Raw genomic sequence first — 72,089 nt, 5'->3', positions numbered from 1 at the left:
TTATGCCGGGTACGTTCTGGTTTGATGCACGTAAAATTGGCTTTGGAGCCTGTGTGGCCCAGATGTTTCTAATACACACGTTCACAGGAATGGAGTCCGCCATTGTGCTGGCAATGGCCTTTGACCGTTGTTACGTGGCTATCTGTGCACCACTCCACTACACCACCCTTCTGACACTCCGTGTGCTGGCAGGCATTGGTGTGGGTATTGCAATGCGCCCAATGCTACTCATGCTGCTCATTCTCTACCTAACCCAGCGTTTGCCTTTCTGTGAGGCTCGGATTATTACCCACTCCTACTGTGAGCATATGAGTATTGTCAAGTTGACCTGTGCTAACATTCGCATCAATGCCATTTATGAACTTTTTGTAGCTTCTTTTCTTATTTTGGATGTGATACTTGTTGGAATCTCCTACAGTTACATTCTCTGAGCTGTTTTCCGCCTCCCGTCTCGAGATGCTCGTCACAAAGCACTGAGTACATGTGGGTCACATGTCGGAGTCATGTGTGTTTTCTATACACCCTCCCTTTTCTCCTTCCTCACCCACCGATTTGGCAAAACAATCCCCCGTTACATGCACATTCTTGTTGCCAGTCTCTATGTGGTCATCTCACTTGCCCTCAACCCTATTATCTATGGTGTCAGAACCAAGCAGATCCGTGAGTGTGTGGTCCGTGCTTTTATTTCAAAGTAGTGTCTCTTGTTTCATTAGTGGTTGGGGATGGGGATATAACTGGCAGAATTTCAATTTTGAAGTTTTACTGGGTGATTATTTTCAAAATGAATCTCATTTCAAATGATCCTGAAGATCCTAGGGGAAAAAATTTTATAGAATGCTTTCTGTTCTTATATTTCCATGTATTCTCTCCATAGTGGTGTTGAATGTTGGTTCCAATTGTAGAGTTAAATAACAGGAGGGGAAAACATTCCACTGAAAGTCCTTTCAGTTTTTAACTATGGAAATTATGTGAAATTTCATTTCTCTGTATTGGAAAATAGGGTAGAATTCCAGAAAATAGGGCAAATTCCAAGAGGAATTTGCAGGGTGTTCTTCTACATATTTTGTGTAGTCTTATAAAGACATAACTGCACCATATCTCATGGGGGAGTCAGAGGCATTTTTGTAATTATTTTTAAAAATTTACTGTTGACAGAAACTAATATCCACAGAAAAATGCTGAAATAGAACACAAAGGTGGAATTACTCAAGCGGCTACATACTAATTTGCTGATGGCATGTTTGCCACCTGATAATACCAAAATAGCTTTACAGTTTTGTGACATGACTAATTGGACAAGAATAGAAATCTTTAGGGTCTAGAAATACATAAGATAGAATAATTGCATTTCAGCAAGGATTATGGGCTAGGATTTCAGTAAAAACTTCCTGGAAAGAAATAACAGTTGATAACACAACAAATATCTAAATATGACTGTCTGAAGAATTTAATACCTGTGCTCTTAAGGAAGTATTCTTTTCTTTTAGACATAGAAACATGAATATAACAGATTTCCCAAGTGTTTTCTTTGTCAAAAGTGCATTCAAAAGCATTCTCAACAGTGTATCTCCAAATTTGGATGTTTTATGTCATTTTTAAGTACACTTCAAGTTTAATAATACTTACGAATAAAGCACAAAAATGAAGACCAAATTTTCACATTAACAAGTTTATTTAATTTTTATGAAATTGATTTAAAACCTCCGCCCAGTGTGTGGTCCCCTTACCAACAGCACACAGATTTATCAACATTTTCCCCATGAAACTAACTTCACAGTGTCTTATCCTTAGAGGGAAAGTTTACACATATTTACAATTGGTCCAATAGGACTTAAACGTAAGTAACCTGCAAGGAATGACCTTCTTTATTAAAACTTTGACACCCAGTTTTCATGTTCTAACAATGTCTTTTATAGTCAAACTTTTCATTGTCTTTAACCATCAATTTCCTTTTTTGCTTTCATACCCTACAACAAAATACAAATATGTCTCAAAGACAAAAGCATTGAAGCATTCAATTCATTTTCCCTCAGCTATTTAACCTATATAAAGCTCACAGTATAATATTTACTCTAATAAAAATGGAGACAGGGTTCTGAAGAGCAGATTTCTAAGTAAATAACATTTTTCATGAGTAGAAAAGAACAGAAAAAAATTACACAGTCAAAATGGTTTGATTTAATAAATTTCACTTCAATGTAATAAAACTGATCCTTGTATAGGGTATGCAATAGGTGCACAATATAATATATCAGAGAATGCACAAATTAAGTGAAGAAATTTGGATAGGAAACATAGTAACTAAAGATGGCATTGCAAATGGCCTTAGAAAAAAAATTGCAACCAATATTCAAATGTAAAATTTTACATTGCCAATTTGTGATGCTATAGCATGGTTTTATTGATCATATATCCCTAAATTATGTTGCAATATCTTCCTCTAGTTTAAATTTTGTTCCCAACATTTTTCAAATTTTGAAAAGCTACAACTTGATGACAGCTCATGTTGATAACCTTTCCTAACAAAGTAAGACATAAACAGCTTGAGTATGAGGACAGAAAAATAGGTATAAATTTCTTTCTACAAATAATGAATGGTGTGACCTGACAAGGCAGGTTTTATCTTAAATATTCATTTTGTTACATTTTCGGAAGGGATATTATTGTACTTACATGTTACAGTATTAAGTGAGAGAATGTATTGGTAAGTGTAGAGTTATTTCTAACATTGTGTAAGTTTTATTATTAATACTGTCTCTGTGTATTTTATATATTTAAATTTTTATCCTGAAAATGTATTCCAAATATTAGAAACATAAACAGTTACTCTTATAGCATCGGCTTTTTAGAAACAGCATTGCATTTTGTGGTCTCTAAGCAGAAATGTATAGCATCATGTTTAGTATGATAATGAAAATATTTCAATATATTCTACCAATTTGTCCATGCATAGAAGCTTTGTGCCCCACAGAGACTAGTAGTTTAAACCTGATGCTAGGTTTTGGTAGATGTTTCAATCATTACCAGTACTGATGCAGAACTTAGAGACAATATGAAAAAAGAGTAGGAATTAAATATTGGTCAAATGTGCTAAATTTTCAAACTTGTATTGATTTTTTAGAATGTAAAGATAAAATTCAATTTCAATAAATATTGCCACTGTAACGTCACTTTGTTGCAAAATTTTTTAAATCTTGTAAACCTCCTAGAAGTAATTAATGGCAAGCCAATGAATCACAACCTTAGTATGATAGATTTATATAAGTGAAATAGATAATATTGCATTAGGTTAATTAGCAAACATTTCATAGAAGGCATTATAGTTAAGCTGTATAGAAGAATTGATAGAATCTCAATAAGCAGAACCTGAGTCTGTATACTAGGAAAGTCAATCCCATGATTTTGGTGAGAGTATAATAGACACTTTTAGTGGCTTACTTCTGAAGCTTTAAACTATGCACTCAACCACATGAGTATAATGATTTTTTTTTTAATCTGGAAGGAGTGCTCTGTGAGATCAAGTCAGCACTTGCTGACTTGTTCTGATCTGATCCTTGCCTCATTACTTAACATTCAATTTGTTTAGCTATTATATTGTGACCTTCCATCTACTACTGCCTAACATACAGCTGTATTTTTGTTTACTTGTTTGTTTCTCTTGGCCCCATTATCTATACACACATACACACACAAACTAAATTAAGAGAGAAAAAATGCTCTTATAGTTTCTAATAAGTATGGATATTTTGACAATAAACCTATAGAAACATTTTCTATATTCTTGGCAATGTTCTGAGTATTTTACACTCTGTATAACATTACCTTGTTAGCTTTTGTAACTGGACAGATAGTAGAAAGAAATATTCACCAGGATTTTCTGAAGTCACTTTGCTTAATTCACCACCCCACAACACAATGGATTACAACAAAAAGTTATAATTTTTCTTGTATAGTGAACTACAGGGTGCAGTTGTGCTTCAGAAAGTGGGTCAGGTTGACTTTGTGTCACGTTCAGAAAATTCAACTGTTTCATTGCAGGTTCTCACCTGAAGGAGTAGTTACTACCTCAAGAATATTCTTCACATGAAAAATCATAGAAAGGAAAAAGTTAAGTCAAATCTTGTAATCAGACTTATATAGAGTTTTTATTTTCATCATGTCTGCTAAGACTGCATTGGCCAAGGGAAATCATATAACCAGCACCAAAATGAGTCAGAGATATACACTCTACCTACAATGAGAAAAAGTGTGAAAATATAAAAAGAAAAATCCAAATTCTTTCCAAATTGTGTTTATAACCACTGGTATAGAAATTGCATTTTCTTAATTTTACTTCTAAAACTATGTATGCCTATGTAAACAAATGATCTCAAATATTCTCACTTTACATAGGCATACACTTTATGTGAATCAGCTTATACATTGTTGTTTTAGGCATTTTGTAAACTTAGAGATGTATGTTACACTGTTGAGATCATTGCTACAAGGCCACTTATTTGGTGTTAATTGCTGACACAACATTTTAGCGTTTACTTTATCCAGTTTCCAATTTTTCAATTGTTAGTTCTTTGCAACATACCTGACTGAGAGAAGAGGTAAATTGTCTCAGCAACAGCATGGATCCTGAGGAAAGTCACATAACAACACATCCTGGGAAAGCAGTCAAGAAAAAGAAAGAGAGATTAAGTTAGATTGCATTGAAAAAGTAAATTTCAATGCTAAGAGAGATACAGTCTCAGAGAGATACAGTCTCGAGTCATGCTGCTCTTTTAAGAGAGATGTCTTAAAATCATGTGAATGGTATTGCATTTCTTATTTAGGGATGTTCCTATTTGGTCCTTTGGGGCTGATGCTGGATCTTATCATATTGGTTTCTTCATTTGTCCATGTGTTTCTTTCTCCTTATATCTTGATTTTTTGCACTCTTTTCATCTATTTTTCCCCCACATTTCTATCTCTTTCTGTCTATCTCTGTCTGTACCTCTGTCTCTTTGCCAATATCTAATGACTTATGACTCAATTTAAAATTGCTATGTTGTTTTCTTCCCTCCTGTCACCAGAGTTCAATCGTATTTGCTTCTCTGATAGATCATTATCTTAGATTTTTTGTGCTCTTATAAGATATAATTATCTTGTCCCATTGAACGGGATAATTTATAATGAACATACATTTATTTCTCGCAGTTATACTTATGGGTGCTAGGAAGTCCATCAAGCAGCTGACTTCTTGCCAGGGCCTTCTTACTGCTTCATACCATGATGGTGTCACATGGCAGGAAGGCATAAATAACATGGTAGAAGGGGGAGGAAAGAGAGAGAACAAAAGAGAGCTGACCTCATCCTTTTAAATGGCCTCCATCCCAGTATAATAAACTCACTCCTGCAGTAATGAATCCACTCCCTGTATAACAGCACTAATCCGTTCATGACGTTGCAGTTCTCATGGTCCAATCACTGCTTAAAGGTACTACCTCTTAATACTATCACCATGACAATTACATTTCAACATGAGTTTTGAAGGAACAAACATTAAAACCGTCTTTAAATAAATGTCTCTGATTATTTCTTGGTACATCAATATCTTGCTAATTCTGTGTATAATACTCATAGAATAATAAGACTACTGATGCCAAAAGATAATCAAAAAAAGTCTTTCTGAATACAAATGCTAAATATCACTAGCAAGACCGGGTCAGTCGTAGTGACTATCAAATTCCATATAAGATTTAGACCAAATTATGCCCTCACTTCAGAACAAAACTGAAACCTGCTTGTGAATGAGAATCTCTTTGATTTTCGAGTATAGTGAACATATGTGTACACTGTATGTAGAGACAGTGCAGCTATTGGGAGGAAGTGATTGCATGTAACCCACCAAGAAAGATAATGCTAAGATCCTGCATGATGAACGTTATCACGGTAAGCTATTAAAGCAGCATTTTAATGAATGAACGAACAGAAATACAACTCACGCTAAAATTGCCTGAAACTTAATCATTTAAAATTAACTACATTTAATAAATATTTAGGATCTGAAAATTAACTCTTTTCTGCTGGATTTCAGATTTTCTTTCCTTAAGGAGATTTATTGATTTTCACATAAAACTTCTTTACTGTATATTTATTCTTATTCTTATTAAGCATAAAATAAGAAATTTATTCTCATATTTTTACTGCCAGAAATATTTGTACAAATATTATTTACTGTTTCTATTATTTACTCATCATTTACTTTACATGCAAGATATGCTAATAATTATTATAACCACTATATATGTGCACTGAATTATAAAGATACAAATAAATTTAAGGCTTGTAATGATATATCTCAGTTATACAGCCCTTGGTTATAAAAGATAAAGATTAATATTCCTAATAATTTCTCAAATGCTTTTTACATGTCTACAGAAAAAATCATATAGGTTTTTGCCTTTATTCAGTTAATATGGCAAATAACTTTTGCTGCTTTTGAATTGTTGAAACAACCTGACATTTCCTGGATGAATTCCAATGTTTTCAAGGTGGTTTTGAAATGTATTTATCTATTCAGTTTGCTAAGAAATTTTACACATATTTCATGAGAGATATTTGTTAGATTTTGAAATAAGGGTAATACTGGTCTCATAACATTAGTTAAAAATTATTCCCTTTAATTTTCTGAAATACTTTGTGTTGAAGAGTATATTTTTTTGAAACTTAGATAAACTGTATCAGATAAGCAATCTAGTCTGAAGTTTATTCTGTGGGAAAGTGTTTGTTAACTTTAATGATTTATTAGATAAACTAATTCAATTAATCTGTATTTGTTGTGCAAAATTTGGTAGCTTGTGTCTTTGAAGGGATTTTTTCCATTTCATCCAATTTGTGGAATTTATTTTTATAAGATTGTTTTATTTCCTTTTAATAGCAGTAGTTTCACTAGGTATGTCACTTCTCTAATTTGTGGTATTGCAATTTGTAAAGTTTTCTCATTTTTGTTTATCAATCTATCTAGAGGTATATTAATTACATTTACTTGTTCTAAAAAATAGGTTTATATTTATTGATTTCTCTCTTTGTTTCTTTAAGTTTATTCTTCATTGATTGATTCTTTTTTATTATTTACTTTCCACAGTTTATATCTAGATTTCTAGACTTCTTTCTCTCTTTCCTTAAAGTGAAGTCAAACTCCGAGTTCAGTGATATATTTCTCACTTTTTATGACAGTTAGTGCTAAATCTTGACTCTAAAAATTAATTTAGCTGCATTCCTAAATATAGCTATGATGTATTTTAATTGTTGTTCCATAAAAATATTTTCTTATATATACTAAATTTTCTTTTGACTCCTTTATTGATCCACAGGCTATTTAGCAATCTCTTCTCCAGTTCTTTTTATTTTTTTTAATTTAGGAATTTCCACTTATCTTTCTATTACCAATTTGCAATTTAGTACAGTCTTGTTTAAGGAAATTTTCTTTTTTTTTTTTTTTGAGTTGGAGTCTCACTCTGTCACCCAGACTGGAGTGCAGTGGCACGTCCCTGACCACCGCAGCCTCAACTTGCTGGACTCTGGTGATCCTTCCGCCTCAGCCTTCCAGGTAGTTGGAACTACAGGCGCATGCTACGACATCCAGCTAATTTTTGATTTATTGTAGAGATGAGGTCTCGCCAAGTTGCCCAGGCGGGTCTCGAACTCGCGGGCTCAGGAAATCCACTCACCTCAGCCTCCCAAAGTGTGGGATTACAGGCTGAGCCACCGAGCCTGGTTTACAGAAGTTTTCTATGATATGAATCATATTACTATTGGTGACACTTATTTTTTCAGTCAGAACGCTTTGTCTTACTAAATATTCTCTGCAATTTTGTAAATAATTTGTATTTGACTTCTTGTAGATCAAGTGCTATTTTAATCTCAATTATGTCAAGATATTTTATATTGTTATTGATGTCATCTATGTCCTTACTAATGTTTTGTCTGCTTGCTATAATTAGAGAAAAGTGTTGAATTCTACAAATATAATTTGGATTTGTCTATATCTCCTTGTTCTATCAGGTTTTCAGCATATATTTCAAGAATATAGAAATAAATGCATAGGTGTTTATGATTGTAAAGTCTTCTGGAAGAATTGACTCCTTTGTAATTATGTAATAACATTATTTATGTTTGATAAGATTTGTTTGTACATTCACAATGTTGAATATAAATATGGTCCATTTTCTTTTCTTTTCTTTTAGAGAATGCCGATTCTATAATTTTATTATTTAAATTAAAAAATCTTCAGGAATATTTTCCTCAAAAAACCAAGATGCATGTTTCTTCTACAGTAATAAATTTATTTTTTTTGCAGTAATGGAATAAAAATTTTATTAGAGAATTTTATTTTATTCATTTATTTTTTAATCAATATTTTTTATTATGATATTGTGGGGTACAGTTAAGGGTTAGTTATACAAATATGCTTCGTTCAGACACCCTTGTTGATAAGAGGTGTCTCCCCAATATAGTCCATTTTCATTAGTATTGATATACTATATAATTTTTTTATTTTGGCATATTTATTTCTTTTTATGTATTTTATTTTTTATTTTAAGGATGTTCTAGTAGGAAATGCTAGTAGTAGTTATAGTGTTAAAGTAGTGCAATATTGGCATAAGGACAGATATATAAATAGATGGAATAATATTGAGTCTAAAAATTAACCTATGCATCCATGAAAAACTGATTTTCAACATAGACGCCAAGTACAATTAATAGAGAGAAAGAATACCTGCATCAAATGCTGCTAGGAAAGTTGAATATCTACATGAATAAGAATTAAGCTTGTTTCCTACCTCATGTGAAATTTAAAAACTAACTTAAATGAATTACCAATCAATATGTAAGGCAAAAAGTTCCAGCTACTTGGAAGGTTGAGGCAGAAGGATCGCCAGAGCCCAGCAGTTTGAGGCTGCGGTGGCCGGAAGTGAGACTCCAACTCAAAAAAAAAAAGAAAAGAAAATATAAGGGGTACAATTTTATGACCTTGAAAGTGACAATAGATTCTGAGACATAAACCAAAAGAATAAGCAGCAAAAAGAAAATATATATAAATTAGCGTGCCTCAAAAGCACACATACATTTTTGTCCATCAAAGTAAATTATGAAGATATTAAAAAGACATCATACAGAATGAGAAAATAATACTTGCAAGCTGTATATCTGCTATATCATCTAGAATATGTAAACCCTCACAACTCAACAAAAAGATGAACATCCCATTTAAAAAAACAGAAAAGATACCTGCACACATATGTTTGTTGCAGCTCTATTCATAATAGCAAAAACATGGAACCAACCATGTTGCCCATCAAAGCTGGACTGGATAAAGAAAATGTGGTACATATACACATTGGAATATTATGCAGCCATAAAGAAGGACAAATATGTGGACTTTGCAGCAAGTTGGATGGATTTGGAGTCGAACATACTCAGTGATCTATCACAGAAACAAAGAACTGAGTACCATATGTTATCACTTATAAGCGGAACTTGAACAATTATAATACTATAAGAATACCTTTGGCAGTAATGGGATACTGTCAGGGGAGGGGAGTGGGACTGGCATTGAGGGAAACTTCTAGGAGCAGGAGGAGCATACCTCATCAACAAGGGTACCTGCAGAATCAATGTTTGTATACCTAACCCTGAATTGTACCCCATATCTTTAGAATAAAAAGAAAAATAAAAAATGAACACATTTTAAAAATTCTCAATAAAATATACAAATAACTAACAACCACATTAAAAGATGCTGACATCACTCATCATTAGGAAAATTCAAATCAAAACTATATTGCGATACAGTTTAATACATGCAAAGATGTCTGCAAAAAAGGTGTGGATGTGGAGAAATTGGAAGCTTTGTGCATTGTTGGTTGGAATGTAAAATGGTGCAGCTGCTGAAGAAAATGTGAATTTCATCAAAAACTTAAGAAGAAAAGTGCTGTTCAGGCCACCAATTCCTTTCTTAGATATACAACAAAAACAGTGGATAAAGAGGAACTTAGCTATTTATACATCAGTGTTTGCAGCATGACTCATCATAGCCAAAAGAAGGAAACAATTCCTGAGTCTATAAATAGGTAACAAATTTTTAGAATGTGTTGTGCATTATAAAAGGAATATTAGTGAAGCATAACATTTTTGAAGTATTTAACTCACAAGCAAAAATTGTAGATATCCAGATATAGAATGTAATTATTTGATATGATTATCATGACTTAGTTCATTAAGACTTCTATTACCACCCATATTTACCATTGTGTGTGTATATTTGGGCATGTATGGGGGGCATCTGTGTGTGTGTGTGCAAGTTTGATAGGATACTTAAAATCTGCTGTTTTAAAACATAAAATTTTAAGTGAAAAATGCAGTATTTTAACTATAATACATTAGATCCCCAGAACTTATTCATCCTATAACTGAGATTGTATACCATTTGACCCACATCTTCCCTTTCTCCTATCCCTCAGCCATTGGAAACCACTGTTGTACTTTTTAATTTTATGAATTCAACTTTTAAAATTCCACAAATAGGTGAGATAATGCAGTGTTTGTCTTTCTGTATCTAGTTATTTCACTTAGCATAATGTCCTCCAGTGTCATTTATAATATTGGTAATGACAGGGTTTTCTCTTTATTCCATTGTATCACTGTGTGTTTCTATGTGCATATATATCCATATATACACACAATATGTGTATACATATATACGTGTGTGTAGGTGTGCATTTCAGGTAGGACTTTAAGTGCATACATTCTAGAATAAAACATAAAGGAAAAGCTACGTCACATTCATCTTGGCAATGATTTTTTTGCCACAACAGCAAAAGTACAAGCAACTAAAGCTAAAATGAACAAGTGGGATTACATAAAAACAAAAATCTTCTGAGCAGCAAAAGTGACAGTCCACAAAATAAAAACTTACAAAATGAGAGAAAATATGTGAGATAGAAGTTAATATCCAAAATGTTAGGAAACATATAAGACAGTAGGAAAAAAAACGATTAAAATAAGATGATCCGTGCTACAATATGGATGGAACTTGAAAACATTATGCTTAGTAAAATACACACATATAAAACTAAAAATAAAAGAGAGGTACAGGGGTTGAGATAAGTGAGGAAAGGAAAGTTATTGTTTAATTGGTAGAGCTTCTAACTGTGGTAATAGATAAGTTTGAAATGATATAATAGTGGTGGCTATCCTATATTATGAATGCTACTAAATCCACTGAATTTATACTTAAAAGGCCTAAAATGACACATTTTATTTTATGTATATTTCACTACGATAAAATTATTTGAAAATTAGTAAGAACACTATGTAAAAAACATATTTCTATATACTAGCAATAAATAATCCAAATTCAAATTAAGAAAACAATTTTATTTACAATATCATCAAAAATAATAAAATATATAGGTATAAATTTAATAAAAATATTTAAATATTTTACACGAAAAGTAAATTAAATGGCTGAAATTGATATATCAGTCAGCAGAGTGATTATCCAATTAATAATATATTTAATATTTTAAGTATATTAAAGAAGACAAATGCAAAACATTCATGGTCATGAATCAGAAGTAATACTGTTAAGATGGCAACACTATTCAAATTGATCTACAGATTCAATACAATTTCTACCAAAAAAATCTCAGTGTTGCTTTTTTGCAAAAATATGCAAGCTGATCTCACAATTTATGAGGAAATACTAAGGACCCAGAATAATCAAACAATCTGGAAGAAGAAGAACAAAGCTGAAGGCTCATATCTCCAGATTTCAAAACTTACTACATTATGAAGACAAAGTGGAACTGGCATAAAGGTAGACAGATAGACCAGTGGAAAGTAATTGAAACTCTTGGGTGAGAGGAGTTCTATGGGTGTCTAGAAACATAGATGGGAAAACAATATTTGCTTAAGCAAATTATGTTAGGTCAATGGATATTCATAGGATAAGCATAAAATTGTAATATCTCATTATAAACAGCAAAATAAAGGAACAAATAAATAATTCAAAATGGATCATTGATCTAAATATGAGTCAAAATAATGAAACTCTCGATAGAAAACATAGGAGTCATTTTCATGACTTTATATAAGGCAGTTTTTTCTTAGTTATGACACAAAAAAGTAGAAGAAAAATAGGATAAATATATAAAATGAACTAAATTAAATTTAAGACTTTAAAAAATTATATCATCAGCCGGGCTCGGTGATTCAGCCTGTAATCCCACGCTTTGGGAAGCAGAAGTGAGTGAATTGCCTGAGCCCGCAGGTTCAAGACTTGCCTGGGCAACTTGATGAGACCTCATCTCTACAATAAATCAAAAATTAGCCGGGCGTGGTAGCGTGCACCTGTAGTTCCAGCAACTTGGAAGGCTGAGGCGGAAGGATCGCCGGAGCCCAGCAGGTCGAGGCTGCAGTGGCCGGGAGCAGCCACTGCACTCCAGTCTGGGCGACAGAGTGAGACTCCAACTCAAAAAAAAAAAAAAAAAAATTATATCATCAAGAAAGTAAAAGTACAGATCAGAAAATGGAAGAAAACATTTTTAAAATTGTGTTTCTAAAACAGCAATTGTATTTAGAATATATAAAACATTCTTGTAACAAAATAATGAAAACACAACAAACCCAATTAAAACTAGGCAAAAAATTTTAATAATCTTTTGTCTAAGGAAGATACATAAATTCCAGTAAGTATACTAAAACATCAGGAAAATTAAACATCAGAACGGTAATATCATATTACATACACTAGAATGGAAGTAATTTTAAAAAAGCAAATAATGTTGAGGATATGAAAAAATTAGATCTCTCAGATATTGTGTGAGTGGGAAATGGAGAAGACATGATGGGAAACAGGCTATGGGTCAAGAGCTCAATATTTAGTTGGTGAACAATGCACATTTTAAGACCCAGTGGAAAGCACATCCAGGCTTAGTGGCTCACATCTGTAATCCCACCAATTTGGGAAGCCAAGTCAGAAGAATGACATGAGGCCACGAGTTTGAGACCAGCCGGACAACACAGCAAGACCTCATCTCTACAATAAGTAACTAAGTACATAAGTAAATAAATAAATATTTTTAAAAGAGGGAAGTAGAGAACTAGATAGTTGACTGGCAATATTAAAACTAGATCCACAGAAATGGGGAAACAAAGGTGATATATTAAACACTACCTTGCCCTTACACAAAAGGAAAATAAAAAGTATGCCCCTGATACAATGGTTTGATTATCAATTTTTGTAAACAAGTTTCTGTCTAAGAAGTGTTCATAAAATTCAGAAATTGATGTATCAGTCAACAGAGGTAAAAAAGGAAATTTTTAGAAGCTTAAGAAAAGATTACAATCTTTAATTCAAATAATTGTAAGCTACACATATTCTACTAGAGTTATAGCCTTTGAGGGTATCGAGAAGTACATAAACTAAACATGAATAATTAGATATTTGAGCAATAATGGTGACACACAGAGAGTTAATTCTGTCACATTTATGTATTTAGTGGGTGGTGTACCAGGGAAGATACATGGCTCTCAACGCTTGTTGATTCCTCCAAAACACAATTCTGCTTACTCTAGATGTATGCTGAAAACAGTAAATGGAAATCTTTTTATAAAATTTAATGAGTTGTCTTTCTGTAAGAAGTCACTTTTAGAAAATTAAAGAGCGATTAAAGTAGTGCTGAATGACAGTCTTTTTAAATTGACAAATAGTAATTATACATATTTATAAGGTACATAGTGATGTTTCAATACATACAGTGCATAATGATCAGATCAGGGTAATTAGCATATCCATCTTCTTAAATGTTTATCATTTGTTTGGGTTTGGAATGTTCGATATTCTCCTTCCAGCTATTTTAAGTCATGTAATGCATTATTGTAAACTATAGTTATCCTACAGTTGTATAGAACTTACTTTATGTTTTTATAGAAAAAACATTTAGTTTTTACAAAGAACAAATAGTATAGACTCCCAAACAATTTTTTTAAAAATGAGATTTGAATTTCACATACACACTGTACCACGTTATATTTACTGTGTAATATAGTTAATGGAGCTTCATATTATTGAGAATTGACTAAAGATTAAAACAAATGTTTACCATGCACTCATAGTTTAGAATATAGTGGTAGAGAGTAGGAAATAAGCTGGACTTGGTGGCTCAGCCTGTAATCCCGCACTTTGGGAGGCTGAGGTGAGTGAATTGCCTGAGCCCACGGGTTCGAGACCCGCCTGGGCAACTTGGCGAGACCACATCTCTACAATAAAAATCAAAAAAATTAGCCGGGCGTGGTAGTGCGCACCTGTAGTTTCAGCTACTTGGAAGACTGAAGCAGAAGGATTGCCGGAGCCCAGCAGGTCGAGGCTGTGGTGGCCGAGAGCAGCCACTGCACTCCACTCTGGGCAACAGAGTGAGACTCCAAAAACTCAAAAAAAAAAAAGGTAGGAAATTAATATCTTGAGAAAAGCATGCAACTTAGGGTAACATCGTGCAAAAATAGCCTTAATCCAAGATGAAACGCATCTAAAAAGATAACAAAAACTGTAAACAAATGTATCATGAAAGCATCTTTGACTATGGCATAAAGGATTAAAATAATCAAAGTGGTGTCTGAAAATGCATATATATGAATTGTTGTAATTTTATTTACAAAGTCTGCACCTATCTTGGACAAAACTAAAATAATACAAGATCATTATAGTACAACTTTATATGACAAGAATTGCTAGGTATTTTATTTTGAAGAGTGAATGAGGAGTTTGGAGTGTCTGTAATTTACTTCTTGGGAGTGAACATTTTGATAACACCCTCTCGTATCTGTTTAGTCTTCATGCCATAAACAATAGGGTTAAGCAGGGGTGGAACAAGCAGGTAAATGTTGGATAACAAAATGTGCACATAAGGAGCAACATTGAAGTCAAACCTGTGTATGAAGGATGTAAAAAATGTGAGAATATAGAACTGGAGACAGACAAATATGTGGGCTGTGCACATGTTGAATGCCTTGAATCGTGCCTCCTTCTGCGGCAATTTGATGACTGCCCGGAAGATAAAGGAATAGGACAGAAAGATGAAGATCACGTCAAATCCAAGGACTGAGAAAGCCACAAACAGTCCATATGCTTTATTGACTCTGACATTTTCTGCAGTCAGCTTTACCACCGCCATATGCTCACAGTAAGAATGAGAGATGATTATGGTCTGGAAATGTTTCAGGCACAACTTAATCAGAAGTGGACACGATGATGACGACATTTGCTCAAATGGTCACCACCATAATAATGCTGATGAACACCTTCTTAGTGAGGATAGCAGAATGCCTCAGGTGGTCACAGATGGCCACATATCAGTAGAAGGCCATGACCAGGAAAATACCAGACTCCATACACTGGAAAGTATGAGTAAAATACATCTGAATTAGACAGGAGTCAAAGTGAATCTCCCTTGATTGCAGCTGAAAGATCGCCAGCATTTCATACATGGGTTCATGGAGACTATGCTCAGTACAGATGATGGTGACAAAGAGGTCATTTCCAAAAACAGCCAGAATAAAAGAGATAAAGAATGGAATCCCGATCCAGTATTGCACTGACTCAAGTCCTGGGATTCTAATTAATTTGAAGATAGATGACTTGAAGTAGGTGCCATTAGCAAATGGCATGATGGGACAACGATGATAATTCCTTTCAATCTTCAAGTCTAATGAGAAAGAACAAAATATTTGAATAGAATTCAATGTGCTGGGTGATACTAATAAATATTTTGGAATATAATATAATTCATTGCATTCCTTTAGTGCTAAGCTGGACTTCTGCCTAATTTTGAGAGGGAAATTCTTTTTTACTTACTTTAAAATTTTTTGGAAGTAAAACTATCATGTTATTTCAAGTAACTTTTCTTATATATAAATAAAGCATGTGCACACAAGCGCAAATTAGCACAAAACTCATGAGTTATACATCTAAATAATTTATACACAGATTTTAAAGTATGTTTTTATCTTATATTTAAGCATGCCATAAATTACTTATTAACTTGAAATATAGCCTTTTTCATTTAGCTAAATATTATAAAATACTTTCAAAAACATAAAAATGAGTTTTAAGTAATATTATGATATAAAATAAATAAAATATCTGTTTTTGCCCTCATGTACAATTCTAATTTTTACAAGTACTTAACTTTTCAATTGCAAATTATAACTTGTTTTGACTGTTCTTTCTTTTTTTTCTAAGCTGTCTACATAATTCTTGTGATTATACCTCAGTTTCTGGAAATTCTGAAAAGTAAAAAATTCCATAGACATTACCTTTTTAAAAATTTCCAAGCCGGACTCGGTGGCTCAGCCTGTAATCCCGCGCCTTTGGGAGGCTGAGGTGAGTGGATTGCCTGAGTCCGCGGGTTCGAGACCCTCCTGGGCAGCAAGACCTCATCTCTACAATAAATAAAAAAACTGGGTGTGGTAGTGCATGCCTGTAATTCCAGCTACTTGGAAGGCTGAGGCGGAAGGATCGCCGGAGCCCAGCAGGTTGAGGCTGCGGTGGCCGGGAGTGGCCACTGCACTCCAGTCTGGGCGACAGAGTGAGACTCCAACTCAAAAAAAAAAAAATTTCCTTAAAGTTTGGAGATATTGTGTGAGTATGTAAATCTGCAAGTGAGACTTGTATGGAGATTGACAGAAATGAATACAATAAATAATCTATTACATATTTATTGTTAAATATTTACAGATTTTGCCAAACCTTAAATTATACTACATGGCTATAGAAACCAAAACAGTATGTTACTTTCATGAAAATAACTTGAGGAATAGGAGAAAAATATTTATAAACTATGCCACTGGGAGGGGAGTAATAACCAAAATTTATAAGGAACTCAAACAACTAAGCAACAACAGAAGACAAAATCACAACTAGCCTCATTAAAAAAGTGGATGAAGAACAGGAATAGACATATATCAAAAGAAGCCATACAAATAGTCAAATAGCTTATGGAAAAGTACTCAACATCACTAATCATCAAATAAATGCAAATTAAAGCCACAGTAAGATACTATCCTATACCATTCAGAATGACTATTATTAAAATGTCAAAAAGCAATAGATGTTGGCAAAGATGTGGAGAAAAGGAAATACTTATACACTGGTGGTGTGAATGGAAATTAGTACATTCTCCATGGGAAACAGTAGGGAGATTGCAAACAACTAAAAATAGAACTACTATTCTACCCAGCAATCTTAGTATTGGGTGTCTACCCAAAGGAAAATCATTATGTCAAATGGGTAACTGCATTTTTATAGTTTTCACAGCTCTATTCACAATAGCAACTATATGAAAACAATCTAAATGACAATAAACAAATGATTAGAAAAAGGAAATATGGTATGTATACACAATGAATACTCTTCAGCAATGAAAAACAATGAAATAATATCTTATGCAGCAATGTGGACGAAACTGGAGGATATTATCTTAAGTGAAACAACTCAGAAACAGAAAAGTTAAATACAGTACATTCTCATTTATAAGTGGGAGCTAAATGATGTGTACATAGAGTATAAAGTAAACATTAGAGAGTCAGAAGAGTGCAAATGTAGAATGGGGATGAGGAATGAGAAATTAGAGATTGGGAACAATGGACATTATTCATGTGAAGGTTACATAAAAACCCAGATTTCACCACCACACAATATATCGATGTAACAAAATTGTACCTGTTTGTTTGTCTGTTTATTTTGAGTTGGAGTCTCTCTGTCACCCAGACTGGAGTGCAGTGGTTAGCTCACGGCTACTACAGCCTCTACCTGCTGGGTCAGGTGGTCCTTCTGCCTCAAATTTCCTAGTAGCTGGAACTACAGGAAAGCACCCCTGTGCCTGGCTAATTTTTTAATTTATCGTAAAGACGAACTCCAGAAATGTCAGAGATGACCTATATTTGGGGTGCTGAATAAGATTTTTTTAAAAAGCAGATGTTTAACTTGGGCTGATTCTGATCCAAGTTAAAGGGAAAAACACTTGAAGTTTTATCTCTTTCTTCTAGGATAATAAGATAAGAGCCCAGGAGAGAAATGAATGTTAATGCATTAATATTTTGCATTAATTGGAGTATTCTTTATCCTGTATTTCTCTTTTTTTTTTTTTTTGAGTCGGAGTCTCACTCTGTTGTCCAGACTGGAGTGCAGTGGCCGCTCCCGGCCACCGCAGCCTCGACCTGCTAGGCTCCGGCAATCCTTCCGCCTCAGCCTTCCGAGTAGCCAGAATTACAGGCATGCACTACCAAGCCCGGCTGATTTTTTGACTTACTGTAGAGATGAGGTCTCCCTACCCAGGTGGGTCTCGAACCCGCGGGCTCAGGCAATCCACTCACCTCAGCCTCCCAAAGGCGCGGGATTACAGGCTGAGCCACCGAGCCCGGCTTGTATTTCTCTAAGGGTATAAAGAGAGGCAACTGGATACAGTTAAGACATGTTGGATTGGGTAAATAAATTATACTACCTTCATTTGATAAATGCAGCAACTAAAAATGTTCTAGTATTATAAGTAATTTTTACAAATACTACAACATGTTATATGTGTAAACAACACGATTTGTTTAAAAATATTTAACACAATTTAGTTGCTTACTAAATATTTGGTAATGTTCCATTTTACAGACTATGTAAATGAAGGGGATCAAGTAACTTAGACATTGTATCCAAGCTAACGAGCAGTTGTGTCTGGACCAGAATAAGTTTATCTTCAAATCTACACTGTACTGCTCTCGATTTAGGAGAGGGACCTAAAAATACCCTGGAATTTATTTATTAAAAAATGTGTTTTGCCAGGAGCAGTAGCTCACGTCTGTAATCCCAGCACTTTGGGAGGCCTAGGTGAGAGGATTGCCTGAGCCCACAGGTTTGAGAACAGCTTGGGCAACTTGGCGAGACCTCATCTCTACAATAAGTCAAAAAATTAGCTGGGCGTGGTGGTGTGTTCCTGTAGTTCCAGCTACTTTGAAGGTTGAGGAAGAAGGATCTCCTGAGCCTAGCAGGTCAAGAGTACAGTGGCCATGAATGTGCCACTGCACTGCAGCCTGGGTAACAGAGTGAGACTCCGACTCAAAAAAAAAAGTGTTTTTATTCTTACATATTTAAACTTCAGTCACCTTCAGAGTATCTCTGCTTGTTGTAATACACCTATCCAGACAATTACTCCACTATTCAAAGAAGTTTTTGAACACATCAATTTTGATGCCTTTTAGTGTTTCTGCTTCTTCCACATCAGCAAAACATTTCCCTTTGGTAACTTTTTTTCATTCAGGGAAACAAAAAAGTCACTCAGAGCAATAAGGACGGTAGAGCATGGGGGTTATGCCTTTTTTGGTCATAAACTGCTGAACATGATGTGGGCAGGTGCATTGTCATGTTGAATGAATCAGTCACCTGTTTGCCACAACTCTGGACATTTCTTCCACAATGCAGCCTCTCACAACAACCTTAGCTTGTGCACTGATGCTGATGGGTTCCTAAAACGCTTACCAAGCAGGGAAGGCCTTCCCTCCAAAAGATAATTCCGGGTTTTACTACCTATAGTGTAATAGTACAAATGTTTGTACAAAAAAGCTGATAAGATTTCATTAAATTCTTATTAAATTTCATTGAATATTAATAATGGCAATTGTTAGGTGTGAAATTTGAGTATTTTTGTTATGATATGTTAATTTTTTTTTTTTTTTTTGAGTTGGAATCTCCCTCTGTCACCCAGGCTGGAGAGCAGTGGCACACTCGTGGCCACCACAACCTCAACCTGCTGGGCTCAGGCAGTCTTTCCACCTCAACCTTCCAAGTAGCTGGAACTACAGGTATGCGCTGCTATGCCCGGCTTATTTTTTGATTTATTGTAAAGACAGTCTCACCAATTTGCCCAGGCTGTTCTCGAACAGCTGAGCTCAGGCAATTCTCTTGTCTTGGCCTCCCAAAGTGCTAGCATTACAGGCTGGAGTCACTGTGCTCAGCCTATATATTACAATTTATAAATAGATTTGTTTCATTATTCAGTGAAACTACAGAGATGTTGAAATGTTTGCATTAAAACTATTATCATAGAAAACCCATGAAATATATTTTCTCCAACATGAGATTCTGTGTTAGATGTAACTAAACAACAGAAGAACAAAGTCTCTGAATTCTTATAGTTCACATTTAAAATCAATGAATAGTGATGGTGGTTGCAATATAAAAAGAAATATAATGGCATGAGCTAAAAGAAAATAGCCTAGGCTGCACTTAATCTATAGAGCCTACTAGACTTCATCTTTATAGCTACAAATTATGAAAAGGATCTGGAAGCCACTGAAGAATGTTCCTTCAATAATTTAACTCAATGAAATATACATTTATTCAACTAAAATCCAAACATGTATTATGCATCCTAGGCACCATTTTAAGTGTCTAGGACCATAGCTGTGAAAATAACCCAGAATGTGTCCCTCACCTCATAATATTCCTTGTGTAACAGGTATCACCTGAGTGGAGTCATCAAGTGATCTTAAAAAGATTCCTGGTAACCTCAAAACTTACTAACAGTTCAAGCCAGATGGTAATTGTAATTCTACCGGGTTATAATTACAGTATTAATAATAACAACAGCAATCATTACTAGGTCAAAAACATTGTTGTATGAAGGAGTCTCCATGAAGCAGATGCATTATATCCTATAATTGCCAAAAGCAACTGCCACAAAAGAGATGTTATCACCATGAATTTTACCATTCTATGAAGTTAAATAACTTGGTCATGAATCTAGAAATTTAAAAACAAGATACATCTGACACCATTGTTTATGCAAAGAGACACTATATAGTTTCTGCCCAATACAGTCTCTCTTAAACTCAAGAGGCTTCAGTTTTTCAAAGCCCACTTTGTTAGTGTCAGTTAAGGAGGGACAAAAACTAGGATAGATATTTCTCATCGCATCAGCACAATTATTTATATGTTGTCTCCACTTCATCTTTCTTGTGTTTCATTATGTAAGTTTATCTAAGATTTAATCTCTCTCATTAAAATCTTCCTTCTCATTTTCATTATCTTTCCTGTTAAAGTAAAAAACAAACCACTGTCTGTTCATATCATGTTTTATATATAAATGCCCTTTCTAGTTAGTGCTAAATTACTCACACAAATCTGAACTGCAGAAAAGAAATGTGTAAGTACCTGTTTTGAGCCACTCCGGAAGTGTATCTTAGGTCAGCAAGTACCATGACTGCAATAGGTTTTATAACAGTTAAGACATTTTCCTTAGGAGTCTGGTAGTACTCTAGAGAAAGAGAATAAGTCTATCTTTCCAAAGTCATGCATCTCATCTAAGACCTTAATTTTCCCTTTCTCATTGAACTTCTATTAAAACAAAAACGAAGCAATAACTACATTTAGGGAATGAAAAAAATGAACAAAAAATAAATAATTGAAGAGCAAGAGTAACAAAAGATGTCTTTTTCACATTGATAAGCATTTAAAAAATAAATCTATAAAGTGGAACAAAATGAATATTTAATAAATATTTGACTATGAAATTACCTAATTTAAATATCCCAGTGACCTCAGTGCAGTAAAACTCTTCAGCCTGGTGTTAATTGAATTCAATTATTAACTAATTCATGTATTCAGTATATAGTTATTTGAAAATAGTTGCGTGCCACTCACTCTTCTAGGTATAATATAAATATCAGTAAAGCAAACCTAAGATCTCTGCCTATATGCAACTTATATTACATTGATCAAAGAGAAGCCACGCCTTGATTTTACCCATTATATTTTTAAATATGAAAACTTTTCCTTAGTCTGTTGTACTACTACACACCAATAATTAATTCCATATCTTTCATTCCAAGCCCTTTTTCCATAAAGCATATCATGTCTTTATACTTATCTAATTCTGTTTCCATATTTCTGATGTAATTTACACTCATTATTTTCTACTTGAAATATTTCACGTGGCTGTATTTCTATTTTAACATAAAATTTTAATTTTTTTTTTTTTTTTGAGTTGGAGTCTCACTCTGTCGTCCAGACTGGAGTGCAGTGGCCGCTCCCGGCCACCGCAGCCTCGGCCTGCTGGGCTCCAGCGATCCTTCCGCCTCAGCCTTCCGAGTAGCCGGAATTACAGGCATGCACCACCACACCCAGCTGATTTTTTTTTTTTGATTTATTGTAGAGATGAGGTCTCACTGCCCAGGCGGGTCTCGAACCCGCGGGCTCAGGCAATTCACTCACCTCAGCCTCCCAAAGGTGCGGGATTACAGGCTGAGCCACCGAGCCCGGCTTAAATTTTGTTTTAAATTATTTGCTGCAGAAATATATTATATATTTTATTTGCCTTATTTCATTGATAAGAAAATACAGTATAATAGTGAGTAAAATGTTTTCAATTAAAAATTGTTGCTGTGTTCCTGATCTTTGGGGATAGTACTCTCAGTATACAACAGTCTTCAAATTCTGGTAGAGTTACCTTGTATCTATTGTATAAGATGGTTTACAGAAAGAAGGCTTTTTTCTTAGGTCTTACATTTTTGCTGTAATTTAGATACAATCATATTTAATTTTCTTGCTTCTCTCTTGTTCTTATCCTAGCAGTATTCTGCTCTTACAGGGCTTTCAAATCCTCTTATCTTGATAATGGGTGTGGTAGTGGGAGAACAGTTTATCTTCTTCTGATTAAGAGTCGATCTAAGGCATGCTATGATCAGGTGGCTCAGGAGTGTGACTTCATTGATTCTTAAGGCTTTTTCCTGCTGCAGTTGTAAACTAAGCACTTAATTCTATCTCTAATCAAGGAGTAAGAATAAAAGAAGACTTTTTAAATCTGATAAAATCTACTTATAATAAACTTCATCATGCAAAGTCATAATCATGGAAGTTTACAAATATTTTCTTTAAAGTCAGAAATGAGCCACAAATGCCTGTGGTTACAAAGAATTTCTAAATAATGGAGAGATAATTTATTTTCATGTTTTAGAAGATTCAACATCAAGGGCAGGGAAGGCTGCAGAATCATAAAATATTTATTTCATATTTTGGGGGAATGTAAAGTGGCAGAGCCACTTTATTTATTTATTTTTTGTAGTTTTGTTTTATTTTTATTGGTAAATAGCAATTACATATACTTCCACACTCATTTTATGAGGACAGTAATACCCAGATACCAAAGTAAAACAAAGACACTACAAGACAATAAAGGAAAATATGAACAGAGATGCAAACATTTTAGCAAACCACATTCAAAATTACATTAAAAAAGGATCAATCACCATGATCATGTGAGATTTATCCATGGGATGTAATGATGTAATGGTGTTTCAATGTATGCAAATAAATAATGTGATTCACCATATTAACAGAACGGAGGACAAAAATCATGTGATTGTTTTTATAAATGCCAAAAAAAATTTGATAAAATTTAACATCATTTCATAATAAAAACTTTAAGCAAATTAGGTATAGAGGTAATGTTTCTCAACATAATAAAGGTCACAGATAACAAGCCCAGAGCTAACACCATACTCAATGGCGAAAAGTTGAAAACTTTTCCTTGAAAATCCATAACAAGACAATGATGTCCCCTCTCACCACTACTGTTCAACATACTGTTAGAAGTCCTTTAAAGCTATAGCTTATGCAAGAAAAATAAACAAAAAGCATCAGTGGAAAATAAGTAATATTTTCTCTTTTTGCTGTCTACATGATCTTATATATTTAAAAACTGTAAAGATTTTACCCCCCCAAAATTTACTAAAGTTGCAGGCTACAAAATTACTAAACAAATCAGTAGTGTTTCCACACACTAATGACACACTATATGAAAAAAATTAAGAAAACAATTCCATTTACAATAGTATAAAAACAAAATATTTAGGAGCAAATATAATAAAGGTAATCTGTACACTGAAATCAACAGAACATTATTGAAAGAAATGGTATAGTCACTTTGGATAAAAGTTTGGCTGTTTCTTACAAAGCTAGTATGGTTCTGCCATATAATGCAGCAGTTATGTACTGAGAAATTTACCAAACTTATTTGAAAACTAAATATATCTACAAAATATCTTGAGCCTGGTTATTTAAAACAGCTTCATTTATAATTGCAAAAAACCTGGCAGTAATCAAGATGCCTTTTAACAGGTGAGTGGATAGACAAGCTACGGTACATTTATACAGTACAACATTGTTCAGTACTGATAAAAGATGAGATACCTTCTTAAATAAAGATATAGTAATTTAAATACATATTGCTAAGTGAAATAAGCCATCTTAACATAGTTTATATTGTATAATTCCCATAAAATTATACTTTGGAAAAGACAAAACTATAGAGACAGTAAACATATCAGTCAGTGGTTGCTAGATGGTGAAGGAGTGGATAGATGTTGACCATGTAAAGCAGAAAGGAATATTTGGGGAGGTGAAACCATTGCATATGGTGCTGTAATGGTACATGACTACCAACATATATTTGACCAAAACCATGGAATTTTAAAACACAAAAGATGGCCTTAATGTGTGCAAAATAAAAATAGGAGTTCAGGAAATCCCAGAATAAAATGCAAAACGTGACAAAAGAATGTCAGCGTATTAGGAATACAGGCAGGAAATATTCTCACTAAATTAAATAGGGAAAATGTACTAGCCAAATATGAAAGTGAGTGGAGTCTTTAACTAAAGGCAAAAGAACTATACCTAAGCACTGAACTCTATAAAGATTTTTTGTAGGGTTATAGATTTACAGTTGTAACAGTTGCATATTTATACTGCTATTGAACAATTATGTAAATGAATGGCAGATGATGGGTGCCAGCTTGTTTACTGCTGGAGTGGGATTTTACAAATAAGCATGGAATGATACTAGAATAATTCACATGGTAATAAATTAAAATTAGAGGAATGACTATGTTTAGGTTTAAATTGATGATGACAGATAGATAAAAAGATTTACAAATTGATAGATCGAAATACATATATGTAGATATGTGTATATAAATATGTTAATGTATTCTATGTATACATATATTTTCTTCTTCCATTTAAAGGACTTTAAATCAATGACACATCAGTAGCAAAGAGCACAAAAACACTCAGAAATTTGTTTGTAACTCTACTATCCACAAAAAAACCCCTGTGATCTTTGGTGACATATCTCATTCTACAGTTAGGTAAGGTAATAAACATACTAAGCCTAGAATTTCTTGTCATATAAGACAGTGGCTCCCCAAAATTCCTCAAAATTTAAAACACACAATTTTGGGAGTATGTTAAAGAGATAGAAACCACTGAAGGTTTTTCCAATGCCCAAAGCTGGACATTTTGACAAAATAAACTAGTAGTGAATTATAGACTAAATTATAAAATAGTGTCCATAAGTTCACCTAATATAAACAAATGATTTATTAAACAAACAAATAGAGGAAATAGACAAATTGCTCATAAAGGAAAATTCTAAGCAATTTATGAGAATATGTCACTCTCAGGGAGGTGTGGCATAACTGCCCATTGGTTAATTGTTGACTACCTATTGTAACTTATTTTGAAAGAATAAATATGAGCTGGGCTCGGTGGCTCAGCCTGTAATCCCGTGCTTTGGGAGGCTGAGGTGAGTGGATTGCCTGAGCCCGCGGGTTCGAGACCTGCTGGGGCAACTTGGCGAGACCTCATCTCTACAATAAATCAAAAATCAGCCGGGTGTGGTAGCAGGTGCCTGTAATTCTGGCTACTCGGAAGGCTGAGGTGGAAGGATCGCAGGAGCCCAGCAACTCGAGGCAGCAGTGACCGGGAGTGGCCACTGCACTCCAGTCTGGGCAATGGAGTGAGACTCCAACTCAAAAAACAAAGCAAAACAAAACAAAACAAACAAACAAACAAAAAGAATAAGTATGAATGTGAGAGACAAAGATCATCCCAATAAACACTACCCCAGTCAGGTGATCAATTTTAACAACAGACATGGGAGCCACAGGTGTTGAGTGCCTTCAGTCGGGCATCCCTGGAAGGTAGGTGGAAGACAGCATGGAGGATCTGGGCATAGGAGAGGATAATGGCTATGATGTCAAACACCAGGATAGTTATGGCACATAAACCATAGATGATGTTGACCCTTATACTGGCACAGGACAGTCGGGCAATACCCATGTGTTCACAGTAGGTATGGGGGATGACTTGGTGTCCACAGAAGGGCAGTCTTAGGATGAGTAGAACAAAGGGGATTGCGATGGTTAAGGGCCTCAGAAGGATAATCAATGCTGTAACTGACACCACCTTGTTTGTCAACACCAATGTGTAACGAAGAGGATCACAGATGGCCACATAGCGATCATAGGCCATGGCCACGAGCACAGTTGACTCCATGCCAGTTCACAAGTGGATAGAGACCATCTGGATGAGACAACTGACAAAAGCGATCTCTCTCAGGCTGAACCAGAAGATGCCAAGCATCTTAGGGATGATGGATGTAGATAGGCCCAGGTCAATACATGACAGAATGGCCAGAAAGTAAAACATAGGCCGACAGAGACTGTGTTCAGTCCAGATCATTAAATAACTGTAATCTTTCCCAATAGGGAAGTGTAATATACTACACAAAATGGAAAACCAATCCACATATGTATGTCTTCTAGCCCTGGAATTCCAAGAAGGAGAAAAAAGTAGGGGTGGAACTGTGTGTCATTAGGAGGAACCATTCTTCTGAAGTTCTTTTACAGTTTCACTTATCATGGATCAGAAATCTCATTCATTAAGAGGCTTCAGATCTTCTTATCCAGTGTTATGGATTTCCTACAAAATTATATAAAAATATGTTTTATCTTTTCTAATAACCAAGCTCATCATGACATAACTGCATGAATTTTATGAAATCTTAAAACATGATGTTTTATTTGGTTTTATAAAACTAATCAATGTTATCAACTTTATCTCACTTATTTTCATCCATAGGTACAAAATAGTTAAGTAAACCTTTATGAAGGACCAATAACATATCAGGTAGATGGTTAGATATTTGGTGCACAGAAATGAATCATGCCTTGTTATTCTTCTTAAGGAAGTTCTTTATATCTTGGAAGTTTAAAAAATGATACAATGTATGGTTTCTTTGAGATTTTTATTTTTATTTTTTGAGTTGGAGTCTCACTCTGTCACCCAGCCTGGAATGCAGTGGCACTCTCACGGCCACCACAGCCTCCACTTCCTGGGCTCAGGCAATCCTTCGGCCTCAGCCTTCCGAGTACCTGAAACTACAGGCATGTGCCACCATGTCCAGTTAATTGTTTAAGTTATTGTAGAAACAAGGTCTTGCCAAATTGCCCAGGCTGGTCTTGAACCCCTGGGCTCAGACAATCCTCTTGTCTCAGCTCTTTGAGGTTTCTACATGTGCATTTTCCTTTTTATCCCAGGCAACAATCCTCCCAATTGCTATAGCCTGTGTAGGCAGGATTTGCACAAAAGCATTTAAAAAGTTTTAAGGTCAGTGGGGGAAAGCCATTAAGTCAACAGCTGTACCTCCATCATCAGATATGAACATCATTATCATTAGGTAGATAGTACTAAAACCAGAAAATACAGACTCATGGTGGATATAGTTGAAAAAGTGAGATGGCATCTCCATTACATTTTACAACTGATTGCTGAAAATAGCAGAAGAGATAAAGATGAAGTTATAAAGCAACAATGGCAGTAGCAAACCCCGGCTGACTCTGTTACTCTATGAAGCATTTAAATTTCATGTTTTATGTAGTATTAAGTTTTCATGATGAAGTTGTAGTGGAAGATTTTAATGCATGGGTAGAAAGACTAATACCCAAAACAATAATACCAAAATAGAAACAATAACGCCAAGATGGTTAACCAGTGTCATTTCTATTTCACATCCTATGACAGAAAGATCTGGCCTAATATTACCAATTGGCTTCAACTTCTGTTCATAGCCACTTATCATCTGCTATTTCTTCCACAGTTTGATATTCCCTCTTATTAGCATACATACCTGCCACAGCTTATTAAACTCCGAGTCTTCCTCACATTCTTTTTTTCAGACCATTCAAGACTTTTTCCTGTCACATCATTGTAAGGCCACACCAATTTCTCTTGCTCTTGGTTTATTCTTTTTCACCTGCTCTTCTAACCAAACTGGATCCCATCCCATACCTCTGCAGCTATTTCCATTGATTACTGTCCTTTAATTCATCTGTTAAATCTGTCTGCCCACAACTCAGACCTGAACCTCTGAAACTACTCATTTGCCAATAGCTCTGGTTTCTGAAGAAAAGTTACAGATTGAAGCCAGTCGATGCCCCTTTAGGTGGACTAAGGTATGTGAAAATCCCCTCCTGTGTTCTTTAGTTTCCTTTTACATTGGCATTAGTAGATCTGTTACACTTGCATTTTTCTTACATTGTATCTTATTTTTAACTCTCAGTACTTTCTCTTCATGTCTCCCAGAACACTAACCATATCACACAAACAAGCAACACTTTCGAATCTTTCCACTCCTCTTCTATCTAGTTGTGAAGGTATTCTTACTCCAACCTGAAGCTAATATTTCCTCCTCAGCTTTATCTCTCGTATTATTTCCAGTCTACAGATAATGCTCTTGATCTCCTCTCTCTCCATCCCTCTGTTCTCTCTCTTTCTCTCTCTCTCTCTCTCTCTCCCTCCTTCCTTTACTCTCTCCTCCCTCTCCCCTCTCTCTTTTCTCTCTCTCTCTCCAGGGTATATGAGTGTCTGTGTGTATGTATGTGTGTCTTTCCATTTCTTTTATACTTTTCCCTTTTCCACCCTCATAGAATTTCTTCCTATTTTCTTGACTCAAGCATTCTTAAAATTGTTTATAGCATTATTTTTATTTGTATTTCCTCCTATTTCATTTACTATTCAATGGGCTATAAAATCTATAAATAACGTTTACTTGATAGTACAGTTTTTATTGTGAACAGCATCACTCATACATCTTTCTTTCTTTTCTTTTCTTTTTTCTTTTTTTTTTTTTTGAGTTGGAGTCTCACTCTGTTGACCAGGTTGGAGTGCCACTGCAGTCTTGACCTGCTGGGCTCAGGCGACCCTTCCACCTCAGTCTTCCAAGTGCTGGAACTGTAGGTACGAGCCACCATGCCCTGCTACTTTTTTGATTTATTGTAGACACGAGGTCTCGCCAAGTTGTCCAGGTTAGTCTCAACCCCTGTACTCAGGCAATTCTCTCACCTTGGCTTTCCAATGTGCTGAGATTACAGGTTTGAGCCACCATGCCCGGCCTGTGTGTCTTTTTTCTAAAGACCTTGTATATAATTTGATCTCGTTGATCATTGTTGCCCAATATTGCACCAATACTATAGTCATTTAAAAAAAAATTGTGGTAAGACAATTAATATGAGATTTACCTTCTGAACATATTTTTATTATTATCTGGAGCCATAATATTGTATTTTAGATCTCTAGAATGGATTCATCTTTTATCTCTAAAATTTTGTAAACTTGATTGAACAACATTCCATTTCCTCTTCCTCTCTTCATCACCAACAACTATCATTTTGTTATTCTCTTCTATGAGTTTAACTATTTTATATACCTTGTATAGGGTGAATCATATTGTATTCATCTTTCCATGATGAGTTTATATCACCTAGCAAAATGTCTTCGAGTTTTAGCCATGTTGTCCATATGTTGAAGAATTTCCTTCTTTGAAGAGCAGAATAACATTCATCATATATATAAATATACATACCACAGTTTGCTTATTTGTTGATGAACATTTTAAAATGGGAAGTGCTAGTATCTATGTTACTAACTGTTCTGCTTTCAATTGTTAGACAAATACTCAGAAGTTAGATTGCTGGGTAGTATGGTAGCTCTATATTTAATTTTTGAGAAATCTCTACACTGACTGCACCATTTTGCATTCTCACTATCATTGTACAAGGGTTCCAATTTCTCCACACTTTGCCAAAATTTATTGTCTTTTTGGTGTTGTTATAATATTTATTCTAACATATATGAAGTGATATTGTGGTTTTGATTTGCATTTTCCAGTAGTTCCGGCTACTTGGAAGGCTGAGGCGGAGGGATCGCCTGAACCCATGGGTTGATGCTGGGGAGGCCATGAGTGTGCCACTGCACTCTAGCCTGGGCAATGGAGTGAGACTCTAACTCAAAAAAAAAAAGAAAAGTAGGCTTCCCCAGCACTTCCTATAAACAGACATTGAAAGAAGGGTTTCATAGCTGTGGGTTTTTAAGTCCTGGCTTTACATAATAGCCAGCGACTTCAGTATTAGATAAAAATACAAATTCAGGCCAGGCTCGGTGGCTCAGCCTGTAATCCTGCACCTTTGGGAGGCTGAGGTGAGTGGATTGCGTGAGCCCAGGGGTTCGAGACCCGCCTGGGCAGCGAGACCTCATCTCTACAATAAATCAAAAAATCAGCCGGGCGTGGTAGCGCATGCCTGTAATTCTGGCTACTTGGAAGGCTGAGGCGGAAGGATCGCCGGGGCCCAGCAGGTCAAGGCTGCGGTGGCTGGGAGCGGCCATTGCATTCCAGTCTAGGCAATAAAGTGAGACTCCAACTCAAAAAAAAAAATACAAATTCAAAGTGCTGACTTAGAGTTTGAATTATTAGATATGAAAGAGCACCTCACAATTTTCATAAAACTCCCCAAATTAATCTAATCTGGCCATTCTGTCATGTATTGACCTGGGCCTATCTACATCCATCATCCCTAAGATGCTTGGCATCTTCTGGTTCAGCCTGAGAGAGATCACTTTTGTCAGTTGTCTCATCCAGATGTTCTCTATCCACTTGTGCACTGGCATGGGGTCTATTGTGCTCGTGGCCATGGCCTATGACCACTATGTGGGCGTCTGTGATCCTCTTCGCTACACATTGGTGTTGACAAACAAGGTGGTATCAGTTACAGCATTGATTATCCTTCTGAGGCCCTTAACCATCGCAATCCCCTTTGTTCTACTCATCCTAAGACTGCCCTTCTGTGGACACCAAGTCATCCCCCATACCTACTGTGAACACATGGGTATTGCCCGACTGTCCTGTGCCAGTATAAGGGTCAACATCATCTATGGTTTATGTGCCATAACTATCCTGGTGTTTGACATCATAGCCATTATCCTCTCCTATACCCAGATCCTCCATGCTGTCTTCCACCTACCTTCCAGGGATGCCCGACTGAAGGCACTCAGCACCTGTGGCTCCCATGTCTGTGTCATCTTGGCCTTCTATACACCAGCATTTTTTCTTTCATGACCCACCAGTTTGGCCAAAATGTTCCTCAATACATCCATATTCTTCTTTTCAACTTTTATGTAGTCATACCACCTGCTCTCAATCCTGTTATTTATGGAGTGAGAACTAAGCAGATAAGAGAGACGGTAATTAGAATTTTCAAAAATAAATGATAAAATTTGGACTTCAGAGATTAAGAGGCCTGAGTAGGAAAAAAAATGGAAATTTCTAGTCTCAAAATTGAATTATTATGAGTTCTGAAGAACTTAGAGTCTAATGTACAGATTCATAATATCTCTGATATAGGCATAGTTCCTAGTACATATCACAAATGTCAACAATTATGTGATAAATATAATAGCATTTATATGAAAAAGCATGTAACATTGATAAAAAGTATCTAGCATCATTATAATGACAAACAATTATAAGATACATATTATCAAACAGGCAAAATTTTCATAACTTTGTAAGTATTAACTCACTAAATTCTTTTTTTTTCTTTTTGAGTTGGAGTCTCACTCTGTCGCCCAGACTGGAGTGCAGTGGCCGCTCCCGGCCACCATAGCCTCAACCTGCTGGGCTCCGGCGATCCTTCCACCTCAGCCTTTCAAGTAGCTGGAACTACTGGAACTACTGCGCTACCATGTTCAGCTAATTTTTTTATTTATTGTAGAAATGAGGTCTCGTCAAGTTACCCAGGCGGGTCTCGAACTCATGGGCTCAGGCAATCCACTCACCTCGGCCTCCCAAAGCATGGGATTACAGGCTGAGCCACCGAGCCCGGCCAACTCACTAAATTCTTAAATCTACAATAAAATGGAAGCATTCTAAGTGCTCCCATTTTATAGCTGAGAAAATTGAGGCAATGATATGATGTGGAAAAGAAGGCATACAGAGGAGGTAACAGGACAGAAATGGACAGGTGAATAGACATACCAAAATCTGTCTATCTGAAGAAATAGAAGCTTTATACATAGCCAAGTATCTGCACAGACAGGGTATAAAGTTATTTTTTTCACAAGAGAGCAATATTACACCAAGCTAGCAAGGTTAGAGTTTGAGCACAAAATGCAAAGGCATGAACTTTTTTTTTCCCATTTCACTTCAGGATAACACCTTGCCATCTTGGATTGGCTTGGAGTGACACAATTTGAATGTAAGAATGCACAGTGAAAGAGGAGATCAGTAATATCATAAAATTAATTTCCATGACTAGTGAAACATCACAACAAGCAAAGATGGCAGTGTTAAGTAAAATATTTACAGACTCATCAAACAGAAAGCATATATGCCCTAAGGTTTTTATTTACCACTCTTTTTGTCAAAATATTCAATGAACCTATAAATGAGAAAGTAAGCATATATATGAAATATATACAAATTGGTAGAATCAAACTCTAGACTAGTACTTTGACACATACTAAGAAAACAGCACAAAAAACATTGATATTATATATTAGGTTGGAATAAGTAGCATTTTTAAAGTCAGAAAATAATCTTCCTTTTTTCTCATCTAAGTAAACAAAAAATATACAACCTGAACATATTAAACAACTGTGAAATAAAATAAGTACATAAACTTTGCATTTAAATGATACTTAAAAAAACAATACTAGTAAGAAAAAATTATCTTTTTAAATACAGCAGGGATAGAAAGAAGCACGTATAATTCCATATAATTTAGAAAGTATATAATCACTATGAAACAATAGGTAATATGACTACCAATAATAACATCTACCATTTATTGACCACTTACTATGTTCTATGAATTACATTTAGTTCCTTAGGGTAGTTCACATTTTATAATATGTAAGTAGGGATTCAGAAGTGAAGTATATTGCATATAGTAATGTAACACAGGATTTCAAATAAATTATTTATTCCCAGGACTATCTAAAAAATTTCTCTGCTATGAGTTAATGTAGAAACAGACTATAAAATAGACAACCAAATATCATTTAGGAGTAAACATGGCAATTTAATTTTCAAAAAGAATTATGTAAAGCAGTGATCATAGCTATTAATTCAAAAATGTGAAAGAAACTGAGGGGGACATGCTTGAAAATATATATATTCCAAATTGAAGAGACCATGTTCAAAATAATTCAAGAAACTTAATGGATATAAAAATCTGGAAATGAAGTTAAATGACATAAAAATTTGGTGTGCCTTAAAGATGGCATACAAGAGAGTCCTGGCTCTTTAGGTACAGTTTTGAACCAAGAGTGTCCAAACATTTTAACTCAAACTCTCAGACACTCTTATCAGTCTCTGAAGAGAATGACCCGGGTGTCCTTCTTAGAGAAATTAGCTTCTCTTTATAAAGTATTCCTCTTGAGGGATCCTGAGTATAAAGGCCAAACTGACACTTCAAGAAGAGGCAGAATGGTGTCTGTGGCAAGGGAGCCCAGGTTATATTATATACTTGTGGAACTCTCCCACAGAAAGGTTCAGACAGGTGGGGCAACCCAACTCAGTGGATATTGTGGAGAGCTTCTGGAAGTCATATCAGGTATTACCATTTACAGATATGTCACGGATAAAAGGGCTGGGCTTTTTTATTTCAGCTTATACCACAGAGAAGGAACACCTATACACTATGTGGTGCACTTTTACTGAAGATATTGGCCTAAGTGAGTGACCAGTGATCAGAACCATGGACTATATCAGAGAGAACAATGTCGTAGGTAATAGAGTGGCCTCTTTGAAATAGTTGCTGTTTCTTATTAACTGTATGACCTTGGGGTTGGCCTTTGCACTCTGAGTTGCAAAACAAGGATTTCAATACCTGTCCTATTTGCATATAAACCTGTGTTGAAGAATGAGATTCTGTAAAAGTGGTAGTGTTTTTCACAGTTGTAGTAATAGAAATTGCAAATTTGAGTTACAGAGTCCTATATTTGTCTGAGTTAATTCTAACCTACATACTCCATGTTTCAAAGCAAAACTCAATTAATCTGTACATTTATACAAGGCAGAAAGTATTTCCTACATGATTATCAATGAAAAAGTTCTAAAAGTTTTTCTATTTGTTCCCTAACTACATATTCTGAATATGCCTTTAATATTAGGAACATGTTTTAGAACAGAGGCAACTATTCAATGAGAGTCTTTACTTTCAATTTAGACTAAATGGTGGGAGCTCTTTTCACATGATCTTTTCTAGAGTAATGTCTATGCTATTAGCAATATGTTGTATTTTATGTAAAAGTCAAACATTAGCACCATGATTCATGGAAATGGAGAATAATAACGACAAATTATGCCAGCTAATGTTATTCTGGACTCAGTGTCAAGACATTTCATTAGGTATTTCATAGGCAACAGCTAATTTTCTGAACATTAGAGTCACATAAGACTGATGCTATGATTATCTCAACTTCTACAGATAAATAAATAAAATAAGACTCAGGGGATGATTTGGCTAAAGGCTTTGCTAAGTGGGAGAGTAAAGACATAAATTTATGTTTCTCGAGTCCAGAAGGAGGAGTTGCCCTGAATACCAAACCAGCTGATTCCTAATGACCCTCAGGAAACAGACGGGCTCTGCTATGAAGGAAAAGATTCTATGGTTGAATCTGACACTGATTGAATGTCTGTTAGAAAGAATAGAATAGTAAGAGGATCTATCTGCTAGTCAAACCCAAAACCATATAAATTATAGGACCTTCAAATAAACCTGTATCCTCACAACTTTTGAGAAAAGGAAGAAAAGTCTGGTTCATCTGTAAAGTTAACATCTATCAATGGATTGTGAATGTCAGAAGTTTTGAGAGGGTCTGGCTTTGAATCTACTTAGGCTCAATAAAAAATAATATAATGATAGATAACCAGTATCTACTTTAAATATTAGATATAGGTTGTTATTATAGATATATTTGCCAAATATTTGTAATTCTAGAATTGGAGTCATTATAAAGGAAATAGTGAAACAGATAATTGTCCCTTAATGGTGGCAGAATCACAGGTATAAAGGAGAAGAATGACTTTATCTGTAGATATAAGAGATAAGCTTTGCCCAAGCAGACTCAACAGTTTAAAGTTCTCTGCATTGATGCTATCTTTGTTTAAATTTAAATCACTGAAAGTTTATTTTAGATTCATTTAGATTCATCTAATGAGATCTATTTATCAGTTGTATCATGAGCACAACAGAAAATGGGGTTGAGAGTATGCCAGGTTCTATTTTACACATATTAATTCTAAAAGATTTTTTTCGCTAAAATCGCTCCCAGAAATTCACTTTTATTTTGTGTGCTCCTATCAAAGCCAACATATTTTCACTTATTTAAGTGCCAAGATTCACTCAACTTCTTAGGGTTTTCTCTCTTTCTTCCAGTCTCATCTCTTCCTCTTCTGGGACCATTCCCAGCCTCCCATCAATTCAAGTCCAGGTGATTTATAGTCTAAACTGTCAATCCTTTTCTTTTTATTCTTGAAGGGCAAACACATACATTTTTTTCCTTTAATTTTAGATTCTGACTGCTGAACACAGAGAATCACACAGAAAGAAATAAAAATAAACAAGTATACTATTAACTATACAAAATTATATTTCTTATTTTCCTTCGTCTAGAGGCTTTAAATAGCTGTGGAGTTTTGAACAACAGACTTTCCTTTCCGAACTTATAATGGCTCCCTTCTTGTATACCTACCTTAGCAAAAGCATTATTGTCCAAAGGAAATTTTGTAATATGGAGACAGGTACATGTTTTATTTCTAACCATACAACTTTGGTTGTGAGTCACCTTGAACAGGTTACTTAGACTCTCTTAATCTTAGCCTGGTTTTCCTGTAAAACAGGTAAGATAATAGCATATACTCATATAGTTGTTATAAAATTTAAAAGAGAATATTTGCATAATTTAGCACAGTGCCAGTAAAATATATTTTCTTTGATGGGCTTTTACTGGTATACAGGTTCAGTCAAATAAAGCAAAAAATAAAAATAAAAGTACATATCCAAATTGGAGAAAAAAATATATATCCTTAAGTCCATCCCAATTGGTACAATTCGAGTTGATTAGGCTTCTGGTTTCCTGAAATTAGTTGTTAACTTTAGCAAGAAAGGAATATGAAATTTGGTTGAATGTGTTCAGAAGTATGTTTGAGATGTTTTTACAAAGCATAAAAATATTATGATACTTATAAATGATACATTTGAGAAGACTTATATGGAGTAGTAGGGTACAACCTAGGATTCAACCCTGGCATGTTTTGTGGTTGTGTAATTCCCACTGAATTCATCGTTATTTAAAGTGTTCTCAATTATCAGTAAACTCTTGCAAAGTATTGTAAAGAAAATATAATGGTTGGTATTTGACTAAAAGCTGATGGATTATAAATAAGAATAAAAATATCAGGATTATATTATATATTTTATTTTATTCTTTTTGAGTGTAATTGTAAAATATTGTAGTCAGATGTCAGGATTTTTTACTTTATTAATTGTGTCAGATGAATTAACATCCTATTCGAATATAATATTCTGTCTTAAAGAAGTCCCCAAGTCGAACATCTTATGAAAGCAAATGATATTTTTTAGATTGTGAAATATGAATGATGACACATATTTTTCCGAGTTTATATTTTATACCATTTTATTATGGAAGATTTAAAATATATACACATTAAACAGAGAAGCACAATCCCATCATCTAATTTCAACAATTGTAAGGATTCAGCTATTTTCTCCAAGTTTGAGTTGGTTGTTGAAAGTAAAATGTACATTTGTTAAAACATACTAATATCATCTGTAAACTTTGAAAAATATTTGTGCATTTAAAAATATGTACACTTTATCTTCAACAACCAGTTCAAACTTGGAGAATATAGCAAACAATTTATTTGTATAGCCAATACCACTATAAAGATACAGAATTGTTTCATCATGTTGAAACATCCTCTTATGTTTCTTCTCAGTCAATATTTGACCCTTTCAGCACCTAGCAACAACTGACTTAATATTTTCAACACATACTGTGTGTATGTATGTTCTAAAACTTCATGTACATGAAATAATGTAATGAATACTCTTTTGTTACTAGTAGTAATCACTGGTTCAGCATAATGAGTTTAGATTAATCTGTGCTGTTTCATGCATAAATAATCAATCCATCTTTATCGCCAAATAAAATTAAATCACCTATTATTCCAAGATTGATTTATCTATTCACTTGTTGATGAGTATTTGCATTGTTTTCACTTTAGGGAAATTTTAAATAAAGTTGCTATGAACATTCTTATACATGTTGTTTGTAAATATATGCAGCTAGTGAATGTGTGTAATGACTCTCATAAATTTATAAGAAACTAATATTTATCCTCCCAATTTTGCTTCTTTTTCAGTTCATGCTATCAAAGTAGCTGAATCTATTGCTCTACATTCTTGCCAAAATTTGTTGTCATGCTTTTTAATTTTAGCTGTTCTAGCAAATGTATAATAACACATCATTACACTTTTAATGTACATTTCCTGATGCCTAATGGTTTTGAGAATTGTAATGTCATTTGTACATTTTTATTAGAAAACTGTTAGTTTAGATCTGTTTTTAAAGTTTTTTCCTTGGTTTCTTTTCTTTTTTTTTTTTTTTTTTTTTTTTTTTAGTTGTAAGCATACTTATGTGTTCTTGGCACTAATTATTTTTTCGGAAATAAAGATTGTGAACATTTCCCCCCAGTCTGTGCCTTTCATACTCACTTTCCTAATTATAATTTTTTAATCTGATAATACACAGAAGAGCACTGTTATAGTTATTATTATATTATTACTGGCATTAACTATCTTTCTTGAATTATTACATTGATTTCTTAATAAAATTAAGCTGAACATACAAAATTTGTATATTCTGATCTTTCTATTCTGTTTCATTGATCTATATTTTCATAATTGTGCAAATACCAAACTGCCTATTGTGCAAATACCAAATTGATTACTCTAGTTGTATAATAAGTTTGAATATCTTTAATACAAAACCTCCTACTTGTTATTCTTTTTCTAATGAATTTAGGATATTCCTATAATTACTTTAGAATAAGACTTAAAAATTTATTAATATTGACAATCTTGATACATTTTTATTTTGTTATCTTGACATATTTTACTGTTAGAATCGCCAGTAAAATATTAAATAGTAAGCTGGGTGTGGTGGATCAAACCTGTAATCCTAGCACATTGGGAGGTGAAGGCGAGAGAATTACCTGAGTCCATGGGTTCAAGACCAGTCTGGGCAACTTGGCGAGACCTTGTCTCTACAATAAATTTTAAAAAAATTAGCCAGGTGTGGTGGTGGCTGCTCCTGTAGTTCCAGCTACTTGGAAGGCTGAGGCAGAAGGATCGCCTCAGTCCAGCTGGTTGAGGCTATGGTGGCCATGAGCAAGCCACTGCACTCCAGCCTGGGCAACTGTGAGATTCCAACTCTAAATAAATAAATAAATAAATAAATAGAATTGATGGTATTTGGTATTTATTTCTAATTTCCAATTCCATGGAAAAGATTTCCAGTGTTTCATCATTCAGTATGATATTGATTATAGGTTTTTCAGATTCCTTTAATCAAGTTGAAAATTTATTTTTTTCCTAGTTTTCTTAAAATACTTTTCTAAGTATCACTCATGGATGCTAAACTTAATTAAACACTTTTTCTACCTCTATTAAAAGAATCACATATTTTTCAGTATTTATTTATGTAGCAAATCACAAATTTTTCATCTGTCAAAGTAAAAAATAATACCTATAATCAATTCCTCAACAAAAGCTTAAAAGCAGTCTCATTAAAAGATAGGTTAAGCCGGGCTCGGTGGCTCAGCCTGTAAACCCGCGCCTTGGGAGGCTGAGGTGAGTGAATTGCCTGAGCCCACGGGTTCGAGACCCACCTGGGCAACTTGGCGAGACCTCATCTCTACAATAAATCAAAAAATCAGCTGGGTTTGGTAGCGCGCGCCTGTATTTCCAGCTACTTGGAAGGCTGAGGCGGAAGGATTGCCAGAGTCCAGCAGGTCGAGGCTGTGGTGGCCGGGAGCGGCCACTGCACTCCAGTCTGGGTGACAGAGTGAGACTCCAACTCAAAAAAAAAAAAATAAAGATAGGTTAAAAACACAGTCTTATTAAAGCAAATAAAGAGAGGTAATGCTTCAGGAGCAGAGACTATAAAACGCAGATTAACCATTTAAATGGATAATTTATTGACCAAAATAATTTCTTCTGATTTCATTTCCTCACTCATTTTTCTCATAGTTTTCTTGGGGGAGTTTTCTCTAACATATCTGATCAATTCAGAAACCAAGGTAACTTGATGTTACAAAAGTTCTAGCTACTGAAGTTGATACTCAGCTATCTCAGTTGATACTAGTATACAGAGGGTGCCAAAAATGCATACATATTTTAAGAAAGAAAAAATCTGTATTAAAATTATAATTCTCAATATCCACTGATAACAACAAATGAATATAAGTCATATTTGACTTCTGCAAATACAAGAAGTGCTTTACGTGGTTACCATCAGTGTCCAGACATTTCTGATGACTGCAAACTACTGCAGGACTTGTTGCTCTGTGAGGTCTCCCATATCTTCCCTTGTGCACATCATACATAATACCATGCATCTCAGACTTATCACAAATGCATGCAGTTGTTAGGTGTGTTGGAGCTTCTGCTGCATACTTATGTCTCCACTGTCATTGTACTTCCACAACATTCTTGAATTTCAAATATCACTTCAAAATGATCTTATGCTTCCCAAATGACAACCATGCTTTTGCAATTCTCTTTGACTGCCCTGCCTGTTGCCTGGTGACACTAGCATTCATTTGACCAATGCCATCTCTTGAGTGAACATCATACTACACATCGTTACCCTGATTCAATTCAACTTAGAAAGTAATACATAGATAACATCCCTTAAAATGTGTTTATGGATGAGCATTTTGCAAAAGAATGTGGTAAATGCAATCGTGAATCATTACATCTTGAGGCCACTAGAATAGACTGTGTTTAACTTCCAAAGTCTTCATAAAACATTAAATGGGATAGTCAATAATTTAAATATCTCTGATAGTTAATTATCCCCTAATTCTCTTCCACTGTGTTTTTGAGAATTTAATTAGCATGTTACTGCATGTAGTAATATCCAACTGCCATATATTCTTTTGTGTCTCCCCAGAAATACTGAAGAAGACAGTAGAATATCTTCCAAGAGTCTTCAGCAGGATGTCCTCTGTCAATTACACTGCTTCATATCCCTCAGTCTTTCTTTTGCTGGGTGTCCCAGGTCTGGAAGCTTTCCATATCTGGATTGCCTTTCCTTTCTTTGTTGTTTATCTAATAGCACTTGTGGGAAATTTCACAATCTTGTGCGTAATTAAGACTGAGAGGAGTCTTCATCAACCCATGTTCTACTTTCTTGCTCTTCTCTCTTTAATTGACCTGGGTCTTTCTACCTCTACCATCCCTAAAATGCTGGCCATCTTCTGGCTCAACCTTAGGGAGATAAGCTTTGAGGGCTGCCTCATTCAAATGTTCTTTATCCACACCTACACTGGTATGGAATCTGTTGTACTCCTGGCCATGGCAATTGACCGCTTTGTTGCCATCTGTTACCCACTGAGATATACCACTATTCTCACCAACAAAGTAGTAGCCATTATGGCCTCTGTTGTAGTGGGACGGCCAGTTCTTCTTGTCATCCCCTTCTGCCCTCTTCTCAAACGATTGCCCTTTTGTGGACAATACATTATTCCTCATACCTACTGTGAACATATGGGAATTGCTCGTCTTGCCTGTGCTAGCGTAAGGGTCAACATCATATATGGGTTATTTACCATCGCTGCCCTGATCTTTGACTTAATCCTTATTGCCCTCTCATATGTTCAGATCCTACAAGCTGTTTTTCGCCTTCCTTCCAGGGATGCCAAACTCAAAGCTCTTAGCACATGTGGTTCACATGTGTGTGTCATCTTAGCCTTTTATACACCAGCATTTTTCTCCTTTATGACTCACCGATTTGGTAGAAATGTTCCTCGCTACATTCATATTCTCCTGGCCAATCTGTATGTGGTAGTTCCTCCTTGTTTAAATCCAGTCATTTATGGGGTTAAGACAAAACAAATTAGAGATCAAGTTATGGAAATATTTGTAAAGAAAGAGTAACTCAGATGTATTCAAAAGTTAAAAAATTATTTCAGGTTATCCTTCCCTCAGTGGTTCCTTTATGTAATTTCCACTTTGACTTTCAATTATTTTTCTTTTTTCTTTTTTTCTCATTGAAAATGAGAGAAGAACATAGGCTCAAATAAAAGATATAATGAGAATTCTGAATGTGTATGGACAATGATGTTCTTCATGTCAATAGTAAAAATTATGGAGATATTTTATTCAAAAGGAAGATATCAATATACAATTCTTCACTCTTTGATCTATGAATTTTCTAATCCTGTCCTGCAACTATTTATTTTTCAGCCAATGTCACTTCATCTAGATAATATTCCTTAACTTTATGCAAAGAGTTATTGCCATCTGCATGTTATTTATCTCAATTCTGCCCCTGAAAGAGTCAAACTCATTATCTGTTGCTAGCTCTACAGTGATACTGAAACCAGAGAAAGGCATTCTATAAAAATAAAATATCAAATTTCTTTATAAATTAAATTGTAAAAATGATTAACAAAATGTATACAAATTGAATTAAATGATTATTTAATATATTATGACCAACTCGCATTGACTTTATAAATATAGGGTAAATTTTGTTTTTGAAAAATAATGAATGCATTTCATTATACTCTCAAACAAAATAAAAATGTATGTTTATCTTAATAAATGCAGGGGAAAGCATTTGAAACAATCCATTATCAATCCCCAATAAAGTTTCAGAAAATGAAGACAAGGGAACTTCCTCATCTAGATAAGTGACATCTATCAAAAAACAGACAGTTTTTAACACACTTAATGATAAAAGATTAAATATTTCTATCTAATGTCAGGAAAAAATGCAAGGGTCTCTGTTTTTGTCACATCTGTTCCAAATTGCACTGGCAGTTTTAACCAATGAAACAAAGCATTAAGAAAAAATGGAAATAATAGTAAAAGGGAATAAGAATGATTGATAGTGGAAACAAAGAATTAAAGTTTATATACAGATTGCATAATTTTTCTATGTAGAACATTTTGTGTAATGTAGCAAAGCTCATAGAATGCATATGGCAATTTAACAAGTTTATAACACCCAAGTCTACTATACAAAGAGTTGTATTTGTTATACCATTGGCACTCTACTTAAAATGAAGTGTAAATATCATTTAAAATAGCTTAAAATATAAAATATTTATCAACACAATTTGTAAAAAATATATAATACCTGTATATAGAATAGGAAAAATTCTCCTTGAGGACACATATTGGAGAGATATAAAATGATCATATGTGATTTTCACCCAGCTTCTGAGGTATCTATGCAGAATAGACAATTTTGGAGCAATTGACCAAACATAGTCACATAGATGTACTTCAATTTATAGTTTACATTCTATAAAAATGAAGTAAAAATCAATCAGAAGCTGAAATGTACAGCCTAAAATTATAAAACTTTTAAAAGAAACTGTAGAAGATCAGTAACTAGTTATATTGTCTAAATGAATGAACTAAGTTTTATAAAAATTAAGAAACTCTACTCTTTCAAAATACTATTAACAGAATAAAAACAAAAGTTTCCACTGCAAGAAAATATTTGGAGATTAACTATCTGAAAATGGACTTCCAATTGGAAAAATAAATTGGTTTTAAAATGAGATAAAAACCAGGTGGAGTGACCATCATCAATAACTCAAAAAACAAATGCCTGAGAGGATGCAGGGGAAAGGGAAAACTTCTACACAGTTGGTAAGAGTGTAAACTAGTACAACCTCTGTGGAAAACAGTTAGTAATTCCTAAAAGATCTAAAAATCGATCTTCCACATGACCCTGCAATCCTCCTTCTGGGAATATACCTAGAGGAACTCAAATCACTCTATGAAAAAGATAGCTGCACATGCATGCTTATTGCAGTACTATTTACAATCACAAACACATGGAACCAACCATGCTGCCCATTGAAAGAAGACTGGATTTAAAAAAATGTGCTACATATACACGATGAAATATTACACAGCCATAAAAAGGACAAAAATATGAACTTTGGAGAAACTTGATTGGACTTAAAGTATATAATACTGAGTGATCTATCATAGGAACAAAGTACTGAGTACCACATGTTCTCACTCATAAGCAGATCCTGAACAATTATCATAATACTATAAGGAAGGATTGGCAGTAGTGGGAAACTACCAGGGGAGGGAGGAGGGACACACCTCATCAATAACTGCATGTGATCTCACAGTGGGTGAAGTAGAGACCAAAGTGAGGCCCAAACTTTACCTACACGATGACCATTTGTATACCTGACCCTGAATTGTAACCCCACATCTTTAAAATAATAAATAAATAAAAACAATTAGATAAAAAGAAAAACAACCATCCAATACAAGAGGGCAACATATTTTAACAAGCTCTTCACCAAAATGTATACACACATCATAAATAAGTACATGAAAAACATGTTCAATACCATTAATAACTAGGGAATGTAAATTAAAACATCTATATAACACACGCTATTAAGATCTCCACAAATTTTTAAAGATTGACCATAGTATTTAGGATGAGGGGCAATTGCTAGTCTCAGGCACTGCTGTTGGAAATGTTAATATTATAATTATTTGGGAAAATAGAATTATTTTCTTAACTCTAAATTTATACCTGAATATGACAAAGCTGTGTCATTTCTAGGTCTATTTACCCAAACTTCACAGAAAGTCTTGTTCACAAATGCTTTATTCATAATCTCCAAAAACTGAAACAAATCCAAAAATCTACTAATAATCATTATCCAAACAAAAAGAGGCATATCAATATAATATAATATAAAATTATATAGTAGAATAATATAATATAATATAATATGGTTCAGCATTATACAGGAATAAACTGGTGATACACACAAAATGGATAAATCTCAAATTAAAGATGCTAAGTGAAATAAGCTAAAGGGAAGAAGGCATATTATAGGCTTTCATATATATTTATAGTAAGTTTTATATTATATATATTATACTATATATGTCTATATATTTTATTTTTATTATATAGAATAATATATAATATAATGTATATGATTATAGTTATACATATTTTATATAATATATATTCTAAGCATATTTGTTCTTGTTCTTTGCCCACTTTTTAATGGAGCTGTGGGTTTTTTTGTCATTATTGAGTTGTTTGAGTTTTTTGTAAATTCTGAATATTAGTTTCTTGTCAGATGGCTAGTTTGCAAACATTTTTCCCATTCCACAGGTGCTCTGTTACTCTGTTGATTATTTATTTTGCTATCCAGGAATTCTTTTCATTTACTTGTCTTTCATTTATTTTTATTTTTGTTGCCAATGCTCTTGAGGTCTTAATCATAAATTATTTGCCTAGACCAATGTTCAAAAGAGTTTTTCTTAGATTTCTTCTAGTATTTTAAAGTTTCAGTTCTTACATTTAAGTATTTAATTCATTATGAGTTAATTTTTGAATACAGTGAGAAGTAGAGGTCCAGTTTAATTTTTCTGCATATAGCTATCCAATTTTTTGTGCACCATTTTTTGAATAAGGCTTCTTTTCTCCAGTGTATGTTTCTGTTGACTTTGTCAGTTGGGTTTAGGCATGTGGCTTTATTTCTGAAATCTCTATTCTGTTCCACTGATCTATGCATCTATTTTGATATCAGTATGATGCTGTTATAGTTACTATAGCCTTGTAGTATAATTTGAACTCAAGTAATGTGATGCTTCCATCTTTTTTCTTTTTGCTTAGGAGTGCTTTGGCTACTCAGGCTCTTTTTTGGTTTTATATACATTTTATGATTGTTTCTTCTACAGATATTTTCCAAAAGAAGAAATATGAGTAAGCAACAAATATATTAAAAATGTTCAATCATCAAAGAAATGCAAATCAAAACCATAATAAGATATTATGTTACACCAGTCAAATGGCTATTACTAAAAAGAAAAAAATAGCAGACATTGGTGAGGAGGTAGAGAAAAAAAAATGCTTATACATTGTTGGTAGTAATGTAAATTAGTACAACCTCTATGGAAAACAGTATAAAAATTTCTCAAACAACTAAAAATAGAACTACCAGTAATCCTACTACTACATATATATCCAAAGAAAACAAATCATTATATAAAAAAGGTACCTGCATCCATAGCACTGTACCATTCACAATAACAAAGGCATGGAATCAACTTAAATGCCCATCAGTTGATAATTGGGTAAAGAAAATCTGGTGATGTGTGTGTGTGTGTGTGTGTGTGTGTGTGTGTGTGTATTATAGTTATGTATGCATGTTGCTAAACCATAAAAAATTAAAATCATGTTTTTTGCAACAATGTAGAGGTAATTATCTTAAGTGAAATAATTCAGAATCAGAAAGTCAAATACTGCACATTCTCACTTAAACATGGGAGCTAAATAATGTGTATACATGGACGTAGAGTGTGAAACAATAAACATTGAAAACTCAGGGTGGGAGAGTGGGAGGGAGGTGAGAGATGAGAAAGTACCAAATGAGTATAATGTGTGTTATTAAGATGACAGGTACATTAAACATTTAGACTTCACTATGATGCAATTTAGCCAAATAACAAAATTGCACTGAATCTCCTAAATTTAGACAACTAAAAAATACATCGTAAGAATGAAAACAACTTAATTTATAGTCATTAAGCAGTTGTTGCCTAGGATAAGTGTTGGTTGGTTACAGAAAAATGATGGTACACATGTATTTCAAACGTACATAGAGAAAATTGGGGAGATAAAATATACGTTTATTATTTTTATAGACATAGTTTCACAGGTGAATACATGTAGGAAAGCACATCGCATGGTACATTTTAAATGTATGCACTGTATTCTATAACAAGTATACTTCAGTGAAATTGTAAGGGCATGTTTCTAAAAATGGAAATCATACAATGTCTCCTACCACTACTAATTATATAAGTCAAATGAATTAGAGTTACCTAGGTATTCTCCATGTACTGGGTTCCTAAAAATATTCTTGAACTTTCTCTTTTCCTATTATTTTATTTGCATATTCTTATTGAACCATGTTGGCTTTCTTCAGATTTCTTGGACAGTGCCAAATGCTATGCCTTGCTATTCACTTTGTTTGAAATACCTGTTTATCAGAAAGTTGTTCTGTTAAATCCTTTATTATCTTCAAATCTTCTCTTACAAGCAAACCATCTGCTAAATGATACTCTTCTTGACAACAGTGTAAATAAATATACCATCTACCGAATGTATAACATCTTCATTTTTCTAACTTTATTTTTGTCATAGCACTTGTCTCCAACTTTTACACTGCATTTGCATTTAAAATTTTTTATTAAGGATATATTCTAGGCCAGGCATGGAGCTCAAGTCTGATCCCAGCATTTTGAGAGGCCAAGGCGAGAGGATTGCCTGATCTCAGGGGTTCAAGACCAGCCTGGGCAACTTGGTGGGACCTCATCTCCACAATAAATCAAAAAATAAGCAGGGCATGGCAGCCCGAGTCAGTAGTTACAGCTACTTAGCAGGCTGAGGTGGAAGGATTGCCTAAGCCCAACAGGTCGAGGCATACCACTCCATTCCAGTCTGGTGACAGAGTAAGAATCCAACTCAAAAAAAAAAAAAAGAATATATTCTAGTATGACCAAGATGCGATAAGCCAACTATAGTAAATCTCTCCTGCATATTAAAACTGAAACCTGGACAAAAGACAAAAACAACTACCTAAGGATTCTGTAAAGTTAGTGAATTAGGTCAAAACAGCATCAGGTAGTCTTTCCTTTTAGAAAGAGAGAGAGAGAGTCTGCATCCTCGCAGGAGAAAAATAAACACTTCTACATTGCTGATGGGAATGCAAACTAGTGCAACCTCTCTGGAAGACAGTGTGGCAATTTCTGAAAGAACTAGAAATTGACCTTCCATATGACCCAGCAATTCCCCTATTGGTAATATACCCGGAGGAACTCAAACCATTCTACAAAAAAGATACCTGCACATGTATGTTTGTTGCAGCTCTATTCACAATAGCAAAAACATGGAACCAACCATGTTGCCCATCGAAGCTGGAATGAATTTTAAAAATGTGGTACATATACACAATGGAATATTATTCAGTCATAAAGAAAGACATACTTATTGACTTCACAGCAACTTGAATGGATTTGGAGTAGCTCATACTCACTAGTCTATCTCAAAAACAAAGAACAGAGTACAATTTTAATACTATAAAGAAGGGATTGGGAGTAGTGGGAAACTGTCAGGGGAGGGGGGTGAGATTGGCAGTTGAGGGAAACTGCTAGGGGAGGGGGCATACCTCATCAACAAGGGTACCTGCATAATCAATGTTTGTATACCTAATCCTGAATCGTACCCCACATCTTTATAATAAAAAAAAAGAAAGAAAGAAAGAGAGAGACTCACCCATACTAGACCTTTCTGGTACGAAACTTTCACCTGCCCTTTCTTTCCTCTCTTCTTACTCTAATAAACTTTGTTTTGAAACTTATTTTTAAAAAGAGTAAAAATTGAAGATGTAGCTTGCATTGTGGAGATTCTTAATTGGTTTTCTTATCTCCTATTTTATTTCCTTTCATTAAAGGACAATCAGTCAGCAAAGATACACCAGGTTTTGCCAGCAATACAAACTGGAAGATAAAACCCGTCTTTTTATGGCCAGAGAACCAAGAGAAAGAAAGGTCTTTGAGAGCCAGAAAAGCAATAGAAAGATCTCCCATTTCTCCTTTCTTTATCTAGTAGGCCCCTGAGTGACAGGTCCCAGGCATAGGTTAGCAAAAGCACCTAAAAAACTGATAAAGTAGGTGTCTCTTTATGGCTACTTTAAGAACAGAAAAAAGAAAAGTAAATAAAATAAAAAGGGAAGAAGGAAAAAATAAAAGATGATAAAAGAAAAGGAAGGAAGAACAAAAGGGAGGAAAGAAAGAAGAAAGAAAGAGAAAAGGTGAGGGTGAATATGGAGAATGTGTGTGAATCTCTAATTTCTTTCTTCTCTTCCTTCTTTCCTTCTTTCCTTCCTTCCTTCCTTCCTTCCTTCCTTCCTTCCTTCCTTCCTTCCTTCCTTCCTTCCTTCCCAGTGGTAGCAACCAAACATGGAACTGCAGATGTCATGGTGGTCTATGCAGCTAAAATTCTGACAAAACACTTGTTTTTCTGGTTAGGAAGAGATGAGAAGTGGTCCCCACCGACTAAAGAACATAGAGAGAAACAGGATGACTGAATTTCTATCTCCAAATCTCAAACTAGGTGGGACAAACTTGCTGAAGACTCAAAGTATCTATTAGAACCACCACAGAGAGACAGAACTTGTGCTCTGAGCCTAACCAAAATAATACCCTGGTAAAACAAAACAAAGTCAATATTCACATTATATAAGAAACTCATACAACTCAATAACTAAAATATCTAAATCAAGGCTGGGCACAGTGCCTCATGTCCTGTAATCCCAACACTTTGGGATGCTGAGGTGGGGGGATTGCTTGAACCCAAGAGTTTGAGACTAGCCTAGGTAACATAATGAGACCTGGTCTTTACAAAAAAATAAAAAATGTAGCTGGAATTAGTGGTGCCTGCCTATAGTCCCACCTACTCAGGATGCTGAAGTGGAAGGATCAACTGAGTCTAGGAGTTGGAGGCTGTGATGAGTTGTGATCATGCCACTGCACTCCAGCCTGGGTTTCAGAGTGAGACCTCAACTCAGAAATTTTTTTAAAAAATTAAAAAATAGAACTACCATATAATCCAGTAATATCAGTTCTAAGTATTTATCTAAAAAATTGAAATCAAGATCTTGAAGAAATATCTGCACTCTCAGGTTTGCCGCAGCATTATTCACAATAGCCAAGATATGGAGACAACCTGCATATCCATCAAGAGGAAAATGTGTATGTGTGTATAACTCCATTATACACGCACACATTTTACATGCACACACATATATATGCACACATATATATATACATATATGTATATTCAATGAAATTTTGTTCAGCCTTAACAAAGAAGGAAATTATATCATTTGCAACAACATGGATGAACCTTGAGGGCATTATGCTAAGTGAAATACACTAGACACACACACAAACACACACATACACACAATACTCTATGATCTTATTTGTGCATGGAATCTGAAATAAACATACCCATAGAAGCAAAAAATAGAATAGTGGCTTTCAATGACTGGTGGGAAGGGAAAATGGGAGGTAATTGTTAACAGGATCCAAGTTCCAATTATAAAAGATAAATAAATTCTAGAGATCTACCATACAGCATAGTGCCTATTGGAAACAATACTGTGTTGTACATTTAAAATGTCTTAAGATGGTAGATCTAATGTTGGACTTTTAATCATAAAAAATAATAAATAAAGAATGAAAAATAAATAAATAATATACAAAAAATAGGAGGGTAGAAATAAGTAAAAAAGAAGGACCCAGAATTCTCATCTTATTTTAGTTGTGAATAATTGTAGAACACATTCTCGTATCTGCTTGGTCCTTACTCCATAGATGACGGGGTTCAGCATAGGGGGAACCAATAAGTACATGTTGGCCAGCAGGATATGGGTGTGTTGTGGTATATGCTTACTAAAGCGATGGGTGAGGAAGGAGAAAAGAGCAGGGGTGTAGAAGGCAAAGATGACACAAACATGGGATCCACAGGTGCTGAGTGTTTTCAATCTGGCATCTTTAGAAGGAAGACTGAATACAGTGTGAAGTATCTGTACATAGGACAGAAAGATACATGTCACATCAGTTCCAACAATTAAGATAATGACTGCCAAACTATAAAGGCTATTGATGGAAATGTCTGCACAGGCCAATTTCACCACAGCCATATGTTCACAGTATGTGTGGGGGACCACATTGGTCCGGCAATATGGCCACCTTCTTACCAGGAAGGGATGCGGTGTCATTAGCACTAACCTACGTAGAAGTGCCGCAATGCCAGCTTGAGCCACTGCAGAATTTGTAAGAATGGATGAATGCCTTAGAGGATTGCAGATTGCCACATACTGATCCAGTGCCATGGCCACAAGAAGCCCTGACTCAACCCCAGAGAAAGCAGGGATGAAAAACATCTGAGTAAGGCAGGCATGAAAATTGATCTCACGATCATTGAACCAGAAGATACTCAACATCTTGGGGAGAGTGGAAGTTGACAAGATGAGGTCTGTGATGGCCAACATTGAAAGAAAATAGAACAGCGGCTCATGGAGAATAGTCTCAGTTTTGATGATGAAAAGAATGACTATGTTTCCCATGAGGGCAACAACATACATTGAGAAGAAAGGGATGGATATCCAAATGTGAAACTCTTCTAAACCCGGAATGCCAATCAGGATAAAAGTGCTGGGATTGGTGAATGCAGGAGTTCAAGTTAAGCATGGTGATGCTGGCTACATGAATCAAGCTCATGCCATTTTTCCTTCCTTTGTCATTGGAGTAGTAATATCCACATACACTCTGCTTAATCTGCAGTAGAATTACTGAGTGTAAAACCACAACCAGGGAAGTTTATTCATATTTTAAGTATCCCCCCTTGGTAAGCTTCCTGAAAATTAGAATTATTGCATATCTTATTTTTAGTTGTTAATCTCATTAAGGAGTAGTTGGAGTAGAAACTAACCTCTCTGCTTACAACCCTGCCTTGGACTCAGAATATTCATAGTATTTTGCCTTATATTAAGTGTTTTGCACTCTGCTTGCAATAGCCAAGCTAAACAAAAATCTTGAAAAGTAACATATGTGACTCATATCCTAGTGAGACAATGAGGAAAATCTACAACTTTGTCCTTAGATACTCCTCCAAATTAATTACAGTCTTGGAGTCTTTAAGAATGAGGTAAATACAAAATAAATATTTGTGAAAGAAACACATGAGGGAATAATTAGCTTTCTATAATTGTACACGCTTGGAATATTACAATATTTTTTGAAATTTGCATTCCTGGTGAATTTTTGGCCATAAAGACAATACAGTCTTATCACTTAAGTGCATAATAGTTCCAGGACAGGAACGAAGCAACACATCTCAACATAAATATGCTTCCTAAATTTTCTCACATCCCAGGGATAGACACACACACACACACACACACACACGCATATACATATATACATATAATTTTACCCCCAAAAGAGTAACTATTAAATATTTATTTTTGTTGTATTTATTTTGAGATTGTAGCTAGGGCATCTTGTAAAAGAAAGATTGGTGAACTTTTAGTAAATCAATTAATTACTATAATTTAAAAATAGTAACAGCTGATATTTTGTGTGCCATAATATGTACCAGAAAAAAATGTTAAGGATTATTAACTACTCAACTCCTGATTTATATAAATTGTGATGAGGTTACCATTATTATTATTAATTTTTAATACCAAGAAACTTATGCATAGTCTAAATATTCATCCAAAAATAAACAATCACCATGTGCCAGAAGTAGAAAACAAACCAGTTTTACTCCAAAAGTCAATTTTTGTTCCACTACAATATGCTGTATAAAGAAAAACTTACTTTAAAGTTTCATAGCTCTTATGGCAATTGATTCTTACAATAGAACACATAAGGATGTATGGTCTTATTCATTTTTGTTTTATAAATCACATTTTGTCAATTAAATAACATAGCTTTTAGCAAATCCATAAAATAATCCTAAACTCTCTATTTCAACACGTACATTAGTGCCAATATGCTCACTGAGAAACTAGTGGTCATTTATAAGATTTCTTTTAAAATTATTCTTGAGCAAAAAACACACCTACACACACTTTCTGTTCAAAGTTGGTGCCTGAATTTGAATAGACTGTAAATGATAAAAAAATTCCTAAAGAAAGCATCAGAGAATACTGATCTAATCTTACAAGTGATTTGTTCCTTGCAGTGGGACTACACAGATTTATCTTTCAATAATGAGACTTTCCAAGGAAGTCTCCAACTTGTCTTCAAAGGGACCAGATTGTCTGCCTCTGTGATCTCAGTCTTCCAGCAGTGTTGAGTCTCAGGATTCCACAGTAATTCGGAATATTTATTCCTTAGCTATAGGAAGCTCCTCTTCACTCCTCCCTTTATTGACTCTCCCACTTTTTAGGCTTGAATAAACATGGATAAGTTGTCTGTCTCTCCAGATTAATTGTATTGTGCTGAATCAAAGCCAAACATTCAGATATTTAAATCATTCCATTTCTGGAAATCTCACTACAGGTTTTACAGCCCCACTTGGGCAATCTCAGGAGATTTATATTACAAATATTTTTTGTTTGTTTCTTTAGTTTTGTTTTTTCATTTTCTGGGAAGTGTAAGTGGTTCCTGAGAAAATACACACTTTTTTTCCCCATTATGTGCTATCAGTTAGTAATGAAATTTTATTTAGAGACTAAAGAAACTTTTTGAAAGTTATTTTTCCAAATGTCATGCTTCTGACCATTATAGTAGTTCAGTAAAAATTAAGAATATATTCAGACATAATATTTGCTTGAAAAGGCACCATGGAAATAAAGTAGAAGGCAAAAGAAATAAAGTAGAAAACTGAATAACAACTTCCTTATGTTAGCCTTAATATGTATGATAAGAATATTGCACACCCACACATGAAGGCACATATATCTCCCGATAAGACAGTAGACACAAGATAGACAACTCCAAATGCTTGTAGAGATGTAGAGCAACAGGAACTCTCATTCATTGCTGGTAGAATACAAACTAGGATAGCCATTTTGGAAAGCAGTTTGTCAGTATCTTTCAAAACTAAACATACTTGTACTATGTGACTCAGTAATTGCACGCCTTGTTATTTACCCATTTGAGTTGAACACAATATCCTGCACATAAATGTTTATAGCAACTTTATTTATAATTTTCAAAACTTGAAAGCCATCAAATGTCCTTCAGTAGGTGAATAGATAAACTCTCATCTGTGAGTACTGTAAAGTAAATATAAAATCCTAAGTCCTTCACTGACTGGATGAAACTTCTCTTGGCCAAGGGGACTCCAGAAAAACCGTACAAAATGATTTTCCAGCCACGATGGGAAGAGAGGTTGGACACACCTCATAATAGGTCCTCTCCCCTTTGCAGTTTAAACAAAGCAACTGACCGGCATTAATGTTAAAATACAGATCTTAAGACTGACAGAACAAATTCTTTATGGCAATAAGATAGCAAATTAAGAATAAGACCTCAGGTCATACCAGGGCAAAGTTAAGTCACATACCCTTACTCTTAAAGAATAAACTATGTTCTAACTGCCCCAAGGTTCTTTTTTTTCTCTAGCAGCTAAACATGCACTGGACTCCAGATAAGCATTATTAAAGCAAGAATGGCTAAACCTCAGACACTGAAAAACTGACTCCCTGTTCTATCTGCCTTAACTACAGGTTTGATTGGTTAAGAGACTGATTTCGGTAACTTTTTTCTTCTGGTGAGTGTATAGAACTGTTTACTTAGAGGGTCTAACTGTAATACACTTAATACAATATGCATGTTTCAGGACCACCTTCATGAATAACCATAACTCCTCCTGTAACCTGATGCATACACAGAATAGCCAACTTGTTCACCATAAAGCTCCCTACTGATCCTTTCTCCTGGAAATGCCTGTCTCTAGCCTTTGTCCGAGTCATGCTTTCCCACCTGCCTGATGGCCACGTTGCAAGATGCAATTCCGTATAAGAAATAAAGTATACTTTCTCTACCATGTTCACTACCAGTGAGAGACAGGGCTCCCTAGGAGCCCAAGCCTCAATTGTACTCACCTTACTTATGTAGTAAATCCTTACATGTCCCCACAAACCTAAAATAAATAAATAATTATAAAAAGTATTCTTGCTAGATTTATAAATTTATGTGATTTTTTTTACATTAACAATACAATGAAATGCTATCCAGTGCTAAAAAGAAACAAGCTGTCAAGCTATACAAAATACGAAGGAATTTTAAATTCATATTGCTAATTTACACAAGCCATTTTCACAAAGTTACATACAGTATGCTCCAACTATATGATGTCCTGGAAAAGGCAAAACTATGAAGACAATAAAAAGATCAGTGGTTTCCAGGGACTAGGAAGGAAGGAGGGATTAATAGAAGGAGCACAGAAGATTTTTAAGGTAATGAAACTATTCTATATGATAATATAATGCTGAATACATTTGTCAAAATCCATAGAATATACAAAATCAAGAGTGAACTATAATGTAAACAATGAACTCTGCTGATAATTATGTGTTATTGAGTATAACAAATGTACCACTCTGATATGGGATGTTGATAGTGGGAAGACTGTGTGTATGTGGGATCAGGGAGCATACAGGAAATTCCTGTACATTCTTGTCAGTTTTGCTATGAACCTAAAACTACTGTAAAAATAAAATTAATTAAAACAAATTAATACATAGAAAAATTAAAATTGACAATAAATTGAATGCTTCATTGTAGAGAAGAAGTTGAATAAATTCCAATATATTCATACCCTGACATATTTTGTGACAATGAAAAAGGATTAGATACTGATTCTGGAGTTATATTATTCATAGTCACAAAGTAAAATTTGGGCAAGTGCACAATATGTAATCTTATTATATATTTGTATATATATATATATATTTTTTTTTTTTTAATTTTAGACTCAGTGGGCAGATGTGCAGGTTTGTTACATTGGTATAGTATGTGATGGCGAAGTTTGGCCTTCTGTTGAATCCAAAACCCAAATCTTGAACGTGGTACCCCAAAGGCAATTTTTCACTTCTTGCCACCCCTCCTTCTCTTCTCCATTTAGGAATCCCCAGTGTTCAATGTTGTCATCTTTATGTCAGTGTGTACCCATAATAAGTGAAAACATGTAATATATAGTTTTCTATTTATGCATTAGTTTGCCTAGAGTAATAATGTTCTCCAGTTTCATTCAAATACACATTTAATATTAAGTAAATTTTAAAGCTTCTTATATTCTCTTGATTCTAATATTTTTCAACTACAAGTAATAGAATGGTGAAAGATATAAAAGAATAGACAAGTTGGTCACATAGGCTAACTTGAAGGAAGCGTTTGAGAATATACAAGTAATGGAGGAAGCTAAAATTTGTTGAATGCTTAATACAAAAAAAGTAAATATAAACTGTTCAAATTTATGGAAAGTTACATAAATAACACAAACACAAAATGTATCGTTTCATAACAAAAAGACTATAAAAATGCCCATTTTGTTTTCCTGTCAGTATAATGCAATTAAAAATTATTTTTACTTTCTTCACTTAACATTCTTAGTGTTCACATTTTTCAAACAAATATTTTAATCGCTAATAAGCAATAGTCATTGTGAAGGTCTTAAGACAACTGATGTCATTTTAAGCAATATAAGAGATTCTGAGTTTCTTCTCAAAATTAACCTAATTCTTAAAAGGTTACTGGAGGAATATTCTTATTTAATGAAAAAGTTGCATATCAATTTTTAGCTGACCACCAACTTTCTTTTCTTTTCATAAAATTTTTAACTATGAATTTTTAAGTTATATATTATTCTTAAGGCAAAACATTTTCTAAATTCTAGCTGTGGCACATACTAAATTGTACAAAACTTCTACATTAGTTTCACAAGCTCCATTAGCTTAAAATAAAGTAAAACAAAGACATTGTGATAAGCTAAGCCTCAATTTTCTCCTCAGTTCTTTTTTCAAATGAAAGGATATCCAAGATTTTCAGACATACATTTTGTCTTTGATTAGTCTTCTACTTTCAGTTGCTATAACATTAACTGCTTATAAGCAAGTGAAGAAATTGTTGTATCTTTATAAACTTGCATTTACACACCTGTGTTACAGTTACTCCAGTCTGACATGTCTATGTCTCCCAAGAAATGATGAAATGAGTGAACTTTTTTTAAAGAATAACTATTTGATTTAAGTTTTGAACCTCATTCAGGTACGGGACAAACACAAATGAAGATATGACCTTTACTGAAAAAAGCCAGTGTATCTCACAGAGTATTTCATATCTTTTATTTGCTAGAACTTACTTTATTTAACATATTAACCATATATTTTATTTGTATTTTTTTTGAGTTAACATTAACCCAAAGTTCATCTGGAAAATTTCTGTCTTCTTAGGTAATATTGATTTACTTGAATACAGATAAAACCATAGTACCATGGTCATCTTCTGCTTTACTGGAGAGGCTGGTTAATTAAAAAAATAAATAACCACTTAACTCCAGTCAGGATGGCCATCATCAATAACTCAAAAAACAACAGATGTGGGAGAGGATGCAGGGAAAAGGGAACGCTTCTACATTGTTGGTGGAAGTGTAAACCAGTACAACCTCTATGGAAAACAATTTGGCGATTCCTAAAAGACCTAAAAAGTAACCTTCTATACAACCCTGCAATCACCCTACTGGGAATATACCTGTAGGAACTCAAAGCACTGTATGAAAAAGGTACCTGCATACACGTGTTTATTGCAGCATTATTCATGATAGTAAAAACATGGAGCCAACCATGCTGCCTATAGAAAGAGGACTAGATAAAAAAAAATGTGATACATATACACAATGGAATATTACACAACCATAAGAAAGACAAAACTATGAACTTGGATGGACTTAGAGTCCTTTATACTGAGTGATCTATCACAGAAACAAAGAATTGAGTACCACATGTTCTCACTCATAAGTGGACTTTGAAAAATTATCATAATACTGTAAGAAAGGGACTGGCAGTAGTGGGAAATGACCATGGGAAGAGGGTGGTGAGATTGGCAATAGTGGGAAACTGCCAGGGGAGGGGGCATACAACTCATCAACAAGAATACCTGCATAATGAGCATTTGTATATCTAACCTTGAATGGTACCCCACATCTTTAAAGTAAAAAATTAAAATAAATAAATAAAGGTCAAACATATGTAAATGTGAAGGTTGTAAACATCCTCCCTTGAATATTTTTGGTTTTGACACCATAGGTACTAGATTCTTCAAAAAAGTTATAAGAAGATAAATCTTGGCTATAATAATAGGGATATGTGCAGCAATATTATTACCAAATCTATGAATGATAAAGAAGAAAAAATGCAGGTGTATATAGCATCAAAAAGGCCCAAGCATAAGAGTCATATGTGCTCAATATCTTGAGTCTAGCTTTCTCTAATGGGAGATAAAATGCACCATGAAGAATAAGAATTTAAGAGCAGATTATCAGTAGGAAGCCTAGCCCACAAGTAAGAAAGGCATAAATTAAACTGTGGAATCTGTGGATTCTAGAATCGAAACAGGCCAGTTTGATCAATGCCATAAATTCACAGTAGTTGCTGGAGATAATACTGGTTTTGCAGTTTTACTTTAGGGAAGCATCCTCAGTAAGAAAAGATAAATAATAAGTTAAACAACTCTGTGGATAAAATGTCATGATTATTCAATGTCTCACAATGGTGGAATGCTTCTGAGAGCTGCAGATAGGCACATATTGGCAAGGCCAAGGCCAACAAGAATCCTGACTCCTTGGCAGATAGAAAGTGGATGAAGACTATCTGAATGAGTCAAGCTTTAAAGTCCATTTCTCAGTCATGGAACCGTGAAAAGAGGCTGAGGAGCTTGGGAACAGTAGTGTTGATAAACATCAGGTCATTTACAAAGATCATGCAGAGACAAAGATACAGGGACTCATGAAAGTTGGGTCTGTCTTGATAATGGACACAATAACACAGTTATCCATCACAGCCAGTAGATAGGTGAGGTAAAAGGGGATTTAGATCCAGATGTGAGCAGCTTTCAACTCTAGAATTCTGAGTAGGAAAAAGGTAATTGAATGGAAAATGATTCTATTTTGAGCTGACATTTTCAGAGTCATTAAACCTACATGTTGTCAACATTATTTTTAATAAAGCATAAAAATACACTGTTTGCATCTAAAGTACTTGGTGCCAATCCAATGACACATCCAAAGTAGGAAATGCTGTCTCATATTTAGGGATTGGAGGAGTGCATGTTGAATTATTCAGTAATAATTGTTTTAATTTCAAATTTCAACGATGAAAGAGACAGAAGATCCTACTCTAAGAAAATGAAAGGACAGAATTTACTGTTAGATTTGTTGTTCCATGTTTCATTTATCCTCCACTGTATTAATGCCACCTAGCAAATGTTGAAAATACAGTATGTACGTATTTTGCACATATTTTCACTAAACACATAATTGAATAAGGAAAAAAAACCTGATTTTCTTTTCCTTTCTTTTTTTTTTTTTTTGAGTTGGAGTCTCACTGTGTTGCCCAGACTGGAGTGCAGAGGCTGCTCCCGGCCACCGCAGTCTCGACCTGCTGGGCTCCGGCGATCCTTCCGCCTCAGCCTTCCAAGTAGCTGGAACTACAGGCGCGCGCTACCACGCCCGGCTAATTTTTTGATTTATTGTAGAGATGAGGTCTCACCAAGTTGCCCAGGCGGGTCTCGAACCCGCGGACTCAGGCAATCCACTCACCTCAGACTCCCAAGGCGCGGGATTACAGGCTGAGCCACCGAGCCCGGCAACAAAAAACTGATTTTTAACTGAGAGTCAGAAAGTCATCACTCTGATTGTGTCCCTAAATCATGTTTTCCCCCAAAGTGTTCATTTTTTCTTTTCAGTGGAAAATTTTTGTTACATCTAAACCTATTATAGAAAGAAATTGCTATTTTAGCTTGATCATGTTTATTAAATCTAGTATAAGTGGATTTATGTGAACATGATAAGACTGATATACAAAGATAAATCTGAAGATTAGAATTATTAAATGAGAGCTTGTTTTTTAGTTTTCTTTTGTCACTATGCTTATATTACTTTTATATCCCTTACATCACTTTTTAGAGTGCAAACTAAGCATCTGGCCATCTCTCTTACACTAATCTCCCTAGTGGTTGTCAGATGTATACTGTTCCAAAGTCTTAACTATTTACATTTGACATTATCCTTTGTCTTAAATGTCTTCAAATCCCCCAAATCATTTGCTCAATAGGTGTATACCATTAAGACCCTAAAAATTGTCATGAAACCTTCCAAGAGCTGCCTGGGTTTCACTCATTATGGGTGACCCATAGATTTTCCTTCATTTAGTTACTAAACTATTCAAGACTGGTGGAACAGGAGTCATCCCTGACTCTGCTTCAGTCCTGTGAGCTGAAATTCATTTTTGCTCACTATCCATGAAGTAGAGATATGACATATTTGTAATTCCTCTCCTGTATTTCTCCCCAGTAGAAATGTTACTGTCTCACATAGTCCTCCTACCTCTTCATCTGTTTGGTTTTTCTCCTGGTTTGCACTCATCTTTTATGAGGCAATTAGGCAATAATAAAACTAGCTGCCTGTCCCCTCCTCCTCTGAAGCCCACAGGTCTTTCAGGAGAATTATGCAAAATTAATATCTCAGAGAATTATTATCAGTAATCATGAATCTTTTTGTTCCTACAGAGGATTCTGACGAAACTGGCAAATGACATCGTTTGAGAGTTCTGTAGCCAATAAAGCACTATCATCAGGAACCAAGACTTAAACCGTTTATGGAAGTAAGGGTCTTGGTGATGACTGTCTCATTGCACTTCTGTATGACTAAGCACATACAAGAAATATAAAATGTACAAAAATATTGTTTTGCCTGGACTAAAGTCTATAAACTTTTTATTGCCTCACTTTTTTGAAACTGTAAAATTGTCAGTATGACTTAGATAAATCTTAATAAAATATTAATACAGTACCTGTCTCCAAATCACCAGAAATGCTAACTAAAAATTTTCATTTCCCCAGATATTTGACTTATTTGTAAGTTCATCTGAATGCTATTTTCTTATCTTTAAAAGAAAAATAATTATATCTACTTTACATGAGCTTTGTAGTATAAAATTGATATTATGTAGATTCCCATATAATATTTGGCAAATAAAAAGTCATTTTATACTTGTTCTTATTTTTTATATTACCTCTCAAATACAAGCCTAAATATTTTATTTCTAAATGGACATGAAGAATTAAAAAACAGTGTCAAACAGTGTAATGAAATTCCCCACTACTTTTAAATGAATAACCTTTGGGGAACGCTTCTACACTGCTGGCGGGAATGCAAACTTGTGCAACCTCTTTGGAAGACAGTGTGGAAAATTCTGAAAGAACTAGAAAATGACCTTCCATATGACCCAGCAATTCCCCTATTGGAAATATACCTGGAGGAACTCAAATCATTCTACAAAAAAAGATACCTGCACATGTATGTTTGTTGTAGTTCTATTCACAATAGCAAAAACATGGAATCAACCATGCTGCTCGTCGAGGCTGGACTGGATTGAAAAATTGTGGTACATATACACAATGGAATATTATGCAGTCATAAAGAAAGACACACACATGGACTTTGCAGCAACTTGGAAGGATTTAGAGTTTATCATACTCAGTGATCTATCACAGAAACAAAGAACAGAGTGCCATAAGCAGTTCTCACTCATAAGCGGACCCTGAACAATTAACATAATACTATAAGAAAGGACTTTGCAATATTAGGAAACTGTCAGCGAGAAGGGAGCGTGGGGTTGGCAGTTGAGGGTAACTGCCAGAGGAGAGAGGGGCACACCTCATCGACAAGAGTACCTGCATAATGAACATTTATATACCTAACCCTGAATTATACCCCACATCTTTAAAATTTAAAAAAATGAATAACCTTTGGAAAGAGTCTGGGAAATTAGTGTATTAAACATAATATTAAATATGAGTCAAGAAAAATATAATAGATTATTGATTTTCTTTTCCACCATATATTTTACGAGTCATCTTTTACAATCAATCTCTAGTTGCAGACTTTCTGGAGAATTACAACTTATTTTGGACAGAAAGCTCTCATTAATCCATGAGATATCCTCACTAACACTCATAGATTAATTAATCTCACTAAATTAAGCAAAGGGCAATTGAGGATGCCTCTAAAGAATAAATTTAGAATTAGGAGGATTTAAATGTTAACTTAGATTGCAGAATAAAAGGCATATTACAATGGTACAAAACAATTTTATCTCAGGATCTGAGTTTCCCTTCTTAAAGACAAAAAGTTATCTGTTTTCTTTTACTTAGTTATTCCAATTTAAGAGGTTCCTATCTAATATGTAAAGTGTAAATAAAACATAGTCTCATGAATGTCAGGGGATTATTCAATACAAGGTAACATTGTAAGACAGAGGTGTCAAATACCAGAACTTTGTTCATTATTACTTTTCCTTCTTTTATAAAGTTTTATCTAGATAGATAGATGATAGATAGACAGATGATAGATAACATAGATTATGAAAATTGACAAATAGATAGATATGCAGTCATATGGCTACATGACTCCAAGCTCACTAATATAGTCTAGTGTGCCTTGAAAAGAAAGTCTGAGTCTTCTGTTACCACTGGGCACTAAGTGACTGTCTTCTTAAAGTAGAAAACTCCTCTTGCTAATAACACCTAGGTGTAGTGTAATAAACTTTATTTTGTGGTAGAAAAGCATTCATTTTTTCAGACTTGGCAATACCACTTATTACAAATTATGCAAATGTACAATGTTTGTATTATTTATTTAATGTCTTCAATCTTGAATTTTCTGAAACCTAAAATATGGATGCTAATAGTACATATGTCAATCTATCTACATAAAGCTTAAATAAATTAATAGATTATCGTGCAAATAAAATGAATATTATATCAAAACCACATTAATTAATGCCAATGTTGATTAATGATGATGGAAGTTACAGTAGTGATAATGTTCTTGTGGGAGGATGACTCGTAATTGACATGCTTTATACTTTAGAGTGAAAACTAGAGCAATGAGATGTAAGATTTTTTGTTAGCTTTTTTTTTGTTTAATGATGTTTTCAAATTTATTTTGGGTTTTATTTTGTTTGTAATAGAGGGAAATTTATAATCTCCAAACAGATTTTCCTTCTCTGAAGTAGTAAACTTAAAGAGTTCTTCATTGGATAAAGCATTTCCCCCTATACTCTGTAACTAACTTCCTTTGGGAGGCTTAAGTTTTGCCAGCTTTTCGATACTGCAAGTTAAATAGGGATTTACACCTGCACAGGTCAATAGTAATAAAGCTCTGATTGTGGTTGGATATGTAATCATGTCTGGTTTGCACTTAATTGCACTTTTTTTTTTTGAGTTGGAGTCTCACTCTGTCGCCCAGATTGGAGTGCAGTGGCCACTCCCGGCCACCGCAGCCTCCACCTGCTGGGCTTCGCGATCCTTCTGCCTCAGTCTTCCAGTAGCTGAAACTACAGGCGCGCGCTACCACGCCTGGCTCATTTTGATTTATTGTAGAGATGAGGTCTTGCCAAGTTGCCCAGGCGGGTCTTGAACCTGCGGGCTCAGGCAATCCACTCACCTCAGCCTCCCAAAGGCACGGGATTACAGGCTGAGCCACGGAGCCTGCCTTAACTGCACATTTTAATAAAGCCAATTTTTTTTTTTTTGAGTTGGAGTCTCACTCAGTCGCCCAGACTGGAGTGCAGTGGCCGCTCCCAGCCACCGCAGCCTCGACCTGCTGGGCTCCGGCGATCCTTCCGCCTCAGCCTTCCAAGTAGCTGGAACTACAGGCGCTCGCTAACACGCCCGGCTGATATTTTGATTTATTGTAGAGATGAGGTCTCACTGCCCAGGCGGGTCTCGAACACGTGGGCTGAGGCAATCCACTCACCTCGGCCTCCCAAAGGCACGGGATTACAGGCTGAGCCACCGAGCCCAGCTAAAGCCAATTTTTAATGAAATAAAAGCAACTTCCTCTAATATTAATTCTACTTTTAATGAAGGTATATTTTAAAAATATGTTAATTGACTTATCCTTTATTTTTCAGTTGACTTAGTTCAGACACACACACATTTATTTTAATGATGAAAGGAGCAATCCAGAAAATGTCTATAAATATTTTAATCATTTATACTTCTAACAATAGATGTCTAAAATGCATGAAGCCAAACATGACAATATTGAAGAAAGAGACAATTCAACAACTGTAATTGGGGATTTAAATATCTTTCTTAAAGTAGTGGATAGAACAAATAGAAAGTCAGAAAAAACAAACAAACAAACAGATGATTTCCCGCTTTCAGTAGTGGGCAGAACAATTAGAGAGAGAGTCAGCAAGCAAATGAATTACCTGAACAATACTATCAATCAACTAGCTCTAACATACATTTATGTACAACAGCAAAAAATATAGATAACTTTAATCAGAGCAACATACCACACATTCTTCACAAGTGTAAATGTAACATCTTCCAGGACAGATATGCTGACCATAAAACAAATGTCATTAAATATAAAATTATTGAAGTTATATGAAAATGTTGTGTACCTAAATTAACACAAAATTCTAAATCAATAAGTGAAAGGAATTTGGCAAATTCAGAAAAATGAAAATTAAACAAAAAATTTTTAAATAATTAATGTATTGATTAAATAGCAAGAAAATTAAAATATACTTTGAGATGAATGTAAATAATACAAATAGCAATTATTATAGATTTTAAAAGGCAATTTTTAAACAAAGGATATTTCTAGCTGTAAATACTTATATATTTTATTTTAAATAACAATAATCTCAAATCAATAGCCCAATTATTCACTTGAAGACATTAGAAAGATTAAAGCAAAACAAGCAAATGAAAGAAATTAATAAAGATAAGATTATAAATAACTAAAATGAAGTACAGAAAAATAATGAGTCCATGCACCAAAATCTGTTTTTTAAAAAATAATAAGTGATACACTTTTACTTAGACTGATGAGGAAAATAAGATAGAAGATTCAAATTAATGAATTAAGAATAAAAGAGGTCTGCTGATTGTTGGGAGCCAGCCTTAGAGGCCCGCCTGATTGACAAAGTCCAGGTGCGCTGAGGACCCCCGGCCGCAAAGCGAGTCCGGGCAGCTGAGGCCCTTCTGTCTTCCGTCTTTGCTGTTGATACAGCTGAAGAAATTCTGTGCAGTCGTGGAAGAAGAAGATGGCATGTTTATGCGAAGAATCACAGCTAACCTGGAAATGTCATGGTTCATTTTTCCATTTCCCACTATGCTGTTTGGCATTTTCTAACATATGCAAGGGATAAACTCTGAAGTACATCAAGAATGCTTTATTTCACTTGGTTATAAGTTACTAGATATTGCTTAAGTAATAAATGATATAAGTATATTCACTCCTTATTTGATTTAGGATTACACAGTTTAGTGTTTAGACATAAGGTTTTTTAGAAGCACAAGTTTATAGTAAGTTCATTATAAGTTCTAACACTTATCTAGGAGTTATGTAGGTGATTTATAACACTGTTTTCACTGACTTAGGATAAAGATTAATGTTAAGGTTTTTACTTAATTCAATAGTTAAAACTCTAAGTTAACATTTATAGAGTGGGTTTTCACTGAACTCATAATATAATAATCAGACACTTTTATGACAGATCAGCTAAAACAGAAAGCAACCTTGAGGGGCCTGGGAAACATTACTAAAAGCTTCTTTTGAGTTCTCTTTAGAAACAAGCACTGCAAGATAAGAGAAAAGTAACGAGGACATCTGGACAAGGGAGGCGATCACGGGACTCTGAAGAACATAAAAGCCTAAGATGGGAAAATTCCTGACACATAAAGAAATGTACACTTAAAGAAACTTTCTTGAGACATTTCAAGGACTGTAATTTGGGACACTGGACTGAAAGTATTATTGTTGGCTTTATGAATAAAACTTGTTGTCTAAATGTTTATGGGAATCTTGGTTTGTTTGCTACTAAGACCACTAGATGGTAACTTTTAAAAGATATGTACGTGAAGGAATTTTCGTTGTCTTGCCCCTTCACGAATGGTATAAAAGTTCTGTGTTAACTAACATTAAATGGTCATCTGTTCAGGAAGTAGGTGTCCTGGTATATTGTTTTCGTCCTTCGCCTATCCGTCTCTCCTTCAGGACATCTCACGACCCTTGCGGAGCGGGCCTCTGCAGCTGAAGATGTTACAAAACTAAGAAGTATTATATGTGTTGTTATCTTATAATCAGGGAACACTTATTAAATCAAGTATAGCCTTGATATAAGCCATCATTGGATGTGTGTCTCCAAAGCACTGTTGGAGTTTGCCATTCTATTATAGTGCTAATAAAAGAAAATTTAATCAGTAAGTATGGGGACTCATCAATTCAATTTCTGAACTTGTTAATAGCTTCAATGGACATCTCATCCAAGACAGAAATCTTTTTTATATGTCCTACTCCTCCTTAAATAGCAGATAGTCTGAGTAAAGGTGTTTCCTGTCCATCAATCATTGTTTCAGTATGGAATCTAAGAAAGGTATTTATACTCTCATGTTGGTCATCAAAATTTCAGTTGTGTTTAGGAAACTGCAACTGAAAGAGTGTCATAGGCTACATTCTTGAGTAAGGCTACAAATACAGACTTAATTCACAGAGACAGTATAGAGTTAACAGCTTTCCACCATTATACCTTTAAAATTTGTATCACATTTAAACAATTTTTCAGTATAATGGCTTTTCGTGAGTTAAATAAATATGCAAATTTTTAGACTTTTTTATATTATGGTTTCAGGCAAAGATATGAAACAATCACCAATTTACTCAACTAGAGGTTCTGGTAAGATATTATGATTGACAGTAGTGGGAAACTGCCAGGGAAAGGGAGTGCACACCTCATCAACAAGGGTATCTGCATTTTGTTTTCATTTAATTTTTATTTTATTTTATTTTATCTTTTCTTGTTTTTATTTTTATTTAACTGTCTTTGAATAGGATGCAAAGTATAATTTTAATTATTAAAAATACTAGTGTTTTATTGGACATAACAGCTTTGTATTTAACAGCAGGATTTTTAGGAGTGAATTAAGTAAGAGAAACATAATTAGCTTGAAGTATATGCTTCTAGATTGTGTTAATTGAAAAAAATTTAAAAATTATCTTATTTTAAAGATGTGGGATACAATTCTGGATTAGGTATACAAGTGATCCTCTTACAGATAAAAATTGATCTACCACTGAAGTATACGCCACTAGAGGACAGAATAAGATAAGCTGCTGGAGTTGAAAACAAGGCAGCTTTCTATTTTCAAAGCCACTGAAAAAAACTGGGTTGTTAAACTAAGGGAAGGAGATCCAGTTTTGATAACCCAAGAATATTTGGAATACTGTTTAAAAAAAAAAAATTTTCCTGATAAACTAGATTTGGATAAGTGGCCTCACCTCTAGCTATTGATAAATAATAACTTCTAAATAAAATAATGAGAAAAAACCCAAATATGGTCTCTGGAAAATCAATGTCCAAACTTCTCTACTAGTACGATTGTTACATTTAGCAAATACAAATATTGGACACCTTATGAATGAAATCTGTTATTATAAGAAATAGTTTCTTCTTAAAAAATTTTAGCAGAAGTGTGTTTCATTAGTTATTTGTTGTTTATTTGAAATTCCAATTTAACTGGACAGACTGTATTTCATCTGGAAACTATACATACTAAACAAGGACATTTAATCTGTTTTTGTTTGGAAATGGAGAATGAAATAGTGGATAGTATGCATTAGTATATTTTTGCAATGCATGAATTAAAGGAAGAAATAAAACAGCAGCCAGACATATAGGTCTAACACATCATAGGAAACTTACCATCATGAACAGGTGATTTTTAAAAATATCTGAATATAAAATGTGCAAGCAAACAGAAGGCACTTTAGCTTTGGCATGGAATAAACAATGACAGCTACATGGAGCATAAAAAGATCAGATACTGATGCTGATACACTTGTGCTTTTCTCTGTGTATATATTTAAACAATGTTTATAGTACAACAAGTGTATGGAATAAAGCCCTTGTTCTCCTAATGGTTTATCGAAAATCACTAACAGGAGGCAAATTGATTTAAAGAGAAGAAGGCATACAAGTTTATTTAATGAGGTACAGAAGCTTATATACCACCTTGAGGTTACAGAAAAAATGTGGGTTCAGAGCATGGCCAAAAACAATTATGTTGGTAAATCAAGTTTTCCAGGCAAAATAAGTTATGGGAGGGATAGTAGAGACTTGGTTAGCAAAAGTGCTCTTGTTATGTAGATGAAACGTTATAGGTAGCAGCTCTCAGAGAGAAAAGAGTAAATGTTCTTTTTAGACATGTAAATGTATTTGACTCTCAGCTAGTCTTACCTTGATCTGGACAAAGGAAGAGTCTGTTGCATTAATTAACCAGAGTATCTACTGTTCTACGGATGCAAATTTTCCTCACAAAAGACATAGCTTTACAGGGACAATTTAGTATATGTCAAAGAGATATATTTTGGAGCAAAAATTTTTTATCCTGTATAAGTATCACTTCGCTTTACAAAAAATATACATTTGACTGAGGGAAGTAAAGAAAGTAGACATTAAAATACACTGATACAAAACAGGAAAATTAGATCCAACTTTATTCAGAATTATCAAAGTGCATCGTCTCAATTAAGGCTCAAATTGACAATTAGAAAGTTTAGATTATTATTTTTATACCATAAATGAACTTTGACAAAAACCCCATACCTTACACAACATGAAAGTTTTTGAAACTTTTTAGTAGAAACCATTTTGACTCAAATTTATGCATTTTTTGTAGATATTACCAAAAAAAGTCCATCAAATAAAATAATTTGGATTTTATCAAATTCAAAATTATTTTAATGCAAATTTAGTTTTGGCTTAATAAGTGTCAAAGTCTATACTAAAAATTAGATTTAAAACCATAAATAATAATTGGAAGATTTGCTCTAAATTTCTTCTGTTTCCTCTTTACCTTCTATACTTGTTATTGCTCAAGCAAGTCAATATACTTAAAATTTATCAAGCTATATGAATCAGAACATTAACTTAAAACTTTCACTGGGAAGTATGCTGATTCATTTTAATGTTCCCTTTAAACATTTATCTTTGTTGATAGGGAATCATAAGTTTCTGCAAAATCAAAAACATTTCACTGTTAAGAACATAAAGAATTTTTCCCTAATCCTTTTTGTTTTAACACCATAAATGATAGGGTTCATCATAGGTGGAACAAGAAGATATATGTTGGCTATAAAAATGTGGACATGTGAAGCAATGTGGTGGCCAAATCTATGGGTGAGAAAAGAGAAAAAGGCTGGTGTGTAAAACACCAAGATGACCCACACATGGGAAACACAGGTGCTTAAGGTCTTGCGACGGGCAACTTTGGATGGGAGGTTGAAAACAGTTATAAGAATAAGGACATAGGAGCAGATAATCAATATGAAGTCCAGTCCACCTGTCAGAAAGGCCACAATTAGGCTGTAAGCTCTACGAATCTTGGTCTCAGTGCAAACCAGCTTTATCAGGGCCATAAATTCACAGTAGGTATGGGAAATGACATTACTTTTGCAGTAGGAAAGCCACCTCAGGAGAAAGGGATGTGGACTGAGGAGTACGGATCCTCTGAAGACAATGACCAGACCCAAAACTGCAATCACTGTAGGTGTTAAGATAGTAGAATGTCTCAGTGGGTGACAGATGGCCACATAACGGTCAAAGGCCATGGCCAAGATGAATCCAGATTCCATGGTAGACAGAGAATGGATAAGGTACATCTGAGTGAGGCAGGCTTCAAAGTAGATCTCTCTGTCATTGAACCAGAAAAGACTGAGTATCTTAGGAAGTGTAGAAGAAGTAAGCATCAAATCAGCCACAGAGAGCATACACAGAAAGAAGTACATAGGTTCATGCAGTTTCAGGTCTGTCTTGACAATTAACAAAAGGGCAACATTTCCCATAATTGACAAGAGGTAAACCAGGCAGAAAGGGATGGAAATCCATACGTGGGCAGACTCCAATCCTGGAATGCCAAGTAATAGAAAGACGGCAGGTTGAAGATTGGTCCTGTTGAAAGCCAGCATCATATACACAATAGATATTCCATAATACTGTTGAAATTAAAAATCACAAAGATTACAAATATGCAAATGTCAACCTATGTAATTTATAGCCTGAAAGAGATCTGGTTATTGAATTATTTTCTCAGTAGTTCCACCTTTCAAAAATCAAATACACGAGACTGAACTTTTTTGGGTAAAACAAAGTAGAAAAGTATTCTGTATGTGTGTGTGTGTCATACATATATAAGTGCTTTTCTTTAGGAAGTGAGGTTCAGCTGGATAGATGCATTGCTGTAGTAGTAGGTGATATATTGCTGAATATAGAAAGATAATTGTCTAGCATCTGACACAGTCAGAAAAGTAAAAGACCATAACATGTCATTTTCATATTTAATCTGTCTCACCTATTACCAATGATAATGGTTATAGATAAGAGAAGAAGGAAACATTGCATGACTGAAAAACAACTGGAGCAAGTGACAAATTAGAAAGGCGAGGTGTGAACAAAAATGTGCTATCTGGGAAGAGGAATCCTTGACTTACTGAAGAAAAGAACCTTATCTTTGTAATTCCAGTCAAACTGAATGACTTACCATTTTACGAAACATGAACCAATAGAGAAAAAGACTAAGTCTGGAAAATGCAGGTATTCAGGCTACTACGTACTTGTATTCTTTTTTTTTTTTTTTTTTTTGAGTTGGAGTCTCACTCTGTTGCCCAGACTGGAGTGCAGTGGCCACTCCCGGCCACCGCAGCCTCGACCTGCTGGGCTCCGGCGATCCTTCTGCCTCAGCCTTCCGAGTAGCCAGAATTACAGGCATGCGCTACCATGCCCAGCTGATTTTTTGATTTATTGTAGAGATGCGGTCTCGCTGCCCAGGTGGGTCTCGAACTCGCGGGCTCAGGCAATCCACTCACCTCAGCCTCCCAAAGGCGCGGGATTACAGGCTGAGCCACCGAGTCCGGGTTTTATTTGTATTCTTTTACAGAGCGTCTTTTACAATCAGACGCTTCTAGAATGTGCATAATGTATTCCTCAAAGTCGTGCAGTACACTTGACAGTGATTTTTATTTCCTAAGAAAATTTCTATTAAAAAATTTCTGACTTACAGATATCAGGTTATTAGTTTTATAATAAACTCTTGGCTTACAGATATCAGGCTATCAAAAAGTTGCCTTGGAAGGAGTGGATAATTATATTGCTAAAGCCCTAATAATATTAAATTTTGAATAAACAAATAATTATTTTTAGTGAATAATATTGTGTACTAGCAATTAGCCAAGAAAGTAGGTTTGGTTACTCTTTATAAAAAACAAAGTCAATTATATGGGAATTTTCTTGACTATAGTAATCATTTACTATGCTTATATATATCAAGATAAATATATCAAAACATGATGACACCTTATTTATATACAATAAGACTAATAATAATATTAATAATACTATTTTGGCTCAAATATTAGTATATGATGCCGGGCTCGGTGGCTCAGCCTGTAATCCCTTGCCTTTGGGAGGCTGAGGTGAGTGGATTGCCTGTGCCCGCGGGTTCGAGACCCGCCTGGGCAGCGAGACCTCATCTCTACAATAAATCAAAAAATCAGCTGCGCTTGGTAGCGCATGCCTGTAATTCCGGCTACTCGGAAGGCTGAGGCGGAAGGATCGCCGGAGCCCAGCAGGTCGAGGCTGCGGTGGCCGGGAGCGGCCGCTGCACTCTAGTCTGGGCGACAGAGTGAGACTCCAACTCAAAAAAAAAAAAAAAATTAGTATATGAGCCTACATAATATGGGTCATCCTTTAGTGTACATAAAACCATATTGAGCCCTTCGTATCAAGACTCAATCCTAGGGTTAGGTTAGTAACGGGTAAATCTCACCTTGAAAATTAATTTAATTTCCTTCTATGTTGTTACTGTGTGTAAAGACAAACGGTCAAATCACCTCAGGTAACGATAAGACTAAGAATTCATCACTTAGGATGGCACCTAGAGCCTTCATTCTAGGACCCAACATTTACTTTTCATGGAAGAACTGAATTATAACATCCCAATGTAACCATCTGTCTACTGCCTACAGTTTGGTTATCTTACCTCTGTAACTAGATGCTCTCACTTCCCAGCCAGAGACTCAGCTTAATGCTGGCTTTATCTAGAATAAGTGCTCTTCTACTTCTTTTCCTGGGAGACCAGAGGCCTGCAAGTTACACTCTATGTATATAGACTCTCATGAGAATGCTGTTTGGTTGTAAGCAGTTTCACCAATCATTTTGGGTCTTTCCAGACACACTATAGTCTCTTAAAGGGATTCATTCTTGTTGTGTCTTTATCACCTGAGCTCTGAGTTTAGAAACAAATAAGAGAGGGTCTCTAAACTCTAGGCCTCTTGAGAAAGATGATTTGTTGTACCTTATGGACTTAAGCACACACAGATGTTGCAAACTGAATGCTTCTTTAAGACATAGGAGATAAGACATGGAAGGTGGAGGAACAAGTCTGTTAGTTAATGAGAGTGATCACCTTAACATCTTCTCATACCTCCAGAGATTCTGAAGTAACATACCTAAGCTAGACTTAACTCTGAAAAACAATATAAGCTTCAGGAAATTTCTTGTCCAGTTTTCTATTATAAGACCCTGTAAGAAGGAACAAAGAGAATAAAGAAAGAAGTGTAAGTGGGGAAAGCAGGAATAGCTCTAAACTTGAGGCAGGCATTACTCCTTTCCTGGAAAATTTCTCTGCAGACATTA

General features: G+C 34.6%; 3 protein-coding genes and 2 pseudogenes across 3 annotated transcripts; 3 read left to right on the top strand and 2 right to left on the bottom strand.

Moving 5' to 3' along the window:
* LOC103263492 overlaps positions 1-695 on the top strand; it is a 939-nt pseudogene extending 244 nt beyond the window's left edge.
* Positions 696-25,996: 25,301 nt separating this feature from the next.
* On the bottom strand, positions 25,997-26,742 carry LOC103263491 (annotated as a pseudogene).
* A 3,971-nt stretch (positions 26,743-30,713) lies between these two features.
* On the top strand, positions 30,714-31,459 carry LOC103263490 (olfactory receptor 52E1-like; the record flags this gene model as incomplete). Its single annotated transcript, XM_008061172.2, is given in 2 exon segments — positions 30,714-31,296; positions 31,299-31,459. Coding segments are annotated over 2 exon segments (744 nt in total), but the record flags the coding sequence as incomplete, so codon positions are not given.
* Positions 31,460-40,500: 9,041 nt separating this feature from the next.
* On the top strand, positions 40,501-41,439 carry LOC103263479 (olfactory receptor 52E4-like). The gene has a single exon (XM_008061163.1). The coding sequence runs from the start codon at positions 40,501-40,503 to the stop codon at positions 41,437-41,439; it is 939 nt and encodes a 312-aa protein (XP_008059354.1).
* Positions 41,440-68,419: 26,980 nt separating this feature from the next.
* Positions 68,420-69,364, bottom strand: LOC103263488 (olfactory receptor 52K2-like). The gene has a single exon (XM_008061171.1). The coding sequence runs from the start codon at positions 69,362-69,364 to the stop codon at positions 68,420-68,422; it is 945 nt and encodes a 314-aa protein (XP_008059362.1).
* Positions 69,365-72,089: the final 2,725 nt, after the last annotated feature.

Source organism: Carlito syrichta, unplaced genomic scaffold (assembly GCF_000164805.1).
Source record: "Carlito syrichta isolate Samal-C Ts95f unplaced genomic scaffold, Tarsius_syrichta-2.0.1 Scaffold305126, whole genome shotgun sequence".
Lineage (NCBI taxonomy): Eukaryota > Metazoa > Chordata > Mammalia > Primates > Tarsiidae > Carlito > Carlito syrichta.
The sequence above is the reverse complement of the archived record's forward strand: the minus strand, read 5'-3'. Positions and strand labels throughout refer to the sequence as shown.

What these genes read in the sequence shown, in the direction of transcription:
- LOC103263479 (XM_008061163.1), top strand. Translation starts at nt 40,501, where the DNA reads ATGTCCTCTGTCAATTACACTGCTTCATATCCCTCAGTCTTTCTTTTG.
- LOC103263488 (XM_008061171.1), bottom strand. Translation starts at nt 69,364, where the DNA reads ATGCTGGCTTTCAACAGGACCAATCTTCAACCTGCCGTCTTTCTATTA.